The sequence below is a fragment of the Pristiophorus japonicus genome, chromosome 8, assembly GCF_044704955.1.
Source record: "Pristiophorus japonicus isolate sPriJap1 chromosome 8, sPriJap1.hap1, whole genome shotgun sequence".
In the NCBI taxonomy this organism is placed as follows: domain Eukaryota; kingdom Metazoa; phylum Chordata; class Chondrichthyes; family Pristiophoridae; genus Pristiophorus; species Pristiophorus japonicus.
The window spans coordinates 46,438,728-46,510,816 of NC_091984.1; the positions used below are offsets into that span (position 1 = coordinate 46,438,728).

A 72,089-nucleotide genomic window follows, 5' to 3' on the forward strand; every position below is an offset into this window, starting at 1 on the left:
CACTGTATTACTCGTGGAAGGAGAGCATTAATGTTTCCTGGTCTTGTTTGAGACCAAGTGGGGCTGAGTTTTTGGGCATTTTCTCTGTTCAGTGTTAAAGAAAGAATGAAAGAACTCCAAAAATTATTCTGGGTAATTTTAACTAACAAACCAGCTTTCACACTTTGTTTTGCTTGTTAATGACTTGAAAGCATCAATTAAAAGTGAATGTGTAGACTTGCTTATGCTTGCTTTCCAGCCCATGTGACATTAAGGATGCTTGCTGTAAATGTTGCAGAGCCAGCTTGACCTCATCAAATGAATGAGGAAGCTATTGGTGAATTGTGTCATCTCCTGGTATCAAAGCGCAATCAAACGCCATGCGACCAATAGCAGTAAAACCGATGATGGCGCTTGACTTTGTTACCATTGGCTTTTGCAAGGCAACAACACATTTGGCAAAAATCCATTTGCAGTCCATTACCCAAGCAGCAGGTGCTCTGTTTGACATGTTGATGTTAAAATCAGTCCTAGCATGCAGCGTCACCAGGAGATGCTGATATAATCTTCCGCGGGTATAGGTGCCATTAACTGTACATCTCATGGGCGTTCATCACCAGTTGATGAAAATCCAAATGTCAGCAACCAGCACCAAATAATAATGCATGCAAATAATTGGGAAGGTGCCACTGGTGCCCATAATTTAAAGGAATCATTGATTTCCCACTTGTTCCAGAAAAAAGACAAATTGAATAGTTGGCTCTTCAGAAATACATGTAACTCTCTCAAAGCATGGCTCATTGCACTGCTATGAAATCGCCATGTTGCCCAGCAAAAAGAAAACATACACTGGAAAACATTAGAGAAACAAGAACATCATTGAGCAAACATCTGATATGGTCAAACAATGCTTGAGCTGTTTGGATTACTGTGGGAGTGTTCTACAATATGCCCCTGAGAGAGTTAGCAGAATGGAAGTGGTGTGCTATACACTGCACATTAAAAAAGGCATACCAGTGTTTATTTCCTATACCCTACATCTTTCAATTCTAACAAATGGTTCCACCTGAAGTGTGAATTTGTTGTTCCTCTTTACAGACCCTGATGGATTTGCTGTTATTTCCAGCATTTGCAGGGTTTTTTTCATTCTTTTCATTCCTCAGTACTACTGTTTATGCGGATGTTATGTATGCAATAAAGGTTCAAACTGAGTACTGTTTAACTAAGCAAGGAACGACCTTGCCTGTGTTTTATTTAGTCCTGACTTACAAAATGGCTGGCCTTTTATACCTGAGCAGCACCATGTGCCTCCAACAATGACACCATCTGGTGGCTACAAACAGCATGGACATACATGACAATACCCTCCTCTGAGATCTTATCAGTCTTTCACAGGTTGAGATGGTCCGGTGCTTTACGCTCCCGCATTGACCGTCTCAGTTCAATTCTGACCTTGGGTGAGTGTGCGGAGTCTGATGTGGCTGGTGGATGGATGACTGACTTGTTGGGGGTGGCAGTGGCCATGTCAGGAATTGCAAGTCCATTTTTATTGAACAAGTCCGTGATGGAAATTCTGCGTTCACTGATGACCCTTGAGTCCACTGAAGGTTGCTGGTAGGTTGGTTGGTCGTCGACGGTTTCTTCGTCAGACTGCTCTGGCTCGTCTGTGTGCCTCAGCTTTGTTTGATCCATGTGTTTCCTGCAAGTTTGCCCATTCTTGAACTTAATAACAAATACTCTGTTGCCCTCCTTGGCCATGACCATACCAGCGATCCATTTGGGGCCCTGACCATAATTCAACACATATACAGGATCATTAACAGAAATCCTGCATGACACAGTTGAGCGATCGTGGTACCCTTGTTGACTCTGTCTGCTGTATTTAACATGATTACTTAAATCCGGGTGTACAAGAGCTAGCTTGGTCTTAAGATCTCTTTTCATCATGAGTTCAGCAGGCGAGACCCCCATGAGTATGTGGGGTCTTGTCCTGTAACTCAGCAGTATGCAAGACAAGCAGGTCTGCAGTGACCCTTGGGTTACTCTCCTCATGCTTTGCTTGATAATTTGTACTGCACGTTCTGCTTGCCCGTTGGACGCAGGTTTGAATGGTGCTGACCTTACATGTTTTATGCTGTTAAGTTTTACAAACTCCTGAAACTCCTGACAGGTGAAGCACGACCCATTGTCGCTCACCACTATGTCAGCAGACCATGTGTCGCGAATATGACATTGAGATTCTGTATGGTTGCCGTGTACGTACTAGATGACATGATTATGCATTCTATCCACTTCGAATAAGCATCCACCACCACTAAACACACTTTGCCCAGGAAGGGACCTGCAAAATCTACATGGATCCTGGACCAAGGTTTGGATGGCCATGACCACAGACTCAGCGGCGATTCCGCTGGTGCTTTGCTGAGCTGCATGCAGGTGTTGCACTGATGCACGCATGCTTCCAGCTCAGAATCAATTCCTGGCCACCATATGTGGGACCTGGCGATGGTCTTCATCATCACTATACCAGGATGTGTGCTGTGTAACAAACGCACAAACTTCTCTCTTTCTTTCTTAGGTATTACAACACGATTGCCCCACAATATGCAATCTGCTTCAATAGGCAGTTCATCCTTGCGACGAATATACGGTTTGGCCTCCTCGCACATTTGCTTAGGTATGGCAGATCAATCTCTTTTGAGAATGCAACCCTTTACCACTGATAATATCAGGTCCTGGTTGGTCCAGGTCTTAACTTGTTGAGCCGTGACAGGGGTATCTTCACTCTCAAAAGCATCGATGATTAACATTAAATCTGCCGGTTGTGGCGTTTCCACCTCCGGTGTGGGCAATGGCAACTGGCTCAAAGCATTGCACAATTCTCTCTGCCAGGTCTGTGGTGAATGACATAATTATAGGCAGATAATGTCAGCGCCCACCTTTGGATGTGGGATGAAGCATTGGTATTGATACCTTTGCTCTCGGAAAACAACGAAATGAGTGGCTTGTGATCGGTCTCTAATTCGAACCTCAGACCAAACGGTATTGATGCATCTTTTTAACACCGTACACACAGGCTAAAGCTTGTTTTCTAACATACTGTAGGCTCTTTCTGCTTTTGACAAACTTTTGCATGCATACACGACAGGTTGAAGTTTCCCCGACTCATTGGCTTGTTGTAACACACAACCGATTCCCTATGACGACGCATCACAGGTCAAAACTAAACATTTACATGGGTCATAATGTACCAGCAGCTTGTTCGAGCAAAGCAGATTGGTGGCTTTTTCGAAAGCTCTGTCTTTCAATGCGCCCCACACCCAGTTGTTGCCTTTTCTCAATAGCATGAGCAGTGGTTCAAGTAAGGTGCTCAATTTAGGTAGGAAGTTACCAAAGAAGTTGAGTAGACCCAGAAACAAAGGCAGCTCTGTCACGTTCTGCGGCTTGGGTGCATTCTTGATGGCTTTGGTTTTCACGTCAGTAGGTCTGATGCCATCAGCGGCAATTTTCCTCCCGAGGAATTCGACCTCCGGTGCCATGAAGACACACTTCAAGCGCTTACGTCTGAGTCCCACTCTGTCCAAATGCAGTAGAACCTTTTCCAGGTTGTTCAGATATTCCTTGGAATCATGACCGGTGATCAGAATGTCATCTTGGAACATGACGGTTCTGGGAACGAACTTCTGTAGACTTTACATATTCCTCTGGAATATTGCTGCAGCCGAGTGAATTCCAAAAGGGCACCTGTGGTAAATAAACAGTCCTTTGTGCGTGTTAATGCACGTAAGTCTCTTCGATGTCTCGACCAACTCCTGCGTCATATAGGCCGACGTCAAATCCAGTTTTGTGAACGACTTCCCTCTGGCTAGCGTCGCAAACAAGTCATCAGCCTTCGGTAATGGGTACTGATCTTGTTTTGAAACCCTAGATTCTGACTGTGCCATCACTTTTCAGCACAGGAACAATGGGGCTGGCCCATTCATTAAATTCGACTGGTGATATGATCCCTTCACACTGTAGTCTGTCCAGTTCAATTTCGACCTTCTCCCTCATCTATACGGCACTGCCCGAGCTTTATGATGGACGGGTCTTGCATCTGAGTCCACGTGGATCTGCACCTTGGCTCCCGTGAAGTTGCCGATATCCGGTTCAAACAGTGAGGGGAACTTGTTCAATACTTGGGCACATGTATCTTCCTCCGATGACAACGCCTTTATGTCGTTCCAGTCGCATCTGATTTTCTCCAACCAGCTCCTGCCGAGCAGCATTGGGCCATTGCCTGGAACAATCCACAGCGGTAACTTGTGAACCGTACTGTTATGCAACACATTAATTTGTGCACTGCCAATCGCCTTTATCAGTTCTTTGGTGTACATGCGCAGCTTGGCGTTAACAGGGCTCAGCCTGTGCCTAGCAGTCTTTGTATCCCACAGCTTATTAAATGTCCTCTCATTCATGATCGATTGACTCGCCTCTGTGTCCAGTTCCATCAATACCGGTATCCCGTTAAACTTCACATTAATCAAAATTGGTTTACTCTGGGTTATGAAAGAGTACAGTCCATACACTTCCTCCTCTGGCATCTCTGATCTGCGCTAGTCTGACTCTCATCCTCCACGTGGTGTGTCGCAGCTCGCTTGCTCATCTGCGGACACTTGCGCTGGAGATGCCCCACTCTCAGACAGCCTTTGCAACTATATTGCTTAAATCGGCACTGCTGGTGCCGATGATTTCCCCCACAATGCCAATATGGAGAAGTCGGATACATTCCCGCTGGCAGACTTTGGGCAGCCACAGGTTTTGTGAATGCAGCTGGACAGGACCTGCCATGTGCCGCTCTGCTGAATGCCGAATCAATGGCATTTACAGTACTTGCCGAGGTTTGATTCTTCACCGGTATTTGCTTTAAATTCCTGTCCGTTGTCATGCATGATTGAGCGATCTGGATGGCCCTTTTTAAATCCAACTCATCCACCGCCAGAAGTTTGCGCAGGATCACCTCGTGGTTGATACCGATAACAAAGAAGTCCCGCAGCATGTCTGCCAACACCGTCCCGAACTTGCACGGTCCCGCTAGACGTCTCAGGTCAGCAACGAATTCGCCGTGCTCTGGCCCTCCGATCGAACGTGTGTATAAAACCTGTATCTCAAGATGATGATGCCGTCATCTGGCTCGAGGTGCTCCCGTACCAATGTACACAACTCCTCGTGCGTTCTCTCTGTTGGATCACTAGGCATAAGTAGATTCTTTATCAGACCAGAACCGCACACAGTGAGGAACACGGCCCGGCGCCGATCTGCATCGTCAACCCCCTTCATTTTGTTGGCCACGAAGTACTGGTTCAAACGGCTCACAAAGTCTGCCCAATCTTCTCCCTCCACGAATCGCTCTAAAAATCCAATTGTGCTCATTTTACAAACAAAGGTTCTTGTATTCTCATCGCCAAATGTTATGTATGCAACAAAGGTTCAGACTGAGTACTGTTTAACTAAGCAAGATTTGACCTTGCCTGTGCTTTATTTAGTCCTAAAGTGCCTGACTCACAAAATGGCTGGCCTTTTATACCCGAGGAGCACCATGTGCGTGCTGTTCAGTGGCCTCCAGCAATGACATCATCTGGTGGCTACAAACAGCATGTACAGATATGAGAGCGGAAACCATTAATTTCAAAACTATTTTTGACTCTAAAGATAAATGTGATATGTTGTGATTTTATTGAAAATAATAATGCGTGTGTTTTAAATGTGATGTGCCTCTGTGCCTGTGCCTTGTGGAATGTGTAGTAGTGCGTGCGGTAATCCGACTCTACTTCTCCTGCATGATGCCCTACTGGATGTGTGGAGGCTTCTTGAGAAGTTTGCTACAAGCGGGCTTGTGAATCAGCTCGACATTTAGCTCAGTGTGCGGTAGACCCAGATGGCCCTGTCTGTGTGCCAGGAACAGTCTGTCCCATTCTACCAGTGGGAGCCTGTGCACATTCAATGGCTTTTCCTGTTAGTTGTCTAATACTGCAGGCAAGGGAATGGCATCAGTCTGGTTCGGTATGTCTGGCTATCGATTCGAGGGCAGTCAGGCCAGGAATTATTCTGCAGAGCCAATCCCCCTTTTCCTTGCCACGGCGGGACTTTGTACTGGAAGTGACAGCAGCCATTGACTACATTATCTAAATGTAAGTTTTTTCAAAGTGGGAAGTATGTCACATCACTACTGTCAAAGCAATGCTAGACATAAGAATGGCAGCATGTTACTTGGGTCCAATGTTGCGAGAGTGGATGTGGGTAGGGGGGGGAATTTAAAACTGAAAAGGCCCCCTACGGGACTGCAATTGATGACAGGACAATCGATTGCACTCCCATTCTCTGTGAATTGGTCCATGGTCTGCCGCGTCCATCTTCTTTCCCCCCCCACCATTGCACCGGGGAGCCGGTGACGCTTATTCTGGAAAATTTGCCAGGGTCAGTAGCGAGCACAAAACTCAGCATGTTGACTTCATGCCGGCTTTCCACTGAAAGCGGAAAATCTCACCTGGCACGTAAAGGCATAAAGTTAACTGTGTTATTGCCATGGAGACAGAGTACCAAGTGCCTTCACCCTACGTAAACGGGGCGGTAGCAGCCGGACTATGACATTGGGTCACTTACCATCCTGCTTACCCTGCCCTTCCAGCCACTGCCACCTTGGGTAGGGCCCCGAGAAGGATGGTCAGAACGCCCGCCTGTTTCAAGGAGGGAGGTTACTTGGAATATGCAAATTGAGGCCCTATGACACACGTCGCACCTCCATTGCAATTTTTGACGTACAAGTGGGTGGAAGCCGCTCAAAAAAATGACCCAAAGACATTTTTAACTAGTATTTTTGTTGGGCCAGCAGAAGCAGCAGTGCTTCTCCAGGCCCCCACAAAGTGCTCCAGCCCATTAGCGACTCATGCAAAGCCCACCCAGAATCAACCTCTCCCAGGCTTGGACTGTCAGCTGTCTCCACTTAGCAGGCGGACAATTCCCCATTCCCCACCCCCCCGCCACCCCCGCCCCACAACAGACGAGCTGCCTCGGGGCAATGGTTTGGTGCATGAAGCTTGCCAGCTGCATGCAAATGAGAACCGGGCCTCAAAATGGCTTGAAGTAACTTGCCTACAGAAAGTTGACTGAGTGGGTTGTAATTCCCAGCTACACGTGTGAATCATTATAATCAGTCTTCAATCCTTCTCAACTGTGCCAGTCTAGATTTTCCGTTTTTTGATCCTGCAAAGCTGGATCTCAAGCGTATTCATTACTTGTGTGCATTTGCAGCAGTGTACTGGATCAATTTTGAGTTAAGTAAACTAATGTACTCATAAATGCACCTGACCTCTTCAATGTGGCATCAGTAACCACTTATGGCAATGTTTATATACCTTGCTCATTCTCAGTACTGGATGTGAGCGAAATGTCAGCAGTTGGTATGTACTTTTCGCACTTGGCTCTGAGATATTTCCAGCAGAATACTTTTGGAAATGCCGCTCTGTTTGCCTGTGTGTAAAATTGAGCCGATGGGGCAAGGTCCCGGTGCTCCACCTATTGCTATGTTCTATTTCGGGGGAGCAATGGGACGATGCCTCAGGCTGGAACAGACCTCAGTTAAGTAAGCATCTTGGTTCGGCTCAGCACACAGCATGTACCTCATCCAGATAAAATGGACACCTTCAGAATCCCGGGACCGGGCTTGCTCAAGTGGGATTCTTTAAAGGGGGATTATTGTTTGAGTCAAAAGCAGTTTTTGTTGCATTTGCAATTACATTTTATTGCATTCACTCCATGAATCAGTTGTTTTTTCTGGTTGGTCTGCTATTTTTACGTATTTGTTTGTTTTCCTAATACTTTCCTTCATTATTCTTGATTGTTACTGCAACCATGTAAAGAAGTGAAGGTGAGAATTCCTTTGATGATCACATGATTTAGATGGGAGAGAGGAAGGGCCAGCACTGACACCCGACATTGTTTTTTTGCATCCTACACTACTCCAGGACCTCCATCTATAGAGCCCCCCCACACCACATGAACCAGAACATGTCAAAGGAAATCTGTAGTCAGCACTCCTGCTTCGCAAGGCAGACCTTGTTTTGCCCTGTTAATTACTGTCACTGCTTCCTGAAATGCAGACAAAACCACTCCATACAGGTCACAAAAACTCACATAGCTGCACATATACGAACTGAGCACAAGCAATAAAAATTTGCATTTATATAGCACTCCTCACATAAAGAAATCTTAGAGCACTTTACAAGGGACACCCAACTAGTAAAGGAGGAATTTAAGCAGCGAGGACTACACATCAAGTAGTTATTGGATTTTCTAAATCATCAGAGGGAAGGTGGACAAGTAAACTTTGTGCTTAATCTGACTAAAGGAATGAACCAAGAGGCAGGAGTAAGAATTACATTTTTTTTCCTGCATTACTCATAGATAAATACTGTTGATTTTACTGGAACGGACATTTAAATGCAGCTTAGGCTACAGTTTCCAAAGCTGCTGAAGATATGAAGTGTCACCATCCTACTTAAAAGCTTTTAAGTAACACTTCCTACATGCCTTTTAAAACTAAATATATATAATATACACAATATATTTCATTTGAAAATATCCTCAGGATGTTTCAGCGTCAAAGATCTATAAAGTGAGTTTGCTCCCAAATGCTAACAGGCAGAAAAAGATGTACATTGTTTGCATCTGGAGCTTTGTAAAAGTCAGTACTCTCGTAAATTATTAAGAGGCAGGAAATGGCTCCCTTTTTTTCTCAAAGAAAACTTGAAACTTTTTCTCCCTTCCTGCACTTGCTTGCTAATGGCATGAATAAAACTTTTAATTAGTGAGCATCTTTGAAAGGCTCGGCCTCAATGACAAATGATTTAAAGGATCCCTTTATTCAATGGCTGACAGGGGCTGGATTTAAAGGCAGCTTTATTACCAAAGAAGCTTCGGGCAACTTGAAGGTGAGAAAGCTAACCCTCCCTTGGGCGGTCTCGCTACTCTCATCTGAAGAGGAGGAGAATGCAATTATCCTTTGGCACTTGGTGATAAACTGGCAGAATGAGCATATCGCTTACCTTGCGTGACAACAGAAGAGCTACCCTCTTTGAGACCCATAGTCACTGAAGTCACATTGCTACAGACAAGCAATGAAGGGTTAATACTCATATGATTATATTGCTGGATAGCACAGGAGGGGTGGGCATGTTATCTCTCTCGAAGGACTTAACTCCCAGGTAATGAACTCTCTCATTCTCTCCAGCTGAGAAATGATATAACCTATTCTTTGGCTTCAAACAGTGAACACCGACAATGAAAGCAGCAAGGTCCTGACCAGAGAAGGACACCATTCATTAGATTTCAAAACGAATTAAAAGACTAAACTAGGACCCTGAAATGATACTATGGGATATTAAACCAGTTATTTTAATGGGCTATCATCGTCATTAAAATAGCGCAGAAAGTAATTTGAGACAATTTGGTTAAGCATTCTTACGTTAATTCCTACAGTGTAATTTCAGGATCTAAATGACTAGAGATAGCAATGAATGCCCAAGTGCAGTTTTCATGTATCTGAGCTGGTGCTATCATGCCTCCTACCTACGGCTCAATACAGAATGCAACATGTAGACACATGTAGAAGACATGGGTGTTGTGTTGCAGCGCTCTCCAATAAGTTTGACCCAAAATGAGAACAGAAAATGTGTTTTGTGTGGGTATAAGTGTGTTTTGTAGTTTTGATTGGGAATAGAACTGCACTTGACTAGAATGCAGGACAATCCTGAGACTGATAATCATTTCAAGAAACCACTGGTGGAGGGGAAGCTGATGGAGAATGGGAGAAGTGGGCCTAATTACCAATGAAAATTTGATTAGATGAGTTGATCCAATAATTTTAAATGATAACATTATTTAAACTTTGCTTCTTTCCGTCTTTTCGGTGAATCAGATGCTGTCTCTGGGTTAGATTGCAAAAATAGTGTTAATAATGTTGAATGTAATGACGGTTTTAGGTTGCGGAGATGTATCCAGTAGGAACTGGGCTGAGACATTTCAAACTCATTCGATGCTGAATCCTTAAAGAGAATTTACTTTCATCAATCTGGATTGAACTCTGATTCTCAGGGGTGAAAGAACAATGGCTCAAACCACCGCCCAGCCTGTTGTGTATGCATGCCTGTTTATTGTGTGATGTCTGTAACACTGTTATGCAACACTGAATGTACCCTTACACTGTACACACCTTACCAGAGGGTGCTGCTATTGGAGACCTAAGGGTTACCTGCACACTGCAGGTAACACAGTATAAAAAGGAGCTCACAGCTTGGTGTCCTCACTCAAGGAGCTGTAAATAAAGGACTACAGGTCTACACAGTTCAAGTATCATACCCTGCCTCATGGAGTCATTACTAAAGGTGTCTACATACACTACAACTGGCGATGAGGATACGAGGTCACGAACTACACACTCAACATGTCTAACCTCAGCAACTTTCAGCAATTTGCAGAAGGGGAAGATTGGGACACTTTCGTAGAAAGATTGGAACATTTCTTTATAGCCAGCGACCTGGACGGGACACACCGGCTGCACCACCGAACAAACGCAGGGCCATCCTGCTAAGCAGTTGTGGGCCCACCATCCATTGTCTTGTCAAGAACTTGCTAGCCCCAGCAAAGACAACCACCAAAAGCTATGAGGAACTCATACAGGAACAACTAAAACCGAAAGAAAGCATCCTCACAGCCAGGCACCGGTTCTACACTTAACGGTGACCTGAGGGCCAAGAAATTACTAAGTATGCTGCACACCTAAGAAGACTAGCTGCACTGTGTGTCTTTGGAGACCATCTAAATGAAGCACTAAGGGACATATTCATCATTGGAATCGGCCACGAGGGCCTCCTGCCAAGTTGCTCTCTGCTGACATCACAGTCACCCTGTAGAAAGCAATTCAAGTGAACCAGGCCTACATGGTTTCGGCCGGCGACTCCAGGCGAATACTGACCCAGGACTCTAAACGGGCGAGTGCAAAGCACCACATGGATACTTCGAAAGACAGGAAGATTGCCCCGAGTCCAGCAACCCTGAGTTTGCCACATGGGGCAAACCGGATGGACCTGTGCTGGCGCTGTGGAGGAAACCACAGGGCCCACCAATGCCGCTACAAAGACTATGCATGCAAAGGCTGCAAAGAGAAAGGGCACCTTCAAAGAATGTGCAGAAAAAGCTGTACTCACCGAGTCTCTGATGAGTTGGCTGATCACCCGGGCTCCGACACAGATGAAGGTGAAGTTGCTCAAACCCTGGAAGAAGAGTATGGAGTTTATATCCGCTCCACCGAAAGTTCTCTGTGGACGATGGAAGTTGACATTGACAGGATGCCAGTTTCCATGGAGATCGACACAGGGGCGAGCCAGTGATGAGCCAAATATTATCTGAATGGTGGCAGATTAGGAAAAGGGGAAGTGCAACAAGACCTGGGTGTCATAGTACATCAATCATTGAAAGTTGGCATGCAGGTACAGTAGGCGGTGAAGAAGGCAAATGGCATGTTGGCCTTCATAGCTAGGAGATTTGAGTATAGGAGCAGGGAGGTCTTACTGCAGTTGTACAGTGCATGGTGAGGCCTCACCTGGAATATTGTGTGCAGTTTTGGTCTCCTAATCTGAGGAAGGACATTCTTGCTATTGAAGGAGTACAGCAAAGGTTCACCAGACTGATTCCCGGGATGGCAAGACTGACATGTGAGGAGAGACTGGGTCGACTAGGCCTGTATTCATTGAAGTTTAGAAGAATGAGAGGGGATCTCATTGAAACATAAAATTCTGACAGGACTGGACAGGTTAGATGCAGGAAGAATGTTCCCGATGTTGGGGAAGTCCAGAACCAGGGGTCACAGTCTAAGGATAAGGAATAAGCCATTTAGGACCGAGATGAGGAGAAACTTCTTCACTCAGAGTTGTTAACCTGTGGAATTCTCTACCGCAGAAAGTTGTTGATGCCAGTTCGTTAGATATATTCAAGAGGGAGTTAGATGTGGCACTTACGGCTAAAGGGATCAAGGGGTATGGAGAGAAAGCAGGAAAGGGGTACTGAGGTGAATGATCAGCCATGATATTGAATAGTGGTGTAGGCTCATGGGGTTAATGGCCTACTCCTGCACCTATTTTCTATGTTTCTATGTTTCTAAACAACCTTTGAAAGACTTTGGATAAATTCCGCCAATCGACCAAAGCTGTCTCCTGTTCAAGCGCAGCTGCTCACCTACAACAAAGGCAAAATCCAAAGCTTTGGCAGCGCGGACGTCCAGGTCTCCTAGGGTAGCGTCTTGAACAAACTCCCCCTGTGGATCGTAGCCGGCGACGGTCCCACGCTGCTGGGTAGGACTTGGATGAACCCTGTCCAAATCAGGCGAAGAGGCAATGACCTCTGGATTCCAGCAGTCGACATCGAACGTGGATCCATCGCTGCATCCATAGATCCCACCATCCAACTCGACTGCGCGGCGAAGACGCCACAACACCATGGCGAAATCTCCAGGTCCGAGGATCCAAACTCCACTTTCCAGGCCGGGGCAGGACTCCAAGAGATGAACAGCGTCGAAAGAGGTGGATTCCCGACATCCAGGGCTGAACCTGTGGAAGAAAAGGCCACCACAGCCTACCTGAAGGAGAGCCAGAAGATGGCGGCCGCACCACGAAGAGAAGAACCTGCAAACAAAATGGCCACGGCCAGACCACGAGGGGCAGCGTTGGAGGAGCGACACGTAGCACCGAGCGGCCAATCGGATTGGAAGGCTCCCTTAAAGGAGACCGGCAACCAAAGAAATTTAAAGGGACAGTTTCAACTATTTGAGGACAAGGACTTTAAAGCTAAAGATGCAACAAAAGGGTGCAAGTATGAAAATGTATGCAATGTAACCATGAATTGTGATGCTGGTGTAACTAATGTGACTAATGAGATGAAAGCAGGTGTCAGTAAGGTCAAGAACAAGTTTATTATGCTCAACAATTATGGTACAGAGTTTGAAATGCCTAATGTAACCATGTCTGTTGAGAACAGGACACCCAAAAGTGATGCAAATGCTAGAATGTACAATGCAAGTTCGACTATGTGTGATCAGAGCCAAGGTGTCATGTATACTGGTAGGACACTGCCTAAGGACATTGGGTCCTACAGGGACCATGCTGATGCCAATGGAATCCCCCTGTGGGAGACCCCTAGGTCCAGCAGGCTACCTGACCATGTAGCCGGGACCTTGGAACGAATGTGATGCCCCTTACAGGACACACACACAGACAGTGGGAGCAGACCCACTACAGGGACAGTGATCAATGGGCAGCCCAGCCACCACCGATGGCAACCTATACCAGACCAGCCCTACAACCCCTGGTCACCAGGGCCAACACCAGGAGCGTGGGCCAATACCCTCCAGCTTCCCTGGCAAACCCTGGGAAGACCTGATCCTCATCCTAATTGGTGGACAAGGCTCACCCAGTCCTGTGGCCCTGCCCACCACCCCACAACTACCCACATCACAGTGTATACACACCACCTACTGCTGCTGTGGCTACCCCCTTGAGGGATCCCACGATAGTGACGCCCACTTGGTTTGTGTGTGAGGGAAGGGAAACGTACGAGGCCAGCCTCAAGCACAGGGGTCACACCTGGCAACCACACAACCCTCACCACAACCTCCCATAGTCCACCACTGATCACCTCCCCTGGTCATGACAATAATGATATAAAAAATGCTTAGGGGGGAGTGTTGTTGTATATGCATGCCTGTTTATTGTGTGATGCCTGTAACACTGTTATGCAACCCTGAATGTACCCTTACACTGTACACACCTTACCTGTACACCAGAGGGTGCTGCTGTTGGAGATTTAAGAGTTACCTGCACACTGCAGGTAACCCAGTATAAAAAGGAGCTCACAGCTTGGTGTCCTCACTCGAGGAGCTGCAAATAAAGAACTACGGGTATACACAGTTCTAGTATCAAACCCTGCCTCATGGAGTCATTACTAAAGGTGTCTACATACACTACACAGCCCTATGAATAACTCAGTCTAATGGGCAATGAATTTCTTTAGCAATTATCTCACAATTGGGTGTAACATTTTGTGTTGGCATGTAGTATTTCCAATAAATCTGCTTTTGCTCTGAAGTCCAGAAATGGCTCAGACTGTTCCTCAGTCATAACATTTGTCACTAAGCCCATTGGCCACCACACAGATGGGTAAAAACTTTGATGTTCAATCCTGCACTCACCTCCAACCCAGCTGCCTCTCTCGTACAGGAGACAAAGGCTTGCAGTCAGTATCTTTGTTCTTTCCTGCTCTGCGTACAGATAAGCATAACAGGTAAAGATCTACAATCTGTGATGGTGGATGTTTTCTTCAGGTGGTCTTTCTAACCATGCCCCAGCTCTTCAATCTACTGTGTACAAATTGCAAATCCCTGGTACAGTGAATGGAAAATGATGTAATGCTGAGAGCCAGCACTGAAGCATCAAAGAGAGCAACACTCCAGCTGATCTTTAATGTTGATAACATCTACATGGAATGCAGGATGTCTACGATGCTGTAGAAATTGGCAAATACACTTTAGACTACACACACAAAAATCTGTATAACTGTCTTTAGAAATAAAAGCCAGGTCCAAGGAGCTATCAAGTTCTGTAACAGAACTTGTATCAAAGCAGCATCTTAAATCTGAAATAAGACAGAACTGATTGACTTATTGACTGGCTGACTGCGTAAACTAAAGCAAGCAGAATATAATTATTATAAAATACATACCAATGAGCTCTCTCCAAATCTGGAAAAAGAAAATGTAAAAAGTATGATAACTGGGCGAGTCCTATCACATGCTCAGGACTTCTACATCCTAAATCAGTATTACATCTCTTCCAACTCTATAATACAAGGCAACGTTCAAATTCAAGCCATACCAGGAAACCACCATGCAGAAGCCATGGACCACTTCAGTATGAATAACTTTAAAACAAAGATTTACTGTCTAAACGTATGTTACAATTGATACCCAGTACATGCAGTTGGCAAAGCAGTTTCTTGGTGGGGTCAGGTGGCCAGCATAAATCATCAAGCTTTCCTGTGTGGGTTTGATGTCACTTAAATCCTTCGACTGGATCAATATTTTATAAATTATTAATGTGCCCATTCTCCTCAGTTTAAATCTTTGAATCAAGTAAGGACATTGTTAATTTTGCAGCAAGTTCTGTTTTTGTTGCGTTGTGTTTTGTGTTATGCTGTGTCATGTACCTAGGATGAGAAAATGCCCTCAAGCCAGTTGGCACTCACCCCATATTTATCTGACACTTGTTTCAAACATTGGAAATGGTTGGTGAAGTTGTCAGAAACATCGATTCTGCTCATTGGTCAGAAGGGGTGGGGGGTTTGATCCAATTAAAGAACATATTACTTTGAAGTCTAAGGATGAATTAGTAAAGAGTGCCTTTTACCTTGCAGTTGATCAGTGGGATGAACAGAAGATCTGTCGAAATCTGACTGCCACCCGTTTAAATTGAGAGAATTTCCCATGTCAAGGCAGAAAACATCGTACACTAGTCTGGTTGATGATCGGCCACGTGTGTATTACTGGTAAGTGTCTCTTCTACAATCAAATTAAGTTCAGTGTTATTAAAACCTGGAGCTGGAAAATATTTTTAGAGCTTTCAACCATGGCTCCAGTATTGGTGAACAGCTCATTTCTGATTGGGATCTGAGGATTCATTTCCTGTATGTTATTGGACAACACCCAGATGGTGAATTTCTTTGAGAATGTTATACATAAAGTAGTTGGTGAAACTACCGAGAGCTGGTTTATAGCTGTGGGTTCAAACCTATCTCCAGGACGTCCACATGTAATCTAAATTAACTTTTCAGTGCATTACCCAGGGAGCGCCATATTGTTTGAGATGCCATTTTTTCAGATGAAGTGTTAAACCATGGCTCCATCAGCCTATTCAGACGGGAAAGACCCCATGTCACTATTCAGAGCAGGGAGTTCTCGAGAATGCCTGACCAATATTTTTCCCCAACCAACAGATTAACTGATCATCATCTCAGTTACTGATAGTAGGACCTTGCTATGAGTCAATTAGCTGCCTTATTTGCCTACAAAACAACAGCGGCTGCACTTCAAAGGTAATTTGTTGAGAGTAATGCACTCTGACATATCCTGAGAATGTGATGAGGCACTATATGAATACGTTCTTTTTTTTCCAAGTTGGATTTTGATTACTTCCCAGATTAAAGGCTTCTAATAAAATTGAAACCATGGGAATCCAGGGTAGGATAAATATAGGAAACAGAAGCTGCTTTTATATTGCTGGCTGGATCTCAGAGGAACGACCTAAGTGCATTGCTCTCCCTCATTTGCAATTGAATAGTGCAGACAGTATAAGTCATCGTTAAAACCTGGATTCCAGCATGTAGTACATAGATATACAGATTATCTGTGACTGCTTGCCCAGTGCACATACACAAAGTGCTGACATTATGGCTCCAATATTTATGGGAAGGCGGGAAGAGTGTCGGTGAGGCCGAAAACGGCCAAGGAAGCCGGCAAGGCCCCGATCTTAATGGCATGACCTCATTAACGTCGTGCAGCCCCGTCTCCTGCCCGACAGATGAGCCTATTGGACAGTTTGGCCGGTGGGTGGGAAGGAACATCAATGGGCGGCAGCTACAGTCGGGGACGGGGGAGGGAGGTTGGCAGTTGGGGGGGTGGTAGGGGAGGCCAGCAATTGAGAGGGCCGGCAGGAAGCTGGTGATTATGGTTGGGGTGAGGGGGGAGGAAAGCTGCTGATTGGGTATTTTGTGGGGGAGATTGGCGTTCGGGGTGGTGGTGGTGGTAATCAGGGCTGGAGGAGGCTGAAGGCTTCCTTGAGCGGCCTGGGAAGAGCACTCTTGCTCCTCCTGGTCCACAAGGAGTGCTGAAACAGCCATGTATCTTGGGGAGCCTGCGGCTCTGTTTCACTGCCGAGTTTCCTCACCCCTGGGAAACCTGCCCAGAAGCAGTAAATTGCATTGTGGGAGCCCGATTTAAATATGTTAATCAAGCGCCCCGCCTCTCTACGTCGAGACAATCAGACGTCGCGATATCCTCCGCTGTAAAAATGGCGGCCGTGCGCTGCGGGTTGAGGTTGAAATCCGTGCATTTCACTTTGTAAATCCCCACCCAGACCCCTTCCCTCCCATCACGGAAGGGCTAATAACGAGGTCTCTGACAGCAGATGCCTACGTACATTTATGTGTTAGCATCATGGTGAATTACCCTGCACTTCATTTACTGGGGACAGTTGGACTGGTAGTAGTTCAGAAGACCACGGCCTGGGAGTTTCTTGGAGCTGCTCCCGCTCCTCCATGGTAACTTCTCCAAAGGTGTGGCAGAAATCCTACTTACAAGCAGCTCCAAGGAAACTACAGGTCTGCGTTTTTAAAAAAAAAAGGAACTTCCTGACTGCAAATCTTATAAAATGGAGAAATTGAGAGTGCCAGCAGCTGCATGAGAGCTGCACATCAGGAACAGGCGGCAGGAAGGCAGTATAAAAACAGCTTGAGGGTACGACAATAACAACAATAACAACTTGCATTTATATAGCGCCTTTTATGTAATAAAACGTCCCAAGGTGCTTCACAGGGTTGTTCACAACCAAAAGTTGATACTGAGCCACAAAAGGAGATATTAGGACAGGTGACCAAAAGTTTAGTCCAAGAGGTCGGTTTTAAGGAGTGATTTGAAGGAGGGGAGAGAAAGGTGGAGACATACGGAGAAGTGAAGGGAGGGAATTCCAGAGCTTACTAGTATGGCAGAATTGCCAGAATGAGAGAGCTAGTGTAGAGTACCTCAAATATCATTAACTTTGACCGTTATTGCTTCTTATCTACATAAACGACCTGAAAAAAACAATTGTAAGCTTCTGAAATTTGCAAATGACGTGAAAGCTACAAGGATTGAGGAGGCAGTTTATGATTTGCAGAAGAATTTAAAATAGTTATGTGGTTAGACAGACCAATGGCAAATTAAATTCAGTACTGTCAAATAAATATATTGCATATTGGTTGAGAAAATGAGTGACTTGAGTAATGCAGGAGATAGAATTAGCACGGGAATATTTTGGAATTTTTCTGGGAGTAACAGTAGACAACATTTTCAATGTCAATGCATTGTGGAGAGCCAATTAAAAAGCAAATGCAATGTTGGAATACATAGCCAGAAAGGATAGGATCTATGGCTATAGAGAGGCTTTATAGTACACTGGTCAGATCACACTTGGTGTACTGTGTACAGTTCTGGTCACTCTGCTTCAAAGGAGACATAGATGCATTGAAGAGGAAGCAATTAGAGTAAGAATAAGCACCAAGAATGATCTGAAATGTAAAGGGAATGAGCAGTGTGGAAAGATTAAAAAAACTCAAGCTCTATATGCTAGAGAGAAGAATAATGGGGAACCCCAGTGAGGCATATAAAGAATGAGAGAGGAGGTATTAAGGGGTTTAGCAGCTTTGAAAGTGGATAAGTCCCCAGGCCTAAATGAAATGCATCCCAGGCTGTTGAGCGAAGCAAAAGAGGAAATAGCAGAGGCCTTGACCATCATTTTCCAGTCCTCTTTGGATTTAGGCATGGTGCCGGAGGACTGGAGGACTGCTAACGTGGTACCCTTGTTTAAGAAAGGGATAGGCCGAGTAATTACAGGCCTGTCAGCCTAATCTCAGTGGTGGGAAAATTATTGGAAAAAGTCCTGAAGGACAGGATAAATCTACATTTAAAAAGGCAAGGATTAATCAGGTACAGTCAGCACGGATTTGTTAAGGGAAGATCGTGTTTGACTAACCTGATTGAATTTTTCGAGGAGGTAACCAGGAGGGTCGATGAGGATAGTGCGTACGATGTAGTATATATGGACTTTAGCAAAGCTTTTGATAAGGTCCCACATGGTAGCCTGGTCATGAAGATAAAAGCCCATGGGATCCAGGGCAAGTGGCTAGTTGGATCTAAAATTGGCTTAGAGGTAGGAAGCAAAGGGTAATGGTTGATGGATGTTTTTGTGACTGGAAGGATGTTTCCAGTGGGGTTCCGCAGGGCTCAGTACTGGGTCCCTTGCTTTTTGTAGTATATATCAATGATCTAGGTTTGAATATAGGGGGTATGATTAAGAAGTTTGCAGATTAAACTAAAATTGGCTGAGTGTTGATAATGAAGAGAAAATTCATGGACTGCAGGAGGATATCAATCTACTGGTCAGGTGGGCAGAACAGTGGCAAATGGCATTTAATTCAGAGAAGTGTAAGGTAATGCACTTGGGGAGGGCTAATAAGGAAAGGGTATGCACATTAAGCGGTAGGACACTGAGAAGTGCAGATGAACAAAGGGACCTTGGAGTGCTTGTCCACAGATCCCTGAAAGTAGCAGGCCAGGTGGATAAGGTGGTTGAGAAAGCATACGGAATGCTTGCCTTTATTGGCCGGAGTTTAGAATACATGAGCAGGGAGGTAATGCTTAAATTGTATAATACTCTGGTTAGACCACAGCTGGAATATTGCATGCAGTTCTGGTCGCCATGTTATAGGAAGGACGTGATTGCACTGGAGAGGGTGCAGAGGAGATTTACGAGGATGCTGCCTGGAATGGAGAATCTTAGCTATGAGGACAGATTGGATAGGCTGGATTTGTTCTCATCGGAACAGAGGAAGCTGAGAGAAGACTTCATTGAGGTGTATAAAATTTTGAGGGGCCTGGATATAGTGGATAGCAAGGGGCTATTTCCATTGGTGGAAGGGCCAATTACGAGGGGGCATAGTTTTAAAGTGGTTGGTGGAAGGTTTAGAGGTGAGTTGAGGGGAAGCTTCTTCACACAGAGGGTTGTGGGGGTCTGAATCTCACTGCCTGGAAGGGTGGTAGAGGCAGAAATCCTCACCACATTGAAAAGGTGCTTGGATGGGCACTTGAAGTGCCGTAACCTGCAGGGTTACAGACCTAGAGCTGGTAAGTGGGATTAGACTGGATAACCTCTTGCTGGCTGGCGCAGATACGATGGTAAATACTTCCTGATGCTGTCTCAGTCAGTAAAATTGGGCAGCTGCGCCCTGAGTGTGGGGTGGAGCGCTAGGGGAGGCGTTGCACACCTCTCTTACGGCACGAGCCGGTTGAGCATGCGAAAATCTCGAGCTAAAGAGCCGGTCTAGCAGCGCTCTGAGAGAGGCCTGGGAGGAAAAAAAAACGGAATAAAAACACCAAAAACATGCCCAAGAAATACCTCACGCCACCAGTATATACATCAAAAAAAATAATGGCACTTACCTGAGGTCGACATTACATACCTCCCTGCAGCCACTACAGTTCGGACTGCCCATTTTCACAGGTGGTCCCAGCACGGCACTCTATCCAACGCTACTAGTCGGGCGGGAGGTAAACATAGAAACATAGAAACATAGAAAATAGGTGTAGGAGCAGGCAATTCGGCCCTTTTTAGCCTGCACCACCATTCAATATGATCATGGCTGATCATGCAACGTCAGTGACCCACACCCTGATCCCTTTAGCTGTAAGGGCCGCAACTAACTCCCTTTTGAATATATCTAACGATCTGGACTCACCAACTTTCTGTGGCAGAGAATTCCACAGGTTCACAACTCTCTGGGTAAAAAAGTTTCTCCTCATCTCGGTCCTTTATAGCTTAGCCCTTATCTTTAAACTGTGACCCCTGTTTCTGGACTTCCCCAACATCGGGAACATTCTTCCTGCATCTAACCTGTCCAGTCCTGTCAGAATTTTATATGTTTCTATGAGATCCCCTCTCATTCTTCTAAATTCCAGTGGGTATAAGCCTAGCCGATCCAGTCTTTCTTCATATGTCAGTCCCGCCATCCCGGGAATCAGTCTGATGAACCTTCGCTGCACTCCCTCAATAACAAACACGTCCTTCCTCAGACTAGGAGACCAAAACTGCACACAATACTCAAGGTGTGGTCTCACCAAGGCCCTGTACAACTGCAGTAAGACCTCCCTGCTCCTATACTCAAATCCCCGAGCTATGAAGGCCAGCATGCCAATTAATTTCTTTACTGCCTGCTATACCTGCATGCCTACCTTCAGTGACTGATGCACCATGACACTTAGATCTCTTTGCACCTTCCCTTTTACTAATCTGTCACCATTCAGATAATAATCTGCCTTCCTGTTTTTGCCACCAAAGTGGATAACCTCACATTTATCCACATAATACTGCATTGCCATGCATTTGCCCATTCACCTAACCTGTCTAAGTCCCCTTGCAGCCTCTTAGCATCCTCCTCGCAGTTCGCACTGCCACCCAGCTTAGTGTTATCTGCAAACTTGGAGATATTATCTTCAATTCCTTCGTCTAAATCATTAATGTATATTGTAAATAGCTCGGGTCCCAGCACTGAACCCTGCGACACCCTACTAGTTACTGCCTGCCATTCTGAAAAGGACCCGTTTATTCCCATTCTTTGCTTCCTGTCTGCCAACCAGTTCTCTATCCACGTCAATACATTACCCCCAATACAATGTGCCTTAATTTTGCACACTAATCTCTTGTGTGGGACATTGTCAAAAGCCTTTTGAAAGTCCAAATACACCACATCCACTGGTTCTCCCTTATCCACTCTACTAGTTACATCCTCAAAAAACTCTAGAAGATTTGTCAAGCATGATTTCCCTTTCATAAATCCATGCTGACTTGGACCGATCCTGTCACTGCTTTCCAGATGCGCTGCTATTACATCTTTAATAATTGATTCCAGCATTTTCCCCACTACTGATGTCAGGCTAACCGGTCTATAATTCCCTGTTTTCTCTCTCCCTCCTTTTTTTAAAAATGGGGTTACATTAGCTACCCTCCAATCCATAGGAACTGATCCAGAGTCCATGGAATGTTGTAAAATGACCACCAATGCATCGACTATTTCTAGGGCCACTTCCTTAAGTACTCTGGGATGCAGACTATCAGGCCCTGGAGATTCATCGGCCTTCAGCCCCTTCAATTTCCCTAACACCATTTCCTGACTAATAAGGACTTCCCTCAGTTCCCCCTTCTTGCTGGATTGTCGGTCCCCTAGTATTTTCGGGAGATTATTCGTGTCTTCCTTAGTGAAAACAGAACCAAAGTATTTGTTCAATTGCTCTGCCATTTTCTTGTTCCCCATTGTGAATTCACCTGATTATGACTGCAAAGGACCTACATTAGTCTTCACTAATTTCTTTCTCTTCACATATATATAGATGCTTTTGCAGTCAGTTTTTATGTTCCTTGCAAGCGTACTCTTTTACTCTATTTCTCCCCTCCTAATTAAACCCTTAGTCCTCCTCTGCTGAATTCTAAATTTCTCCCAGTCCTCAGGTTTGCTGCTTTATCTGGCCAATTTATATGCCTCTTCCTTGGATTTAACACTATCCCTAATTTCCCTTGTTAGCCATGGTTGAGCCACCTTCCCTTTTTTATTCTTACGCCACAGGGATGTACAATTGTTGTAGTTCAACCATGTGATCTTTAAATGTCTGCCATTGCCTATCCACCATCAACCCTTAAATATCGTTCTCCAGTCTATCCTAGCTAATTCATGTCTCATACCGTAGAAGTTTCCTTTCTTTAAGTTCAGGACCCTAGTCTGTGAATTAATTGTGTCACTCTCCACCTTAATGAAGAATTCTACCATATTATGGTCACTCTTCCCCAAGGGGCCCCGCATGACCAGATTGCTAATTAATCCCCTCTCGTTACACAAGACCCAGTCTAGGATGGACTTCTCTCTAGTTGGTTCCTCGACATATTGGTCTAGAAAACCATACCTCATACACTCCAGGAAATCCTCCTCCACAGTATTGCTACCAGTTTGGTTAGCCCAATCAATATGTAGATTAAAGTCACCCAGGATAATTGCTGTACCCTTATTGCACGCGTCCCTAATTTCCTGTTTGATGCCATCCCCAACCTCCATACTAGTGTTTGGTGGTCTGTACACATCTCCCACTAACGTTTTCTGCCCTTTGGTGTTTCGCAGCTCTACCCATATATATTCCACATCATCCATGCTAATGTCCTTCCTTGCTATTGCGTTAATCTCCTCTTTAACCAGTAGTACTCCACCTCCTTTTCCTTCCTGTGTGTCCTTCCTGAGTATTGAATACCCCTGAATGTTGAGTTCCCAGCCTTGGTTACTCTGGAGCCATGTCTCAGTAATCCCAATTGCATTATACCCGTTAACAGCTATTTGCGCAGTCAGTTCATCCACCTTATTACGAATGGTCCTCGCATTGAGACACAGAGCCTTCAGGCTTGTTTTTTTAACACTCTTTGTCCTTTTTGGATTATGTTGTAATGTGGCCCTTTTTGATTTTTGCCTTTGATTTCTCTGCCCTCCACTCTTGTTTTTCTCCTTCCTACCTTTTGCTTCTGCCCCCTTTTTACTACCCTCTGTCTCCCTGCATAGATTCCCATCCCCCTGCTATATTAGTTTAAATCCTCACCAACAGCACTAGCAAACACTCCGCCAAGGACATCGGTTCTGGTCCTGCCCAGGTGCAGACCGTGCGGTTTGTACTGGTCCCACCTCCCCCAGAACCGGTTCCAATGTCCCAGGAATTTGAATCCCTCCCTCTTGCACCATTCCTCAAGCCACGTATTCATAGAAACATAGAAACATAGAAAATAGGTGCATGAGTAGGCCATTCGGCCCTTCTAGCCTGCACCGCCATTCAATGAGTTCATGGCTGAACATGCAACTTCAGTACCCCATTCCTGCTTTCTTGCCATACCCCTTGATCCCCTTAGTAGTAAGGACTACATCTAACTCCTTTTTGAATATATTTAGTGAATTGGCCTCAACAACTTTCTGTGGTAGAGAATTCCACAGGTTCACCACTCTCTGGGTGAAGAACTTTCTCCTCATCTCGGTCCTAAATGGCTTACCCCTTATCCTTAGACTGTGACCCCTGGTTCTGGACTTCCCCAACATTGTGAACATTCTTCCTGCATCTAACCTGTCTAAACCCATCAGAATTTTAAATGTTTTTATAAGGTCCCCTCTCATTCTTCTGAACTTCAGTGAATACAAGCCTCTCATTCTTCTGAACTCCAGTGAATACAAGCCCAGTTGATTCAGTCTTTCTTGATAGATCAGTCCCGCCATCCCGGGAATCAGTCTGGTGAACCTTCGCTGCACTCCCTCAATAACAAGAATGTCCTTCCTCAGGTTAGGAGACCAAAACTGTGCACAATACTCCAGGTGTGGCCTCACCAAGGCCCTGTACAACTGTAGCAACACCTCCCTCCCCTGTACTCAAATCCCCTCGCTATGAAGGCCAACATGCCATTTGCTTTCTTAACCGCATTCATCTGAGCTATCCTGCAATTCCTACTCTAACTAGCACGTGGCACTGGTAGCAATCCTGAGATTACTACCTTTGAGGTCCTACTTTTTAATTTAACTCTTAGCTCCCTGAATTCAGCTCACTAAAAATCGATCTGGTGTCACAACCAGGAGCGTTTCACACCGGCTCACCTCTTCCAGGTGGTAATGATCCGCGCCCCGCTGAAACCGACCCAGAAAACCCCAGCGGGGCACTGGAAGCTGGACGCCCACCCAGAAGAGCTCACCGCCGCAATTGCCGCCACTCTAGGGTGAAAACAGAGGCAACCAGGAGTGGAAAATCCAGCCCATAGTGTTTCCACTGTGGGGATGATATTGAGGCCCCAATCTTAACTCTAGGTAGATTCCCCGCTCAGCCCGGAGTTAAAATTAGAGTTGGCGTCACTGATGTCATCGGGCCACCAGGTGCGTGTCCTTGCTGCCTGCTCCGGAGAGCACGTTAAAATTTCAGATATTGCGATCATGGCAGTTTTCAAATAGGTAAGAGCCTGGGTGATTTTTTCTGTCCACCCGCGCTGTTCCCGTTAAGCTGCGTGGCAGCACAGCGTTCTGCAGCTCCCATGCAGCCGGATCATCAGTTTTTAAATAGGAAAATCCATACATGCACTGTATTTTGAATGGGCCACGCCCCTTTAAAGGGACCACACACCCAAATAAATAATTCACGGGAAAATTGTCCAGCCGGCAGGTTTCTGCTGATGGCGTAGTGTTAAAATCGCCCTCAGAGAGTGTTTCTACTTGTGGGGACAAGCCAAACTAGAAGCCATCAATATAAGATAGTGACCAAGAAATCAAATAGGGACTTCAGAAGAACCTTCTTTACCCAGAGAGTGGTGAGAATGTGGAACTCGCTACCACAGGGAGTGGTTGAAGCAAATAGTATAGATGTATTTAATTGGAGGCTAGATAGGCAAATGAGGGAGAGGAATAGAGGGTTATGCTAATACAGGTTCGACCTCCAAAATCTGGAGTTCCGGAATCCAGAATGTTCTGGAATCCGGACACCGGGCCGATCTGTGGCGGGGTCGTGCGGAAACCGAAAAATGTTCTGATATCCGGACTCCCCCCGCCTCAGCGAACTGACTTCGCCCTCCCTGCCTTCGCCCGCCCCGACATCGCGCGGCCTGACCTACCCCACCTACCTCGGGCCAGACAAGGAACTCCTCCACAGAGGTGGGGCCCAGCCCGATCAGGTCCTCGGCGGCGGGGCCTGCCCGATCAGCTCCTCCTCGGCAGGGCCCCGCTCAATCAGGTCCTCCTCGGCAGGGCCCCGCCCGAACAATTCCTTGGTGGCTTGGCCCCGCCCAATGATCCGAACAGCTCCTCGGCGAGCACCTGCCCTTTCTGACATTCTGAAATCCGGAAATACCCGAACCTGGGCTCGAGTGTTTCTGCATTTGTGACATCAGAAAGATGTTCCGAATTCCGGAAAAACACAAAAACCGGCTTGGCTTCGGTCCCGAGGATTCGGGAGGTCGAACTGTAGTTCAATGTGAAAGGATGGGAGGAGGCTCGAGTGGAGCAAAAACGGCGGCATGAACTGGTTGTGCTGAATGGCCTTTTTCTGTGCCATATATTCTATTTAATTCTATCTAATTATCCAGATCTTCGGCTCACTGAGCATCTCAGCACCAGGGCACCCTAATCACCTGACATTGTTGCCTGCCACTGGACTCCCAACTGAGCAGGTCAGTTTTTTTACAATTATTAAAAATTTCCCTATTAAGCAACAAAGGCACTTTAAATACCTTTTTCAGAGTTGCCCTCCTTCTTAAGTCCTTGTGCCTACATATGTTTGTTGCCAGTTGTTTTCCATTAGCAGATCACTATCCATCTCATTTGAACCTGGAGTATTTCTGAACTATGCATGGTCAAAGGTGAAAGGATGGCCTCTTCTACTTTTACATCTCGGGCCAATTTCACTCAGGGGTTAAACACTAAAAGGTACACAACAGTGGGGTGATTGAGCATCTTACTTTTCGCTTGTCTCCTCCTCTGTGCCACACAATAACATGGAAAAAGTGAAGAGCTCTCCACATGTGTCATTAATCTTACTTTCAAACCCACTTAGATTTATAAATTACAAAGGTCATAGCAGAAGTAGGTCCATCTTGGAAATATCCCATATTATCTTTGGATTCTCTCTAAAATTAAACAAAAAGTCATCCAGGAAAACTACCTTCCAGGCTCAACACACACGGACAGAAGTCGAGCTTGCCAGTAATGCTGACTTCATTGCTGATTCCAATTTCCTTTGAAAAATATTTGCATTGCCACAGTGAGGTTTTGGTTTCTTTAAAAAAAATACTCTTCATTGTTTTCAACTCTTCTTGGGAAAATGCCACTGATAAGATGGAGCTGGAGGTTGGTGACACCTTGATCACCCTGCTTGGCTTTCAGTGAAAGATTATGGTCTTGTCAGGCCCAAAATCTGGAACACTCAAGACTCCAGGGAGATGGAAAAAATACAGTCCTTTCAACAGTCAAAACCAGACCCTGGGGTCGAAATTCAGGTGCGCCAGAAAGCTGAATTTTGGAGTGGTACTTACTGCTGGAACTCCTGGTACGGTAAGTCGAACCATTTTCAGGACTCAAAGTCCCACAGGAAATGACTCATAATGGGGGCAGGCCATAGACTGAAAGCCAGGCTGACTGGCTGAAAATGGGTCGGATGGGGCCTCCGCTGCTGTCAATCAGGCGGAGGCCCCATCGTTAAAGGGGAGAGCCTCGATCAATTTTATCTTTGGTCACTGGGCCACCAGGGAGGGTTTCAGTTGGACCAGCGGCCTGGCACTGCACCAAAGAGGGGGTGCCAGGCTGCCCGTTGGCGGCCCGGCTGAACCCAGGGGCAGTATTTTGCCGGCCCATCGGCAAGTCGGCAGGCAAATATTTTTCCATTGCGACCGCGGCAGTGCCCCTCCCCTTTAAGGGTGGCCACGGTGCCAGGCCCCACACAGTGCGGAAATGGTGCACTGGCAGAAAAACCTGTCGGGGACACCGCACGGTGGGGGAATCGACGAGTTCAGCTGAATATCGGGAGGTAAGTATTTTTATTGATTAAAATTGGCGGTGCAACTACTCGGCGGGATGGGGTCCAGGCCGAAAAATCCCCGACCTGAATTTAGATCGGGTTGGCCAGTTGACCCCAAAGTGGCGACCATTCAATTTTTAAGAGTGGCTGCTGCAAATGGGCATTAATGCGTCTCTTTGAGACCCTGGATTTCAGCCCCCACTATCTTTCCATAACACAGCAAATTGGTTACATCAAATGTGGTGTCTTACTGTACCACACTCCTTACTTGTCCAATTTTACCTTTTATAATCATTTCTTCTAGTTAACTTCTTGTGGTTCAGCAAAAAAAGCTTCTTTAATAGCCCTTCCACTGATGATTTTAAACATGAAAGACCGAGGCCCTTCTAGATCACCTTCTGACATCCTGGTAGTCACATGATACAATGATCACGGTGTTGTTGACTAAGCTTAGCAACAAATCTTAAAAGCTTGGATCATAGCCTAAGTTTTCCAAATCTGCAGTGTCAGTAATGCCCCTCACCCACTGCCAATGCATATCAAAAAACCACATTGCCCGTGAATTTTCAATAGCGATATGCTCTGGAGGTGGGGAAGATGACATATACCAGGGAAATTTACCCACATATGTCCAGTTCACCATTTTTGTTCCAGGGAAAACAGATGGCATTTCTGTGCTTCTTTTCATAGCTCATTGATTTAAAGATCAACGCTGCTGGTTAAAGTACTTCCCCTTTTAATTTGCTCAGAGCTGGTTTTCTTTCAGAGAAAAAAATAGAAAAAACTTTCTATCCAAGCGGACAAGTGCAAGATTACAAGTGCAGGGTATCACTGACAGCTACTTCTGGATTGCTGCATTTAATTCCACCTGTGCAGACGCCAGAAGTTGCTGTCAGTTTTACACAATAATAACGGTGAGCGCTGAGAGCTTTGCCGTCATTACATAGAAACATAGAACATAGAAAATAGGTGCAGGTGTAGGCCATTCGGCCCTTCGAGCCTGCACCGCCATTCAATGAGTTCATGGCTGAACAAGCAACTTCAGTACCCCATTCCTGCTTTCTCGCCATACCCCTTGATCCCCCTGGTAGTAAGGACTACATCTAACTCCTTTTTGAATATATTTTGTGAATTGGCCTCAACAACTTTCTGTGGTAGAGAATTCCACAGGTTCACCACTCTCTGGGTGAAGAGGTTTCTCCTCATCAGTCCTAAATGGCTTGTCCCTTATCCTTCGACTGTGACCCCTGGTTCTGGACTTCCCCAACATTGGGAACATTCTCCCTGCATCTAACCTGTCTAAACCCGTCAGAATTTTAAATGTTTCTATGAGATCCCCTCTCATTCTTCTGAACTCCAGTGAATACAAGCCCAGTTGATCCAGTCTTTCTTGATATGTCAGTCCTGCCATCCCGGGAATCAGTCTGGTGAACCTTCGCTGCACTCCCTCAATAGCAAGAATGTCCTTTCTCAAGTTAGGAGACCAAAACTATACACAATCGCAAATTCCGGTCCAGAATTTCAAACCTGGTTTTTATGAGTTCATCTGAAGCATCTCTCTCCGTCCCTCTTACTCTATTCTGTGTCTCTGTTACTCTTTGTGTTACTCTCTGTTACTCTCTCTCCTGTCCCTCTGAGTTTCTTTTACCACTTCTCCTGGTGTTACCTATGCAACTCCAGTGATCTGTGACTCTCCCAACTGCATCCTTTTCCTCCAGTAATCTCCAACTTGTGCCTTTTCCCAACTCCAAGCTTCCATCTCCCATAAGATGCTCGTTCTCCTCCATTTCCCTGAACAAACTGTGCACTGTGTAAGTTGCTCTCCACTTCTCGAGTGTGGCAGATAAGAAGATCTTCCACTCCCAGGAGTCCCAAACAGATGATCTGTGTACTGTGTAAGTTGTTCTACTCTTGAACTCATTGGTGCACATTATGGGCCCAAGTTTCCACATGATTTGCGCCTGATTTTTAGGAGCAACTGGTGGAGAACGGACTATCTTAGAAATCGCAATTCTCCACATTTTTTTTTTTCTGCAGTTCTAGTCAGGTAGAACAGTTCTACTTTAGAACAGAATTTTTTCTTCAAAAGGGGGCGTGTCCGGCCACTGACGCCTGATTTCAAAGTTTCCACAGTGAAAACGTACTCCAAACTAACTTAGAATGGAGCAAGTGAAGATTTTTGTAGAACTGAAAAGACCTGTTCTACACATTAAAAAATCAGGCGCAGGTTACAAATTAAGCGTCCAGAACGAGGTGGGGGGGAGGGGCGGGGGAAGGGAAGTCATTAAATTCGACAATAAATCCTTATTTATACTTATACAAATATTATACAAATAAATCCAACCTGAATAAACATTTATAAGCAAAGAAAAGATTAAATAAACCATCTTCCTACCTGTGTGAAAGTGCTTCAGTCAGCTCAGCGATGTTCCCGCGAACGGGAGGGAGGGGCAGGCAGGCAGGCAGTAACGAGACAGCAAGCAGCCTTCCACTTGAGGTGGAAGCCTTAGTCAGCTCAGCGATGTTCCCGCGAATGGGAGGGAGGGAGGGGAGGGGCGGGCAGGCAGGCAGTAACGAGGCAGCAAGCAGCCTTCCACTTGAGGTGGAAGCCTTAGTCAGCTCAGCGATGTTCCCGCGAACGGGAGGGGAGGGGCAGGCAGTAACGAGGCAGCAAGCAGCCTTCCACTTGAGGTGGAAGCCTTAGTCAGCTCAGCGATGTTCCCACGAACGGGAGGGAGGGAAGGGGAGGGAGGGGCAGGCAGGCAGCCAAAGATACAACAGCAGGCTTCGAGCTGTGAGGGGGACTGAGGCCATTTGGACAGTGAGAGGCAGCCACATCGACAGTTTTATATTTACATTTGCAGAATGGGTGCTGCATTGTCAACACCACATATTATGCAATGGTTCGCCATCAATTCACTGCATAGGAGAGAATTGATTAGAGCTCACCGCACCAGGAACGTCGTAGCCCGTAGGTTGATGGGCAGGAGACCTTACCCACGTCAACAATATCGAACCAGGCGCTCGTACCTGGACATGAGCGAGGCTGATTGTGTGAAAAGGCTGCGTTTTCGCAGAGAAGTTGTCAATGAGTTGTGTTAATGGAACATGAAACAGTTTTAATGAAAAAATATTTTATTGAAAAGTTAACGTCACTCTAATTAAATATTTGTTGTGTCAAACTATACTTTTTAATATGATTCTTGAAGATCACTTAAAAACTTTAAGATCACTTATAAACTTGTAAAGTTACAAAAGTTAAAAACACTTTCTATATGAAAAATTTTATACTCTAAGATCACTTAAACTTCAAGATCACTTTTTAGATGCAAAATTAAATAATTTACAGAATGTGTGAGCATTTACACTATAAGATCACTTGAAAACCCTGAGATCACTTATAAGTTGTAAAGTTACAAAACTTACAAAACAATTTCAATTTGAAAAATCTTATACTCTGAAGAACACTTTTAAACTTCAGGATCACTTTTTAGGTGCAAAATTAAATAAGATACAAAAAAAAGTGAAAGCATTTACTCTATAAGATCACTTAAAAACCATAAGATCCCTTATAAGTTGTAAAGTTACAAAACTTACAAAACAATTTCAATTTGAAAAATGCTACTACAGCTACATCAAGAACAAGAACAAAAGCAGCAAAGAACGGCTGCAACCATGTCTCATCCACATCTCAGTGAACGTTCACTTCCTCATGGGCGTGTCATTTGATTGGCTGGGCTGTGTGCCCTTATTGCAGCAGCTACCTCAACCAGGCCCTCCCTGACGGCCTGTGCCGACACTTGCATGCCCTCCCTGATGGCCTGTGCCGTAATTTGCATGCCCTCCCTGACGGCCTGTGTCGTCGATTGCACTCCCTCGGACATTCCCTCCCTAAGTTCCCGTGTCATTACTGCTATTTCTCCCGTCAGGACCGTTAACTCTTCACCTACTGCACTGACGCCACCGATGAGTGATCGGGTAAGCTCATTGGTCTCCATACCCAATGCCACAACCTCAGTCACATCTGTTGCACGCTGCATCTCAGGAGAGCGTGTCTCCAATCTCATTCTCTGCCTGGGTCTGCCTCGTGGCACCACTACACTGGGAAGCACGGGCTGGGACTGTGGGACGCTCTGTGTTCCAGACGGCTGAACTAGAGGGAGGGGCTCGGACTGGAATGGTGGGACACTCTGTTCCAGACAGCTGAACTGGAGGGAGAGGCTCGGACTGGAATGGTGGGATGCTCTGTGTTGCAGACGGCAGCACTCGAGTTATAGCCATGGGCTGGGATGTTGGACGAATGGGTGTAAACTGCTCGATGATATCAGCAGCAACACTGGGACCCGAAGCGTCGGCATCACAACCATAGTAGGTGGAACCAGAACCTATGCGAGAGGGAGGCGCAGGCTGGGACGGTAATGCACTGACTGTAGAAAGCTGCATTATACCAGCAGCACCACTGGGACCCGCAACATCGGAAGCGAAACCATGGAAGGTGGGACCAAGACCTATGCTAGGGGTTGAAACTCTGATGCCCCTTGATGGGGGCTCATAAACATTAAATTGGAAGCTCTCCCCTGCAGACATTTCAGTCATCACTGCCATCATCCAGTCTGGATCGTCCGCAGCTGGTTGTACTGGTTCTTGTTCTGTATCCTCAGGATCCTCAGGGTTGGCAGCAGCAACATCGTCATCATCATCATCATCATCATCATGTTCTGCAAAATACATCAGAACAGTCAAATGCTTAACAGCAAGGGAGGAGGCCGGGTGGGTGGCATGAGTACTCTCGCACATAGCAGGCCAGGCAGCAGGTTGATTTAAAGGGCCACGATGCATTTTCCGGACTTACCCTCTTCCTCGCGTGTGGGCCCAGCTTGTGCTGTACTGATTGCTTTTCTCCATGTCCGACTCATCATAGCAGCTACCCTCTGTTCCAAGGGTGTCAGTGGATGCAGATTGGGCGTGCCTCCTCCTGTCCGAGTTGCTTCCCTTTTGTTGTGGGCCAATTTCTTCTGCAAAGAGTAAAATATAACTTTTTACAGAGTGTGTCAGTCTGCAAGGTGGGACATACAGATAGCCAGGTTACAATTACGATTAAATTAAAAATGGAAAATATTACTTACACTAACTACTTGACCAAGGTCGTGCCATTTCTTTTTACACTGACTTCCAGATCTCCTGGTATGCACCACTGCGCAGTAATCTTCTGCAACTTGGTTCCAGCGTTTCTTCATTTCTTTTGGTGGCACTTTTATGTGACCTCTGTTGCTGGTATCTAGCTCCTGCCATCTCTGGTCAATTACATTCACTAATATCTCAACTTCCTCATGTGAGAAATTCTTTTTTCTTGGTAGACGTTGATCCATTGCAAAGTTGAATTGGCACTTTTTTTTCTCCAAACACACAGTCCTTAATTTGCAGGCATAGGTACTGCAAGTTTAGCAGTGAAAAGCTGAACTCAATGATTTCAGCAGGTGATTTCTTCAGCAGTGCTGCTAAAAGCACTCCCTCACACACAGAAATATCAATAAAATTAAAATACAAGCCTTTGCAGGGGTCCAAGAACAAATCTTCACGTTTTCTGCAGCACTTTCTAAAATGGCCGAGTGCCAATGTTTTTTTCACACTGAGCATGCGCGAACGCTCCAACGCCGGCAGGAAAAAAAACTAATTTAAATAGTACCCGCCCCCTCCCACTTACAAAATCGGCGCGAGTGTAGGCTCCGCTCCCTTGGGCGCCGCACCAGGCAGACAAGGAGCTGCAGAACGCTCCAGAATCGCGTTTTTTTTTAGGCGCCGTTTTAGGTGCGATAAACGGGCGCCCAGCTCGGAGGGGCGCCCGCTTTTTATTGTGTGGAAACTTGGGCTCTATGAAACAACAAGATGTAAAGAACAAATCAGACTTAGGAAAATTGATGTTGTTCGGCATCGGGTTCCTCCTTGAATTGGGGAGTATAGGAAACCCAGGTGCCATAAGCCAATCCTGACTTTTGTTCACTTCTGTCTTTTGCGAATACTTCTGTTTAATGGGTGAACATTGATGACATCATCAGGATACCTACCATGAATCAGTATTAAGTCCTGACAGTATGGTAGAGCTGAGCTAACATTGGAAGAGAGACTGTCATTACCAGGAGAGGGCTGCTGTAGCTTTCATTGTGAGTTAATTCAGCTCCCTTCTGTCTATCTGTTTTTCACTTTGTTTTGCCCTGAGCATGTACTAACTGTGGACGAAAGAGATAGACATCTGCTCTCAGGTTTTTGCCAGTGATCATCATACCACTGGAGCACGGGGGAAGAGGGAATGTGCCTTCCTAACCTCATGGCCTCTCTGCCGCTTACCTGGATTCTCTCAGCTCCCAGGGGAGCATCTGAGTTGGGGACAGAGTGGAGTGCTAGTGGAGAGAAGAAACAGGAGATTTAGCAAGTGCCCAGGCACCCAGTACTGGCAAGTCAACTGATTTTGTAGAGCACCAGAGCAGCTGCACGTCTAAAACCCGAAGGCAGAGAAGAGGCAGTGCTCAGGAAATCAACTGATCCTTGCTTACTCGGAGTTGAGCTTCTGGACATTTATGGCTTGTATGATGGGCTTACTAGGAAGTGAATGAAAGTAGCCCAGCAATGATGCTCACTCACTCCAATTCTCTTCATACTTTGTGAGGCAGTGCCTTATTCCTACTTGCTGCCTTCTAACAGAACACAATTGATGTGTATCAGGAACGGAACGGAGTAGAGTAGGACGATGCATTGGTACTGCATCATCATGCTGCCCTACAGCTTTGAGTTCTTAGGACTTGAGTCTCTACAACCAAGAAAGCAATGCTTACAAAGACATCTAGCACTAACTGCTGTGAAAGTTGTTCCTAAAAATAAAAATGCTTAAAAAAAAAATCCTTTTTTAAAAATCTATGCAAGGGCTGAAATGCATTCACAATTGTTTTGTGTATTGAGTAATGACCATTTTTGGCTGCGTTGACTGAGACAGGGAGCCAACATGTCAGTTTTGCCTCAAAAGGATCGTTTCAAATCTATTCATTGCACGTCTGATAATATCGTGATACTTTATTTTTAACTGGTGACATTACTGCTTCAGGAAGCTCTCCCCTCATCACCCACCCATTACTAAAAAGTTCTGATTCTGTGGTCATTGAATCATGTTTCCTCTCTGATACAAATAGACGATAATGTCTGTCAAGCTCTTCCTGTCCAACTTAAACAGTAACGTAATTGCTTTCTGTCTTCAGCTTATTGCATCAGTCAGTGGCAATGTTCATAAAAGGCTGCGTCCTGCTGAAACGACAGTTTTGTGACTTCATTCATCAATTTACTGCTTTTAGCCTTGGTCTAAACTTATTCTGTAAATCATAGCTCACTGTCGACAGCATTGGTAAAGATTGCGGTTTTCATAGTATACATAAGTGGGGGAAGGAGGCTTGCAGCTCTTGCATATTTTGAATTATTATACAGTTTCCAAGCATGCCCTGCTTGTCTCACTCACCCGCCTGCCAGTTAACAACTTACTTATTTTCTTCCAAGGCACCCTCTCGTTTTTTTGCTTTTTGATTCAACTGCCCTATGTGCCTCTTAAGCTTTCACCCTATCCCTCTTTCTCAACCTTGCTCCTCTGTTTATCTTTCTTGCTTCCCCTTTGTCCCTGCTGCTCTCCGTGACTTTATTTTTCAGAGCTCCTCTGATTTGCAAAGCATTATCTATAATCTTGGACCAAGTATCCTATGACTATTGATTATCAACCTGAAAATCATCCAGGTACTGAGGGAGCACTACACCATCAGAGGTGCCATCTTTCAGATGAGACATTAAACCGGGGCCCTGTCTGCCCCCTCAGGTGGATAATTATCCCCAGATAATTTACCCTCTCTAATCTGCAAGGTGTCAATAACTGTTGAAGAATGGATAATATAAAGATGAGGTTTAAGAACAAAAAAGAGACTGCCCAAACGTGTTTCACATAGCACCCCTAGAGTTTGCAGACGGAGTTAATTTACACACGATTAGTTTGGATTGGATTCCAACCCAAATCCCAATGATGAAAAGATAACCAGGTTTATTTAATGGGCCTGCACTCCGAGTGCTGAACCATGCTAGGCAGGAGTATAGCTTCGAGAATAGTGCCTCCAGCCTATGCTCCCATGTAGCGAGGTTCAGCACTGAAAGTGCAAACATTCTGAATAAACACCAAGTGAAAGCCCACTACACCATCCTGTTGATTCTCTATCAAATCCTTTTAACATTTTAAACACCTCGATCAAATTGCTATACTCAAGGGAATACAAGCCTAATTTATGCAACATGTCCTCATAATTTAACCCTCTCAGCCCTGGTTTCATTCTGGTGAATCTGCACTGCACTCTCTCCAAAGTCCATATTTCCTACCCGAGTGTGGTGCCCAAACTGAATGCAGTACTTCAGATGGGGTCTGACCAATGCTCTGCATAACTGAACCAAAGCAATGTACAGTTCTGTTGGGCTGCTTTCCATGCCTCTAACAGGCACATTCTCCATCAATTACTTTTTTCTTCATTTTTTTAGTGCAGGAAATCAATTAAGGTTCCTTTGTGATGTCACTTTGTTCTGATTTTCTACCAGTAAATTGTCATGTCCAGTGTGCACTACTCTCTAAATACCTCCACTGGTTAATGTCCGGCAAAGTCTCTGCCTGCCGCACTGCCAGCCATTGACATGGCTTCATTTTTGCTGGTATCTGCCAATTTTCATCCTTACAAGCTCAAAGGCACAAAAGAAAAACTGGAGCCAAAAAACTGAATGCAGGCACTCTGTGTGGAAAGCCCATCAAACCTTCACGGGCGTCAAAAAGGATCCATTAATTAAGGTTTCCACAGATGTGCCAGTTATTTTCCATGTTATCTGATCTGCCTGCATGGCACATGAGAACATTATTCATTCTTCAGCTATTTACAGATGAATACCACAAAACCTTTGGTGCTGAGGTGCAAAAGGGGGAAAGAAAGGAAGATGTATGTCTTTTAGTGTCTTTCTACAAAACCCTGAAGCACAGTTTGAGAAAGTTTCAATTTAAATTGATCCTTTCTTAGTATAAGTTTAGTTCTTCTTTGCTTTTTACTTGTGTCTTTACACCCTATTCCTCACCTGTCTCATGCAGATGATAGTAAACTGCTCTGTTTTATTTCCTGTTGTTGACTCTTTACTAAGATTTTAAAGGGATGATGACAATGATACTGGGAGGCCTTCAAGGGGCAGCCAGGCATAACTCTGCTCTCAAATCATTGCCATGTTGACTATCCCTGAGGTTTGCTTTTTCTTAGATCTTAAATAAAGTTTAATGAAGGGCCGTTCTGTAGAGATCTGAGATGCGAACAGAACAGAGGTAGGCAAAAACTCCACCTAATTCAAGTGTCAATAGAGTTCTCACAGAGTGTGTCCACTAAATGCCACTGCCCTGGGAAATAAAGAATGAACAGGAGCCAGTGTTGTCTATTTTGACTGCGTGTTCTCCCTTTTCCTTCTCATGCCCTGATTTCCATTGCTGTTTTTTTTTTTGTTTGAAGTACAGGTATATAGTCATAGCTGCGATTTGCTCAGCTGTGTGCACACTGCAAATGGCAGCCTTTCCAATGGCCAGAGGAGCACTGCTCTGCATTGAATCAATAGTTAGACAAAAAATATATTTGGCAAATTAATAGTGGTAGGATTTCAACATTAATGATTCTACTGTCAACACTGCTGATTTAAAGCAAACCCCATCCATGTACTACAGAAGAGATTTACTGTGAGGGAGATTAGCAGAACGACAGAGGTGCAAAACCATATCCTACCAGAAGCCCTGCTGCAGAACCCCCCCCCCCACTTAATCACTCCTATCCTTTTCCCAAAATTAATTGCAAACACTTAAAGTTCCGGTCGCTGTGAAATAAATGGCCATGAGAACAGGCTGCAGGCTCCACACTAAATTTAGACACAGCGCATAACCAAGGTGTGAACCCCTAAAAAAGGAGCATCTTCTACCTAACGGGTGTGCTCTATTACAGCTGTAACTTAAACAGTGACAGTGACAATAATGAAGCTAGGTGGGAGAGGGGTGGAGACATTGCATTTACCACAGATGAGCTGATTCCTGCTGGTGACAGCAGGTTCCCATCACGCAGGCCGGTCCTGTGGTCATTGAAGTAGAAACTAGCTCCTCATGCTTCTTGCATTCACAAAGTCATCCTGAGCTGTGAGTTTCAGCACAGAACAGAAAGACCTGTGGTTATTATTTACAAAATGTATAATTTGTTTTCAGATCCCATATGATAAAAGAGAAAAATGTAAATTAACAGAGAAGCATGGAGACTGAATTATAACTCTGCCAGCAGCAGTAGTAGCAACACCGCCAAGATACTATAGATATTGATCAGTAAAGTAAGTACTCCAGTTACTTTTACTATAGGTTTTTCACCTACAACTCAGCTGAAGCAATGTCTATATCAAACGTGATTATAGTCACATTTAATCTGAGATTAAAGTAATATAATCTTACCATATAAATAGAGTCTGCATGCTTTATGTTGTTTTTTGTTTAACAAGTTAAGCTCTCACAGACTGTTTTGGTAAAATAATCTTTATTTTTTTTTAATAATGGTTATAAGGTATTGAATATTTCACATAACTCCTTCCCTAAGTGATCTCTTCTTGGTAGTAGTGTTTACCTCTTGGCAAAACCCTTAAATATGAGCTTATTCAAATATTTGTAAAAAGCCAGGACCCAGTGTGTAACCTTCCTCAAACAGTCGGGTAGGGTCCAGAAGATGGGAGGGGGAGGGACACACAAAAAATTAGACATTGGACAAAAACACTATAATCAAAGTTTCAAGTTCTGCTTATATACAATTCTTTTTGTTAATTCTAATCACTTTAGCCTAAAAGGAAAAATATATTCTACTGAATTGTCCTAAATGATATAAAGACTGATTCCTGTATATTTACCAGTATTAGACAGTCACTCCTTATTGCCCTGTTTTAGCAGACATTTTGGGGATAATTTTAAGCTAACCCGTCCGGTGGGAAAATGGTGCGATCGGATCAACTGCCCATTTTACCCCCCCCTCCCCTTGTTTTATTTTCCATTTAAATGAACCCCTTTGTGAAGGACTTAATCTGCTGCGACGCCATAAAGTTCCTCCCTGTCATCATGAAAAGAGAGGAACTTCGTAGATTCACAGCCACATTCCATCATTCACAATGTTCTTGGGCCAGAATCTTTTCATGTCACGTGAGCGGAAGTTCTTCCAAGACACCTAGAAATGGTGTTGATGCTCTGAATGGATGAAGGCTTGATGTGTTCACATGACATCCCATTGTACACTATTTTAGCAGAGCTGTTAATCCATTTGAAGTAAATGTTAAATATTCATCCACTACCCATATCACAACAGTCATTTCTAGGCTGAGATACCTGCTTCCAGGCTTCCTTTAAAAGGTGAATTCCACTCCGCAGCAGTACAGTATCAGCTTGAGCACTAGACACAATAGCACCCACCCACCCAAATAAAAATTGTGATATGCTGGCACAAAGGGACAAAGGCAGCTAAAGGAGAAACCATCAAGGAAGGGAAGCAATGACGGCAATACAACAGGAACCAGAATGCATTTCCCCTGAAACTATACTTTATTTGCCCTGAAATTCTTCTCTCTGCTTTTAGTGGTAGTGTTAATCTATTCCAAATAACAGAGAGAAGAATTTTAGGTGAATGTGTTAGACAGTCATGTGTTGCTATCTCACAGGGTACTTTCAGGGCCACTACACTTTGAAGAAACGTTAATAATTCAGCGAAGATCACTGGTTGTGAGGAATAGTTCGCCAACACAGAGGCAGTCATGGCAGTAAAGGCAGCTTCTCGTGTTTTTGTTTTACCTTTTCTCTGCTGAATTTCCATTAGGTTTGCTTCACTGCCTTGCACACTAGTGCATTCCACTATGGAAAGTCCTGGAGGTTATTTGAGCATAGGGCCAATGGAAATCTTTTCTGACAGCTAATGTTACTAACAGTTTTGCCAAGAACATTCATGAGTCATTGGCAGAAGTAGGAATACCATAAACCAATGGAAGATGCCACATTGTTGGATCCTAGTCATATTACCTATTAGAGTATTACCTTACAGTATCGCAGTCTGCGTATGTTCCTACCCTACAGCTGGAATGTAAAATATGTAGGAGCATTACACCTCCGTGACAAAAAATGGAGTGAATACACCCCCGTCCGCACCCTCCACCGTTAGCGGTACTGCAGCAGGGTTGGACTTCTGCCCACCATCCCGACCCTACCATGACCCTGATCTATTTTCTGGGGTGCGGTGTCATTGTGAATGCAAGGCTGGCTGCCAGCGAGATCCCCACGACCAAGAGCGAGCCTGCTGCTCCAAGCCTGGAAAATTCAGGTGGTGCTGCTGCAGTACCTGAAGAGGAGGAGGGCACTTAAAAGGGCAGAAGAAACCAAAGATCAAGCAGGAGTTTTTTGTTAGCCTCAGACTAGGCCAAGCCTTAATAAGGTGAGCTGATGAGGTTCTCCCCCTCCAAAAATGACATTTGTGGGCCTTCTGCTACTTCCCCAGAGACTGCTGCCAATCCTCTCCCTGGTGGTCCCTAGGGTCAGAGGTTAAAGGGAAAGACATGGGGCAACATGCCAAGCAACACCACCCCCCGGCATTTATAAGCAGTGTACAGGAAAGAAGCAGCCAGTTGTCCTCCCGTCTGGGACAGGGGAAGTGAATTGAGATAGTGTTAGTAATGCAACTGTATTCCTTTTTTCTTGAATTTCGCACATTTTCTCCCACGATAACATTTGATTTGGGTCAGGATAGCAGATGAAAATTCGGGCCAATGTCTCATGAGTGTTACATGAAGATTGGGTGCTGATCAGTGTCTGACAAACTTGAGGATACTGTAGTAATAGTAATTGGAGAGAAAAATTTGCCAATTTCTCAGATTTACCATGTTGACCCTGTGAGCTCATAGTTCAATACAATGTTGTTCTCATGGCATCAACATGTTACCGTTATTGGCCCACTTCCACTGGGGTTTTCCCGATCATCTTTTGTAACTTCGGTAGAAGATCTGTGGAAACCGCAAAGAAACGACGTAAGCTAATTCTAAAGGGTCAAAGTGTAATAGAAAGGCAAGCATGAAAGCTCGGTGCCTCAATGTGAGGAGTATTCGGAACCCAGGAGAGGGCTCTGAGCTAGTTAGAGTGAGTGAGGACTCAGATGAACAGGACCCCAAGAAAGAATGCAAAAGGCAGGAGGCAACAGAGCAGAGAAGCACTGGGGTAAGTGTAAACCACAAGGTGATATGAAGGGACAATATGTATGAATATAAAGGGGCTGCAGGAGGGGTCAAAACTAAAAATCATGGTTTAAAAACTAGTATTAAAACACTCTACCTAAACGCACGCAGCATTCGAAATAAAGTAAATGAGTTGACGGCACAAATCATTACAAATGGGTAAGATTTGGTGGCCATTACAGAAACGTGGTTGCAGGGTGGCCAAGACTGGGAATTAAACATACAGGGGTATCTGACAATTCGGAAGGAAAGACAAGAAGGGAAAGGAGGTGGGGTAGCTCTGTTAATAAAGGATGATATCAGGGCAGTTGTGAGAGATGATATTGGCTCGAATGAACAAAATGTTGAATCATTGTGGGTGGAGATTCGAGATAGTAAGGGGAAAAAGTCACTGGTGGGCGTAGTTTATAGGCCCCCAAATAATAACTTCATGGTGGGGCGGACAATAATCAAGGGAATAATGGAGGCATGTGAAAAAGGAACGGCAGTAATCATGGGGGATTTTAACCTACATATCGATTGGTCAAATCAAATCGCACAGGGTAGCCTGGAGGAGGAATTCATAGAATTCACATGGGATTGTTTCTTAGAACAATATGTTACAGAACCTACAAGGGAGCAAGCTATCTTAGATCTGGTCCTGTGTAATGAGACAGGAATAATAAAAGAGCTCCTAGTTAAAGATTCTCTCGGAATGAGTGATCACAGTATGGTTGAATTTGTAATACAGATTGAGGGTGAGGAAGTAGTGTCTCAAACGAGCGTACTATGCTTAAACAAAGGGACTACAGTGGGATGAGGGAAGAGTTGGCTAAAGTAGACTGGGAACACAGACTAAACGGTGGCACAATTGAGGAACAGTGGAGGACTTTTAAGGAGCTCTTTCACAGTGCTCAACAAAAATATATTCCAGTGAAAAAGAAGGGCGGTAAGAGAAGGGATAACCAGCCGTGGATAACCAAGGAAATCAAGGAGAGTATCAAATTAAAAACCAATGCATATAAGGTGACCAAGGTTAGTGGGAAACTAGAAGATTGGGAAAATTTTAAACGACAGCAAAGAATGACTAAGAAAGCAATAAAGAAAGGAAAGATAGATTACGAAAGTAAACTTGCGCAAAACATAAAAACAGATAGTAAAAGCTTTTACCGATATATAAAACGGAAGAGAGTGACTAAAGTAAATGTTGGTCCCTTAGAAGATGAGAAGGGGGATTTAATAATGGGAAATGTGGAAATGGCTGAGACCTTAAACAATTATTTTGCTTCGGTCTTCACAGTGGAAGACACAAAAACCATGCCAAAAAGTGCTGGTCACGGGAATGTGGGAAGGGAGGACCTTGAGACAATCACTATCACTAGGGGGGTAGTGCTGGACAGGTTAATGGGACTCAAGGTAGACATGTCCCCTGGTCCTGATGAAATGCATCCCAGGGTATTAAAAGAGATGGCGGAAGTTATAGCCGATGCATTCGTTATAATCTACCAAAATTCTCTGGACTCTGGGGACGTACCAGCGGATTGGAAAGCAGCTAATGTAACGCCTCTGTTTAAAAAAGGGGACAGACAAAAGGCAGGTAACTATAGGCCAGTTAGTTTAACATCTGTAGTGGGGAAAATGCTTGAAGCTATCATTAAGGAAGAAATAGCGGGACATCTAGATAGGAATAGTGCAATCAAGCAGACGCAACATGGATTCATGAAGCGGAAATCATGTTTAATGAATTTACTGGAATTCTTTGAGGATATAACGAGCATGGTGGATAGAGGTGTACCGATGGATGTGGTGTATTTAGATTTCCAAAAGGCATTCGATAAGGCGCCACACAAAAGGTTACTGCAGAAGATAAAGGTACGCGGAGTCAGAGGAAATATATTAGCATGGATCAAGAATTGGCTGGCTAACAGAAAGCAGAGAGTCGGGATAAATGGGTCCTTTTCGGGTTGGAAATCGGTGGCTAGCGGTGTGCCACAGGGATCGGTGCTGGGACCACAACTGTTTACAATATACATAGATGACCTGGAAGAGGGGACAGAGTGTAGTGTAACAAAATTTGCAGATGACACAAAGATTAGTGGGAAAGCGGGTTGTGTAGAGGACACAGAGAGGCTGCAAAGAGATTTAGATAGGTTAAGCGAATGGGCTAAGGTTTGGCAGATGGAATACAATGTCGGAAAGTGTGAGGTCATCCACCTTGGGGAAAAAAACAGTAAAAGGAAATATAATTTGAATGAGGAGAAATTACAACATGCTGCGGTGCAGAGGGACCTGGGGGTCCTTGTGCATGAATCCCAAAAAGTTAGTTTGCAGGTGCAGCAGGTAATCAGGAAGGCGAATGGAATGTTGGCCTTCATTGCGAGAGGGATGGAGTACAAAAGCAGGGAGGTCCTGCTGCAACTAAATAAGGTATTGGTGAGGCCGCACCTGGAGTACTGCGTGCCGTTTTGGTCACCTTACTTAAGGAAGGATATACTAGCCTTGGAGGGGGCTTAGAGACGATTCACTAGGCTGATTCCGGAGATGAGGGGGTTACCTTATGATGATAGATTGAGTAGACTGGGTCTTTACTCGTTGGAGTTTAGAAGGATGAGGGGTGATCTTATAGAAACATTTAAAATAATGAAAGGGATAGACAAGATAGAGGCAGAGAGGTTGTTTCCACTGGTCGGAGAGACTAGAACTAGGGGGCACAGCCTCAAAATACGGGGGAGCCAATTTAAAACCGAGTTGAGAAGGAAATTCTTCTCCCAGAGGGTTGTGAATCTCTGCCCAAGGAAGCATTTGAGGCTAGCTCATTGAATGTATTAAAATCACAGATAGATAGATTTTTAACCAATAAGGTAATTAAGGGTTATGGGGAGCAGGCGGGTAAGTGGAGCTGAGTCCACGGCCAGATCAGCCATGATCTTTTTGAATGGTAGAGCAGGCTCGAGGGGCTAGATGGCCTACTCCTGTTCCTAATTCTTATGTTCTTGTGTTTATTACATTTCTCTGATCTTTCGCTAAAGTTACGGCGGACGATTGGGAGAACCCACATGGAAGTTAATGGCGAATGCATCGCAGGCGTGTATAGGGAATACTGTCATAGCCACTTTCAATCTTCAGTTTTGTAATCACTGCAAGACCAGTCAGAAATCAAATAGAAACCCTACAACCATATAGATTTAAAATGTTTAATTATGTAGATACATATCTCAGTATTCGAGTGTGATATTATATAATGTACACGGAAGCTCTGTGAAGAAAAAGAATAATAATCAACATGTGCATATTATACCAGAAGTCTGTTTGAGGCTGTAATAAGGTTTGTATAACTGCAAACCACTTGTAGTTTTTCTGTTACATGAAATCCTCTGAAAACTACAACCTGGTATCAGTAGAAAGGACCGTGAAGCTGTTGGATTGTCGTAAAAACCCAACTAGTTCACTAATGTCCTATAGGGAAGGAAACCTTATAGTCCTTACCCAGTCTGGCCTATATTTGACTCCAGTCCCACACCAACATGGTTGGCTATTAACTGTCCTCTAAAGTGGCCTAGTAAGCCTCTCAGTTTCATAAATGAGAAGGCCCAGCACCACTTTCTCAAGGAAACTGGAGATGGGCAATAAATGCCGGGTTGCCAGTGACACAAACATCCCCAGAATTATTCATAAAAATAGAAAGATACTATCCACCATTACCTGTATCACTGGAATAAGGACCAAATGTCTTCCCTGTAGTCTGTTTCAAGTCTCTTTATTTCATATCTGGAGCTGTCAATGTTATTTTGATTAAAGACTCAAATGCAGCACTGGATTTTTAACAAATACTTTGGGGTCAAAATTGCCCCTTATGAATAGGCCCGATAGAACCTCCAGGCGGTGCTAACAGGGCGATAAGTGGTTTGTGCCCAGGGGTAGGCATCAGGAGCGACGCGGCTGGAATTGCCCCCGGGATGCCGCGGAAGAAAACAGCCTTGAACCGCGCCCTGTCGTTGGTGCCCTGGGCAGCGTGTACACCGATCCCTTATCACTCCGCGCCGACCCCTTTGCTCCACGCGGCAGAAATTGCCCCACATGAGCGCGGTCAGCACCGGCCGATGCCACCGATAGCTCTGCGGGTTGGAAAGCTGTTGATAGACAGGGCGCTGTGGCCGTCCTTAAAGGAGATAGACGAGCGCCGCGGCCGCCATCTTATTTTAATTGTCAGTCGACACTGGAGTCGTCCCAACAATGGCAGCTGCTGGCCCAGCCGAAACCCTCCCTGGTGACCCAGTGGATGCCACGGAGCCCACGTTAGGCCTCGCAGCATCCCTCCCTGTTGTCAGCGGCACGCTCGCGCTTCCCTCCCGCCCCGTGAGTGCCCCGAGAACGCCAGCGAGTGACAACAGTTTTTTTTTTGTTCCAAGAGCCTAAGTCCAGGACTAATGTGTCTTACCGGCGCCGGGCGATGAAACTTCGGTTTATTCAAAGTTACCGCACCAAACCCAGCGCAGTGCAATTTCGGCCGCTTTGTGTTTCTTAAAAAATGCATATAATTACAGCCTCCTTAGCATTAGTGGTGTCACATTTGTGTCATTTAAAATACCTGACACTACAATCCAATCTTCTACCACAGCATTAGGATAAATTAAGACTTTGAGAAGGCAAAATCTCTCAGTGCAACAGATAACAGTGCGTGCGGAGGTCCGAGCTTTTCCAGCTGATAAGCTGGCAGTGTAGCAGAGGTTTCACAGCAACCTCTTCTATAAATTGACCAGCCCTGAAAACTCCTCAGTACAAGGGACAATGCCTGATCAAAGAGTCATTCATGTATTTTAAACATTTTTTTTTAGTTACAAGAGAAAGGGTCTTTGAACCTCCATTCTATCCGTGCTCTCATGCACGCACATGCAGATACACTCCACTCATTATTCCGCCTGTGACCAAGTGAAACGATAATATCTCAGGAAAGACGTCAGCAATTTGTGACTCCGAGAGAGGAGTATGGGATAAACATGTAACTCCAATGGCTGAGTGTTGCTATGGAGATGGATAAAAGCCATCATAGCCGTGGTGCAAGCTTCTCTGAGACAGAGAATTTGTCTTTCCTGAAGCTCTTAGACTCCATGAGGTGTGTTTAATTAAAAAGCTTCTGTGCCCCTTTATGTAAGACTGCCTGAAGACTAAAATGATTAAATCTGTCAAAATCCAAACTATAATATTCCACTTTAACAACCTCAAAGGAGGAATGCAAGGAAGCGAGGAGAACAATGTAACAGCTTACAATCATGGGCGGTGGTGGACCCATGGTAGGTTGTGACCTTTTCACTTCTACCTTTGAGAAATAGGAGTTCATTTAAAATATCTTTTATATAGAAATAAAACTTGCCTTTGGTAATAGAGTATCTGGTCCACTCCACCTTCCCGATTTCGCCAACCGTGGCTGGTCCGGAGTGGGCAGGGTCAGTGGCGAGTTGCTACCCTGCACCCAGCTCCAGCCTGCACTGTAAAAACAATCTTCCTTAGATTGGGCTTGTTAAGACCGCCCAGCAAGGTTCCCAGCCAATTAAAAGGGAACGGATCTGATGACGTAATTTGATGGCACTTCATCAACCGGTTTCCTTAAAGGGACCATGGCCACATTGATTTTGACAGTTGTTTTGTCATTGTTCTACAGCATTGAGGTGCTGCAAACACTGACAATCACAGCACAAAGGTGTACGGCTGCACCCAAGCTTTCCCATGACTCCCTCCAGATGTTTAGGGAGGTTCTTTTCCCTTCCAATGGACGGAAGGGACTTCCCCATGACACCAACACAGTCTGGTTGCACATTACACAGGAAGGCACAAGCAGGGATGTCGTCAGGAGGAACTGGCTGCAGTGGGGCAAAGCTTTTAATGATCGCAGTAGATCACGAAACATTACAGCAAAGCCACACTCAACCTGTGCCACTCATCACATCCCCATCACACTACCTTTCCTAACCTACTCCTGCACATTCTTACTCACACCAACTTACCTTGCACCTCCACCCATCCCTCTCTATCTACATTTTGCATCCCCATCTCACTAGCCACGCCTCAAACTCACCCTCTTCCTTGTCCAATCATACCAACTAACAATAAGCATTTGGGTCTTTTAGCCAATGTTCATGTAGAGTTTCTGCTAGTGTGTTGTCAAACATTGAAATCTTTATTTTGAACATTGTGCATTCTTGGACAAATTTGTGTGCACCTGTGGAAGTTACTTAATAAGTTGCAGTGAATGGTGAGACATAACAGTACCATCGTAATGGGGATGAATATGAAAGGAATGGCTTGGGCATTGTAGGGATGCTTTATGGTGTTGGTGCGGGGTGGTGCCAACCTGGTCCATCATGTGGCAGCCAGGGTGTACAGCGTCAACTTTAGAAAATCTGGCCATGGTGAAGCCACCCCTGGTGTCCCGGGCAGCAGTGTGGTCAAGTGCTGATATCCTGTGTCCTGTGCAGCATTAGGTCATTGCGGAGAAGGTTGGTGTTGCTATGGGTGATGCTGGTATGTTTAGTGATGTTGGTGTTGGGGCTGATCATGGTGGGATTCTAGGACTAATGTGAGATTTTTTCAAGGGCACCGATGCTGATTGAATAGATGGCAGGTGAGGTTGAGATGACAGACTCGATCTGTTAATAGTGAGAGAGGTTGCTCCAAGGAGATGACAGTGGATAGAGAGTTCACTGCCAGCACCCAACCTGCATACAGCTCAAAAATGTCTTCCAAATCCTAAAAGCTTCAGCTTCTGATAAAGTGAACAGCTGTGAAATGGTAGCTTTTATACCACTTCTGCAGCTGTCAACTAGTCAAAGCAAAGGAGAGCCATTGAGAACCCAACACACTTACCTGACGTGTTCTCCAAGGGATCTGAACCTCATAAAAAAGGGTTGGTCAAGCAAGATTTTCCCTTTTGAAATCCATGCTGACTATTCATTATTATACCTTTCATTTCTAGATGTTCTTCTATTCGGTAAAATAATGGGACTAAAGGCAGACAAGTCCCCTGGACCTGATGGCTTGCATCCTAGGGACCTAAAAGAAGTGGTTACAAAGATAGTAGATGCATTGGTTGTAATCTACCAAAATTCACTGGATTCTGGGGAGGTCCCAGCAGATTGGAAAACTGCAAATGTAATGCCCCTATTTAAAAAAGGAGGCAGATAGAAAGCAGGAAACTATAGACCAGTTAGCCTAACATCTGTGGTTGGGAAAATATTGGAGTCTATTATTAAAGAAGCACTAGCAGGACATTTTGAAAAACATACTTCAATTAAGCAAAGTCAGCATGGTTTTATGAAAGGAAAATCATGTTTGACAAATTTGCTGGAGTTCTTTGAGGATGTTACGAGCAGGGTGGATAAGGGGGAACCAGTGAATGTGGTGTATTTGGATTTCCAGAAGGCATTCGATAAGATGCCACATAAGAGGTTACTGCACAAGATAAAAGTTCACAGGGTTGAGGGTAACATATTAGCATGGATTGAGGATTGGCTACATAACAGAAAACACAGAGTCGGGATAAATGGGTCATTTTCCAGTTGGCAAACAGTAACTAGTGGAGTGCCGCAGGGATCGGTACTGGGACCTCAACTATTTACAATCTATATTAATGACTTGGATGGAGGGACCGAGTTTAATGTAGCCAAGTTTGCTGATGATGCAAAGATGGGTAGGAAAGCAAATTGTGAGGAGGACATAAACAATCTGCAAAGTGAGTGGGCAAAAATTTGGCAGATGGAGTACGACATAGGAAAATGTGAGGTTATCCACTTTGGCAGAAAAAATGGAAAAGTAAATTATAATTTAAATGGAGAAAGATTGCAAAGTGCCTCAGTGCAGAGGGACGAGGGGGTCCTTGTGCATGAAACACAAAAAGTTAGTATGCAGGTACAGCAAGTAATCAGGAAGGTGAATGGAATGTTGGCCTTTATTGCAAGGGGGATAGAGTATAAAAGCAGAGAAATCCTGCTACAACTGTACAGGGTATTGGTGAGGCCACACGTGGAGTACTGCATGCAGTTTTGGTCTCCATATTTAAGGAAGTATATACTTGCATGGGAGGCTGTTCAGAGAAGGTTCATTAGGTTGATTCCGGAGATGAAGAGGTTGACTTATGAAGATAGGTTGAGTAGGTTGGGACTACACTCATTGGAGTTCAGAAGAAAGAGAGGTGATCTTATCGAAACATATAAGATAATGAGAGAGCTCGACAAGTTGGATGCAGAGAGTATATTTCCACTTATAGGAGAAAATAAAACTAGGGGGCATGGTCACTGAACAAGGGGCCACCCATTTAAAACTGAGATGAGGAGGAATTTCTTCTCTCAGAGGGTTGTAAATCTGTGCAATTCTCTGCCCCAGAGAGCTGTCATTGAATATATTTAAGGCAGAGAGGGACAGATTTTTGAGCGATAAGGGAATAAAGAGTTATGGGGATTGGGCAGGGAAGGGGAACTGAGTCTATGATCAGATCAGCCATGATCTTATTAAATGGCGGAGCAGACTCAAAGGGTCAAATGGCATACTCCTGCTCCTATTTCTTGTGTTCTTGTGTTTTCTCCTTTAGTGGGGATTCCATTATTTTTCCTACCACTAATGTTAAGCTGACTGGTCTATATTTCCCTAGACAGGTTCTATCCCCCTTCTTAACTGTAGGTATTATGTTAGCTGTCTGCCAGTCCTCTAGCACTACACCTTTTTCTAACGAATTATTAAATATGTGTAGTAATGCCTCTGCTGTCTCTTCCCTAGATTCTTTTAAAATGCGTGGCTGCAATCTATCCAGACCAAGGGCTAGAACCTCCACTTTTGAGCTTATCGCCCAAAAATGGGCATTATTTCCGGCGTGGGTGATAAAAAAGGGTTTTCAGATCGCCGGCTTCTTGCCCATTCTCAAAACAACTAGTTTACATTTTTGAAAATGGGCATTACCATGAGCGATATCAAATGGGCGGTAGCATTAAATGTTTTTGACCTTCTGCCGTAAAGTGTGGCCGTCCTTAGCAATAGCATGGCAACGCTCGATTCCCGCGATTCTGGAGGTCAAGGGTCACCATGACATGCGCAGAGAGGAGACAGAGAGAGAGGGAGCTCAGAGGGACTGAAGGCGTGGCTGGGTATGGTGTGGCTGCTTTGGGAGGAAGGAGGGAGACTTTAGAACTTCACAGCCAGAAGGCAAACAAAAAGTAGCTGTTACCAGCCACATATTTGACCGAATTTGCCCTATAATGGAGAGAGAGGAGGAGGCATCACAGCACGCTGTGGAGACTGACGCTGGAGAGAGCAGTGAGGTGAGAGAGGAGCACATTGGAGGCTGCAAAAGAGCGAGGAGGTTGTCGGACGAGGCAAATGCCTCCCTCCTGCAGGAGGTCTAGTCACACTGTGGTGATTTGACACAGGGAGGGCGTGGGAAGCCCACTCCAAAGGCCTACCAGAGGATATGGACTGAGATAGCAGAGGTGGTCTCATGGGCGACCACCGAGGTGCGTGAGGGCAACCAATGCCGCAAACGATGGAACGACCTTGTGGGATCCGCAAGAGTAAGTATTACATTGAGTTACATGTACTTATCTATTTATATAATTTGATTTGTAAATGTCACAAGTGACTGTCCGCAGATGTGAGGTCTTGCACTTTTACTGGGAATGTTTTACTCAAAGCCTGCAGTCACGGTGTACATCTTTAGGTAAAGAATGATAATAATCATAATAATCATGATTACATCTGTCGGTTATGTGTTGTATCTGTCTCTGTGACAGTACCTAGCAATGCTATCATGCAAGGATCTCATGCCATGTCATCCTGTCACCTTTTACAGAAGATGCTATCGACGATGAGGTCCATGCAGAGGCGAACAGGTGGGAGGCCACCAGTCCCCAGCGACATCACCGAGATGGAGGAGCGAATGCCAGCACTCGTGGGGAAGCACCCCCGGACAGCCACGGACGTACCTGCAAACCCTGAAGTGATGGCACGTGAGAAAAGCTTACACCATTGCATGATTTAAAGTCAATAGATGCCACACCAACTCATAGCCGGCCAATCATATATGATAGATGATTTTTAAAAGTGTCACAGAAATAATGCTGGCCTATTGAAAATCATTGCAATGCACAATGTGTTGATGGTGATGATGTATGATATCTGCGATGATTTTGAGAACGGTGGTACTTTTGTCGTGCATATGCTGTGTGTAGCGCTGGACTCACCTTGTGACCCTAGAAATCCCCTCTCCTCTAACAACCTCATTTGTGTCTTGCAGCTCAGCCAGCAGCGCGGCCCCAGGCAAGGCCACAGAGGTCAGAAGGTGGGGGCGCGAGGCAGGACTCGGCAGACGATCCTACTACATCTGGTGCTGAGGAGTTCCAATTGTCACCCATCAATCCGCTGGGTCTGTTCTCGACGGATGAGAGCGCGGACTTCGAAGAACCTGCATCGCCACGCTCCAGAACCCATTCCACCCTAAGGCCATTTATTGGTCCTCCGGTCATTCCCGCCTCCACTCTGGAAGTGCCAGCCCCAAGCACCTCGCCACAGGGCATCCCATTTGTCCCCAGGACGGTGCCGACCCAGTGGAGGTCTTGTGGATGCAGAAGGTCTGTTCCACGAGTGCGGCATAACAGCGGAGAGATGGTATAGTTGTCCAGGAGGACTGTAGACATTGGTGACCAGCTCATCGAAGCTTTGGGGGGGGCATATCCCAACACCTGGCCACCATGACCGAGTATATTCCGCGCATGGCGGAGTCCCTGGATACGATAGTCAGGAACACTGCTGCCACAGGCCTCCCAGTGGTCCCAGAACGCGGCACTCCACCACTGGGTTCCGTACCACCACTGCAAACGACAGATAAGAGCAAGGACCAAGATCCTGCTTCTGCATCAGAGAATGTTGTCCCCTCGGCACCTATTGCTCCCGTACCTGTCCAACCAACGCATCTGCCTTTATCCCCCCCAAAGAGGCACCGCCTGAGGAGCTCCTCAGCCAGGCGGCATGGAGCGAGGAGGGGAAGGGGTGGAGGTGGGGAGAAGAAGGAGAGGGGGGGGAAGGAAAGCGAGGTGCATGTGCGCAGGTAATGGCTGTGTTATATCTCCATCTGGGTGTATGCAGTTTGTTGCAATGTATGGGGGCTGGGGACCACGCTCCTGCTTTGCCTTTGTATTGTGTGTTGCTGGACATGTTGAACATGTGATTGATGTCAATGGTGGAAAAAGTGGGGTGTGGTCGGGGGTTGGGTGTTATTGGCTGTAATACTTATGATTTCAGCCCAGTGTTGGTATTAAACTTTTGTTATTGAACATAACCTTATTAGAGAATTGGACCATTACACACTGGTGATTCCTTACCATAAAAGGATTAAATACAACTTAACATCAATCAACATAAACTTTAACTGGCACCAAGGTGATGGGCATCATTGATGTCTGAGCTGCACACACACAGCAGTGTGTCAGCGTTGTCACTCACATCAGCGCTCTTTCAGTCAAATCTTTCTGATATCAGCTCCTCACATAAGAGTGGGATTTAACAAATACCTGTCACACCACTGGCATTTGTTCTGGTTAGTTCCACTTTTTGTGGGCGTTTTTTGAGCGAGTGATATTGTGGGCGATATGTGTGCGAAGTGGTGAAATTGAAGATGGGCGATCTCCATGGCCGCTAGTTTGGGTAAATATGCTCTTTACGACAAAAAACTGTTGCTGGGGGTTGATATTGAATCTCGGCGTTAATTCCGTTCGGAAAGTAACGCTGGGTGATATGGGCGTTGAATTCGCCCATTCTGTTGATTCTGCCCAAAAAAAGTGGGCAGGCAGTGATATTTTTTCTCGACATTAAGCCCATTGGGAAAATAATGCTCGGGAATAAGTCTCCGAAGAAGGCCCGTCAGTTTCCACTTTTGCCAGAATGGGCGATATCTGGGCGTTTTACGTCATTTCAGTGGTAAAATGGGCGTTAAGTGGCCATTAAGCATGCAAAAAAAGTGGAAATTCTAGCCCCAGGGGTTTTATCCTCTTTGAGTTTGATTAGTTTATTTAATATAATCCCCTTTTTTATTTTAAATGCACTTATCCCATTACTCATCTCATCATCCAATATCATGTTCACCTGTTCTATCTCCCTGGTAAATACCGAAGCGAAATAATGATTCAATATTTCTGCCATCTCCCTATCGTTACCTGTGGTATTATCCTATCTATCCCTTAATGGTCCTATTCCCATCCCAACCTTACTTTTTGATGTGCCTGTAAAATATTTTACAATTTTCTTTATAATTTAATTTCAATGTGCCTCTTTGCCTTCCTAATTGTATTATTTTTTAATTCTCTCCTAATCCCTTTGTATTCTCCCTTATCATGCACTCCCCTTCTGTCGATGTACTTAATGTATGCATCTTTCCTTACCCTCAATTGTTCCCTTATGGTTTTATTTATCCATGGAATCTCATCGGTGTTTAGTTTGTTCTTTCCTTTTAGCAGAATATATTGTTCCTGCACTCTGTTGAACACTGTTTTAAATGTTTCTGATTGTTGTTCTACATTGTTGCCTGCCAATAGTGTTGCCCATGTTATCTTCCTAAGTTCTATTCTTAGCCCCTCAAAATCAGCATTTCGCCAATCTATTAAACTGGTTTTCGTCATACTTTTGTCCTTCCCTATTATCATCTTAAAGCGTATTATATTGTGCTCACCATTGCCTAGAAGTTCCTCCTTTTATTTCTCGTATCTGCTCTGGTGCATTCCACATTTCCAGATCTAATAGCGAATCCTCCCTTGTTGGGGTTTTATTATATTTTTACATATTTTACATAGAAAGGAGTCCTGCATACATTGCAGGAACTCCATTCCCTTATCCCCTTTATCTACCTCTTCTGTCCAATTAATATCTGGGTAGTTGAAAGCTCCCATGATTATTATTCTATGTTTTTTACTCATTTCCCTAATTTGTCTGTATATTTCTTCCTCCACTCCCTTCCACTATTAGGTGATCTGTAGACTAATATATTTGTTAGGCCAATTTCAAAGCTGTAATTTCATCTGAGTACAGACAATAGTTATAAACCACTCAAGCTTTGATCAAATGATTTATGATATCATCTAAAGCTGCTGATTAGATTGGCATCTTGTAGTCATCCCCAAGTATCCCTTATACATGTTTTAATAAAATCTGGGTAAATATTCCTTAATTAGCTGACATAAGACAGGTAAAATAATAGACCGACTCCTTTTGCAACAGTATGTTGGCCCTGTTGTCACCATTCTTCTATCCTTTGCATCTCGGAGAAAGCTAATCTTATTGACCAAAGGAAAAAAAACTAATGTAAATAACAATAATAGCAGCACAATTCAGGCAGAGGGCGAGCAACAGGTTACATGTTTGCTCTCTTAGCCAGGAAATGGTGCATGTGCAATATGAAATTTTTTGCACCCACAGGTTAGGTACAGGCACAGGTTAAGTACAGAATAAAGCTCCCTCCTCACTGCCTAAACCTCAATCTCAGTAGAGTACCTCCTACTCAAAGTAGAAAAGTTACCCAGTTTGGACGGGCTGAATCCTCGGTTACTGAGGGAAGTAAGCGTGGAAGTTGCCACGGTTCTGGCCACAATCTTCCAATACTCCTTGGATAGGGGGTGGTGCCAGAGGTCTGGAGGATTGTAAATGTTACACCCCTCTTTAAAAAAGGGGAGAGGGATAAACCTGACAATAGGTCAGTAAGCCTAACGCGGTGATGGGGAAACTTTTAGAGATGATAATCCGGGCGAAAATGAATTGGCATTTGGAAAAGTATGGGCTAATAAATGAAAGTCAGCACGGATTTAATAAAGGCAAATTGTGTTTGACTAACTTATCGAGTTATGTGATGAAATAACGGAGAGGTTAATGAGGGTAGTGCGGTTGATGTTGTGATGTTGTTTATATGGACTTCCAAAAGCATTTGACAAAGTACCACATAATTGACTTGTTAGCAAAGTTAAAGCCCATGGGATTAAAGGGACAAAAGCAAAATACTGTGGATGCTGGAATCTGAAATAAAAACAAAAAATGCTGGAAATCTCAGCGGGTCAGGCAGCATCTGTGGAGAGCGAAACAGTTAACGTTTCAGGTCAATGACCCTTTGTCAGAACTGGCGAATGTTCAAAATGAACAGATTGTTAAGGAGCACTGAAAGGGGGAGGGGAGGGAAGAACAAAAGGGAAGGCCTGTGATAGGGTGGCAGACAGGAGAGATTTGAGAGACAAAAGGGATGATGGGACAACTTGAGATGGTAATGGCAGAAGTTAGAAAAAGATTAGTTTAGATAGGGTGTGAATGGCGTTGAATGGAATGATTAAAGGGAAAGTGGCAGCATGGATAAAAAATTGGCTGAGGGCTAGAAAGCAGGGAGTAGTGATGAACAGTCGTTTTTCAGACAGAGGGAGGTGTGCAGCAGTGTCCGTATTGAGACCATTGCTGTTTTTGATATATATTCATGACCTGGACTTGGGTAGACAGGGCATCATTTCAGTTTGCAGATGACATGAAACTCAGAAATGTAGTAACAGACTTCAGAAGGACGTAAGCAGACTGATAAAAGACACAGTTGGATGAAATTTAACAGAGAGAAGTGTGAAGTGATACATTTAGTAAGAAGAATGAGGAGAGGCAATATGAACTAAATGGTACAAGTTTAAAATGGGCGGAGAGAGACCTGGAGATGTATGTAGACAAATCTTTGAAGGTGGCAGGCCAAGTTGAGAAGGCAGTAAAAAAGCATATTGGATTCTGGGCTTTATTAATGGAGTACAAAAGCCAGGAAGTTATCCTAAGCCTTTATAAAACACTGGTTTGGCTTCAGCTGGAGTATTGTGTTCATTTCTGGGCACCACACTTTAGAAAGAATGTCAAGGCCTTCGAGAGAGTGCCGAAGAGATTTACTAAAATGGTACCAGGGATGAGGGACGTCAGTTATGAGGAGAGACTGGAGAAGCTGAGGTTGTTCTCTTTAAAGTAGAGGAGGTTAAGAGGAGATTTGATAGAGCTGTTCAAAATCATGAATGGTTTTGATAGAGTAAATAAGGAGAAACCGTTCCTAATTACGGAAGGGTCAGTAACCAGAGGGTACAGACTTAAGGTGATTGGTAAAAGAACCACAGGCGACATGAGGATACAATTGTTTACTTAGCAAGTTGGAATGCACTGCCTGAAATGGTGGTGAAAGCAGATTCAATAGTAACTTTCAAAAGAGATTTGCATGAATACTTGGCAAAACATTTACAGGGCTATGGGGAAAGAGCAGGGTGAGTGGGACAACCAAAGAGTCGGCAAAATGGACTGAATGGTCTCCTTCTGTGCGCAATCGTTCTATGATTCTATGGGGCCAAAATTGCCCCTTTTCTTAAGGCCTGTTACCACCGGAAATCGGTGGCCACGACTTTTCGTGGAGTGGCTGCTGCTAGCCCAGTTACCCTCCCGAGTTTTCCCGGCAGTGCCCCGATCCCCCCACTGCTCCGCTGCTGCTGGTCCGTCTTAAGCACGTCATCACCGTGCGCACTGCCAATATAACCCCCCGACGGTGGCATTCCCCTCCAAAAATCTTCGGCCCACCCGGCAGTGCCAAAACAAGCTTTTTCCCGGTGGTCCAGTGAGGTTGTGGCCTTCTGCAACGGTGGTGCGGCTTTCCTTAAAGGGGAGGACGCACTGTCGCTGCCGCCATGTTTTTTTTTTGTCGGCCGACTGCCATGTCAGTCCGACAAATATGCCCCCGGGTTCAGCCGGGCCGCCAACAGGCAGCTTGGCACTCCCTCTTGGGTGCCAGGCCGCTGGCCCGGCCGAAACCCTCCCTGGTGCCCCAGTGGTCCGAAGTTTAAAAATCGTTAAGTGAAGAGGAGAGCCGTGGTGACACGGCGCCATGATGACGTCATCACAGTGGTGAATCTGCTCCGCACCCAACCTCCGCTCCTCAGTTGCTATCACCGCCGCATCTTCTCCCCTCGGGTGTAGTCACCAGCCAGCCCCCCCCCCCCCCCCATTAAGAGCGATTTCTGGATCAAAACCCAAAAAATCCCAAAAAGCCAATTGTTGCGCAAGAGTCAACCTGAACCACAGTTGTGATGAAATCCATTGAAACGGGCAGGGGGCAATTTCTACCCCTGTGATTCGACTGCTCCAGTGTGATATTCCATTTTCCCACACTTAGCCATCTTTGTGGTCCCTCTGAGTGAGATTGCCAATTCGCTGCCAGATGCTACTGAACTGCAGTTTTTTGCTGTGGATTCAAGCCTACTCAATTGAGTGTGCCAAAATGCATTTCTCGAAGCTTCCATATAGTTAACTGAGAGAGAAGGTTTTCACACCATCAGTGTGCAGGATTCACCAAGTCACAGATGTGAAAAACAAGTGTTATAAAGAGTTCCATAATCACATTCATACTCAATTAGGAATTACAATTATATTCTTTTATTCGTTTTGTTTTACAGATCGATTTCCACTCTAAAAGAGGCCTGGGATACGGGGATCAACCTTATCCATTCAACAACAACAACAACTTGTATTTATATAGCACCTTTAACGTAGTGAAATATCCCAGGAGTAATATGAGATAAAAATTTGACACCGAGCTGCTTAAGTAAAAATTAGCGCAGGTGACCAAAAGCTGAGTCAAAGAGGTATGTTTTAAGGAGCGTCTTGAAGGAGGAAAGAGAGGTAGAGAGGCGGAAAGGTTTAAGCCAGGAGTTCCCGAGCTTGGGGCCTAGGCAAGATTCCCGAGGACTGCGAGACATTGCCTGCTGTGGCTGGCTGGGTTCCTGGCAGAGTGATTTGATTTAATAATGTAAAATCACATTGCCAGGGATTACCAACCTGTCACCAGCTATTGCCGACCATTCCTAGAAGAAAAGTGCATCTTGCCATTTTGAATAGGTGGAATGGTGGACTTTATCCACCTCAGAGTAACATAGAAATTGTTAGATGAGAAAAGACCAGGATCCATCTAGTTCGCCATCTGCCATCTTGACATAGCAGATATAGCTCCTATTTGTCAGATATTGAGAGTGAAGGGTCTCTCTAACCTGTATGATGTCCTCCCAGTTAGTAAGGATGTGAGCAGACAAGGGAGGGTCATTTTGACTTTAGACAACAGCGTAAGACACACGGTATCGGCTCGATCATCTCCTGGCTTTCGTTTCTACTGAAGTCGAAGGAAATGAAAATCGGGAGAGGTGTTTAACTGGTGGCCGAGCCAATTTTGCACGTTTTACATTATCACTTCAAGTCAAAATTACCCCAAAGAGTTTCTTCAGGGAAGTTTTTATTCTTAAATTCACTTGTCAACGTGTTGATGTGAAAGGGTTATTTACAGAGTCGATTGTTCCTCAGCTGTTCCAGGTCCTGAAACTGTCTGAAAGCTCCTCAGCGTAACCATATCACCCACTTTGAAGGAGTTGTTAACACTCTGGGAGAATGTTTTGAGGGTAATTTTACCAATCCAATCTGCAGGCCAGGAATCTCACCCACTGGCAGTACAAATGTCTATGTGGATTGCTCATAATTTACCAACCAGTAAAATGATCCCCTGTAATTATGAAGTGACTACATCAGGGGTGCGGCAAGTGCTTATTTTATTTTAAAACAAAGCAAAAACTGAAAGAGAAAAATCAGTTATTAATTTACCTGTAAACAATACATTGATGCTAATATTGGGTATTGGACACTGTAATGTATTTGCTTCATGGGTTCTTCGCGTAAGAATTCATGGCAACGCATTGCTATTAAGAACTAGTTGGTTTATTAGCAAAAGGTTTAACAATCACACTACACCAGTTCATCCACCAGGCTCACAACCACCTGCCTCATCGTGGATGCCCCAAACCCAACTGGCTGGGGTTTTATTGAGTCTTGTGAATATCTGGCTAAGCCATTCCCAACTCAACAGTTCCACAAACCACAAACTCAGAGGTGCATGCATTACAGACACAATCTGATGGATCTCCTTAAAAAAAGTGGACAGCATCAGCTGCTTGCTTCTATATCAAAAATGTTCAGTTGCTTACTTTAAGCTGTCCTTCTCCTTTAAGAAAAGAGACTGAGAATGTGTTTGTTTCCGAGGTTAGGCGTTAACTTCCAGTGGAAAACAATGAAAATTCTGCCTTGTATGTATCGACATGAGGGAACGCTTGAGCTCATGCCGGTGTCCTTGGCGTGCAAAGGCTTCTGGCTGCTCAGCATCAGCTGTTTCAGATTATGTAGTGCATGGCCACGTGGAGATACTAAGGGAGCCTGGAGGAGGGATTTTTCTCTGAGCCCTGTGCGGTGAAGGACTTAGCTAACTCTGTGAACAGATCTTTGAACGCCTTGATGTTCACAGTGGCTAAGTTCCGCACCTCAGGGGGTCAAACTCAAGAGGATTTCCGGACTACCATTTGCAATTCATATGTCAGTGCAGGCTTATGTCAGTCGGTCCACAGGTCTTGCTGGTGCTAATTATTCTTCTCGTGTTGTGTGATTCAACGCACTAATTTCCAGAATGCTTGAGTTCAATACGATGATTAAAACTGATGGCTAGACACAAGTGAGGATCTTGAGTCCAAATCCAGATATCCAATACTTTTTATTTTCTCAGAACCTGGCCCCACCTGGGAAACATCATGAATTGTTCCGTAACATTTATTTTCAGCTTTGTGCTATGGTGCGAGTTGCAACTATTCCAAACTTTGGAACTCTTATGGCCAGCAGAGGGAGAAGAATCAGTTTGCCTGGATTCAAACACATGTCATAGAAGTGGTCCGATGTTCCTATGAAAGGGAAATGTTGAGAGATCTTCGCCACATCTACATTTATTTCAATCTCATCAGTTATTTGTTGTATCCCATTAAGCAGAATAATAACATAATTTTAATTGTCAATCGCTGATTTGTATCAGCAGTCAGTAATTGAAATAATTTGCCAACAGAGTAAAAATACAATGTCATCTGAAAATTCAGGGGTGTGGGTGGGCTGCAAACTATATTGATTGTGAGTGAAGGAGAGGAAGTGACAGATTACTGCAGTAATTTCTTATAATGTGTTGAAAAAAAGAAAAAACACTTCAGTGCCAGTGAACTTTGTATAAGATTTAGAAATAAGTAAGAGTGCATGTCACTTTTTAATTGATAATCCTAAGCAAAAGGCCAAGACCCATAGTGTAAAATTACCATCAAGGTTGACAAATATGAAAATATGAGATAAATCAGCACATGGTGATCAGGTGAAGCTAAGCTTGTATTTTAAATCCTCTAGTTTATAGAAGGGAGGAAAGGTTGTGTGAGGTAAGGAATTTTACAGTTCTGAGGTGGTGTAAAATAATCAATTGGAGTAGGAGTCAATGAATCTGAATTTCAACATAGTGAGAATACAGTTGCTGGATGATTCATTTGGAGCTAGGGAGGAACAAGAGAAGAAAGTTCAGAGCATCACTGACAAAGAACTAGTAATAAAGTGGAGAAAGGTTGCAACAGGGAGAGAGGTTGGAGGTGAATGAGGGACCACCTGTCATACAACCAGCATTTTCTTGTACCCCATCCAGGAGTGTACAAGAGATATTAGAAGAACCTCCCTGAATATGAATGTGAATGTTTGTGGGCTTTGGAGAACATCGAGAATTGTTGTGGGAAAAAGACGTATTTGGCATGAAAGAAGATACTGAGCTTCTTGGAGGCTGCTTTAGCTTTAGAAGAGTAGAAGTTCCACCTAACATCAAAGCAGAAAGCCAATAAGCAAAGAAGAGCTAACAGTGGAATCATCAAATGTAAGAGGTGGTAACTGTTGTTTATGTGTACTGAAGGATGTTGCAGAGTCATCAAATGAGTGGGTGAGGTTTTAGAATCAGTAGAACTGGCAACTGATATGGAATGAGGGCACAGCTGATGGTAAAATAATGAACTACAGCACAGGTAGAGTTACAGAGCAAAATGAGAGCAGGACTTATCTTATCAGGACAAGTCCGGACAACTTTAAATTGTGTTTCATTTTTATTCCTGGGAAGCATTGTAAAAAATCTCTTAAAATCACTCACATTCCATTGGATCTGGCTCCAAAGAGTCTGGAAAATTTCTCCTCAATTATTTACATAGGTATCAAGTAGAGCAGGGGTTGGCAGGCTAATTCTATGGAATAAAAACAATGTAAGTGAAGAGAGAATGAACCAGGCTCACACATCATTCAGTGCCATAAAACTTGTGTTTGTGTATGGTTTGAGAACAGGACTAACCTGGAACAACTTTTCACTCACAGAAAACTGTTACCTGAACCTTTACCCTGCATCACCATGGACACAGGGATCTTCCCTTAAGGTACAGTACAACACATGAACTTCCAAACCCTCTAAATATACTTTACAACTCTTTCAATGCTGACATCCCTCAGGACAATTTGATATCAAAGGAATATTCCTTTATTGGGTCTGCTGAAAATGGATTCAGTGAATCCAGAGGAGTGGGTTCCAACTCAAACTTTTTTTTGTATATTTCTTTTGGTTGAAAGATTAAATTATCATCACTTTTAACTTTTACAGTTACAAAGTATTTACAGTACAGAAACAGGCCAGTCGGCCCAACAAGTCCATGCCAGTGTTTATGCTCCACACAAGCCTGGGGCTATGTGTTTGTACACTGCCCCTTCATATCTGGAACTAGGGTTTGAACTGAGCACAGACCAACAAAAGTTCCTCTCGTTGGCAGCTATATGGAACCTAACTGAAACATGTTTGGGCAGTTTCAACTCATTTGCTCGTAATGTTGTGTCCATAGCATACAACTATCCAGAATTTGGAAGCCTTGCTCAGAAATAACATTCTCCAGTAAGAGCAGAAGTCACTGATTTTTTTTAACAACTTGAATTCTTCCTTATAAGGACAATGTTTTCTTGGAGCAGTTTGCTTATGTTTGAAAAAGTGAACTTGGCAAATAAAATGTAATTTTCACAGCTAATAGTTCTGAATTTCCCAGCAAATGGATTTGACTCGAACCCATTTGGTTACAGCTTGCTTTCATTGGGTACAACAGCCTCCCATTACCAGGAGACTATGTCATACTGCTTGCTTCTGCTGTATAATAAAACATAGGAATTTGTTTTTAAACTTTTTTTTGACTAGTAATCTAAATGCAAAGCATGTTAAATGCTCTGGATCCCTGTTGAAAGTGGGAAAGGATCCATTTCTCAGAGTTTACATCCTTTGATGAACACAAAAATGTTCTCACATAATGTTAAATATTTATGAAGGCATGCTGATTGGTGTATTTGTGTCCTTTGTTCTTTCTACTTTCATGTTTTCAAAATGTCGGTTAAAGAGGCATGGTGGGACCATTTTGTATTGCATTCCCTCCTCGGTGGTATGTTAGGATTTCTGCCCATGCTTCTCATTTATGGTACCAGTGGAGTGGAACTTGTTGATGTCATTGGAGACAGGCTGCTATTGAATATGTCTGCCCAGGCTCTCCTGACCACTCCAGCCAAAGGACATGAGAGCATATTTCACTTGTGTTTCACTCAAAGGAAGAATCATTCTGAAGCACTGCAGCCTACTTTGACTTGCATTTGGCACAGCGCATTATCCCTAGGGTCCTATAAGTGCCCTTTGATTGATAGGATGGCAGAGACATTATGTAGACTCTCTCTGGGCCCTTAGAGGTTGCACAAGCTGTAAATTATTTATAACTGTAATAAGAGATTTCTTGATTTAATGATGGACTGCGTACCTCTGAAATATACTTTAAGACCAGCTTCTGTAACTTTTTTTTATCTCTGTGTGTGCTATGTTTTGTCTGGATTGTGTGAATATGAAAATTAATGACATCTTAACTATGGAAAACACAGGAACAAAGGATGACTGAGAGACCCCAGCAAATGTATAGATCTAATATTTATAGCACTTAATAACATTTGGTGCTACGTGACAATTCAACTGAATATGGTTCCTCCTTAAACTCCAAGCTCCAAACCTCTTCTATATCTAATTCACTACACTAACCCATTCTTCTCAATTCATCTCCACAGGAATAAGCCATTTCAAAGAGGGATTTGTACCAACTGAGAGCAGGTATTAAAAGCTGTGAAGCGTTTATAGCAGCCTCTCATCACTGAGAGATTATGTTGCACTGCTTGGTTCTGCTATATAATAAAACTGAAATGTTAACACAGGAGATTTGTTTTTAAACTACATTTTTTTGCTAGTAATTTAAATGCAAAACATGCCCTGGGATCCCTGTCGAAAGTGAGAAAATGGTCCATTTCTTAGAATTCACATCCTCATTTTGATGAATACAAGAATTTTCCCCAAAAATAAATAAGCAAAAGGGACTTTAATGCTATATAAAGAAAAAGGCAAGCATGAGACTTCACCACTTAAAGACTTCAGTACACCTAATTGGTTAAATTGCTGATAGGTGCCTTCTGCTTAATTGTACCATGAAAGTCTGTCAGTTAAATTCTTGTCCCTGTGCAACTTGGCCCATTTCACTAGCGGCTCCTGGGAGAGCAACAGATACAATAGCCTAGAAATTACCTTGTGCAAAATTATTATTTTAAATGGGTTAACCTCTCTGTTTAAATAACAGACACAGAAATTAGATATAAATGTAAAATGTTATTGACCTGTGTCAATTATAGGCTGATGTGTCATTCAGGCTGGTTGAGAGGTGGACAGGTTCAGCTGGGTTATAGATACTGTTTCAGGTAAAAGAAAACAGGCAATTTTTTTTACGAATGATACCCTCAGTAAGAGTGTACTGTGCAATCTTTTTTGTTTCAAAATGTTATCACTTATTGGATTGTATAAAAAAAATACAAACATTTTAACTCAACATTATTATATTTATTAATCTGAGTCATCACATATTAAATGTTACAAAAATATATGTATATTGTATATTCATTGGTTTTTATTAGTCTTCCTTCGTATAATTGTCCACAGCGGCAAAAATACTCCCAACAGTAACATCCCACTTTCTATTCCTTCTGAATGAAACTATCCTGTAACTTTACTCTTTTTTTTTCAAAGCATTTCCAAATTAGAAATAAGGACTGTCTCTCCTTTAATAATACGGAAGAGAGCGGGGTTGGGTAAGATTTAGTACTGAACGTGAACAGCACTGATTAAACCATTCTTGAATACGGTTGTCAAATGCATTGCATTACAGATTGGTATAATATGCTTAAGTCTATTTAATGTTGAACACAATTAAAGATGATTTCCATCAAAGAAGATATCAAGAATAGGAGAACTCCTTCAAGCGTACTAACACTGTTATGCTTTCTTGGATGTGTTCCCAGTCCCCCGGCCAATATCACACACAATGTTTGCTTTACCCATTGGTTGCTGCTCTGAACACAGCTGATCGTAAATTGCTGATGCTCTGCATCCCAATGAGTAAATCACTTTATCAGATGATAATGATCCTCTAAGTTAAATTCTTGTTAGTTGTACATAGGCACTGAAACGACATGAGCGACAAATGAAGAGAAGCTCTATGTGGGTAATGCATGTTGCACTCCAGAAACTGCACCACAATTTAGTGTCAAACAGTCGGCACATAATGCAGTATTATAATAACAAATGATTGCAAGTTACCTAATGATCTGAACAATGTTACAGTAGAGTCTTGACTCATGCCTGTATCCACAAAATATGTTTTTACTCCAAGTTGTTCCACCCCACTAATTCCACCAGTTGCCAACCAGAGATGTTGTATTGGTGCTGGTCATATAAAAGCCCAAGGCCCTAGAGGGGCCTTGTTGTATTGGCACTGGTCATAAATAAGTCCAAGGCCCTAGAGGACCCAGCCTCTCTGGTTGTAGTGCTAATATATTACAGAGAACATTATTTGCTTTGTAAATGTTGTTTGAATGTATCTAGGTTACCGACTGAAACATTATCAACAACTGGAGGAACTGGGCTCAACCTTCTGTGCCTACTGAGCTGATAACAGTTGATATCGTCTGCACTGGCTCAGTTCAGCAGGAACAGGAGTTGTTCCCCTTTGACCACTTGAGACTCATGAACAGCCTGATCATCTTTGGAAATAAATGAAGGAAGAAAATCACAGACTCAAATTAATGGAGGAAGTATTGGACTTTGATCTTTTATGGCATCAGTCTCTGTGATTTGTAAGTATGGCTGCCCTTCTCCCAAAGTCCCTCCTACAACAATTCCCCAAAATACTCGTCGAATCCTGTAAGTGAGCTGCTTTCCAAAAGTATAGTTCTCTAAGACTCCAAAGTTAGTGATTGCACACATAGTGTACTTTTAAACTCTGTGATACTGCTGTTTCAAAGCTGTAGTCTTCCCTATAAGTTACATTTTAATTGTTCTGTCTTTCAGGTATACCCATGAATACTATGATAATAATAATGAGGCATTTTCTAAACTTGCACCTAGGACAGAAGCAGCAGTGTAGCATGGTGCACTGGAGATTTGACTTTGTGTACCATAAAGCAGTAAGATCCAGATTAGCACATGTAATTCCTCACATGGTAAATTACCAATCTCAGCAAGTATTAGAAGACAAACACTCCCCACACATGGAGGGAGATGCATCCCCATCGCAGTCCTTGTGGCCACCTGCCCACAAACTCTGCAATAGCTGGTGCATGCAATGGGAAACCTTGACAAAAATAACTTGCATTTGTAAATAGCACCTTATCAAGTCCAACGCGCCAATGAATTAATTGTGAAGATTAATCAGTATTTTTATGTAGACAAACATCAAAGTGGTTAAAAGAATCATAGAAATTTACAGCACGGAAGGAGGCATTTCACCCCATCGTGTCTGTGCCAGCCAACAAAGAGCTATTCAGCCGAAGCTCACTTTCCAGCTCTTGGTCCATAGCCCTGTAGGTTATGGCACCAAGTACACATCCAAGTACGTTTTAAATGTGCTGAGGGTTTCTGCCGCTACCACCCTTTCAGGCAGTGAGTTCCAGACCCCAACCACCCTCTGCGTGAAGAATTTCCCCTCAAATCCCCTCTAAACTTCCCACCAATTACTTTAAATCTATGCCTCATGGTTGTTGGCACCTCTGCTAAGGGAAATAGGTCCATCCTATCCACTCTATCTAAGCCTCTCATAATTTTATACACCTCAAATTATATCTCCCTTCAGCCTCCTCTGTTCCAAAGAAAGCAAACCCAGTCTATCCAATATTTCTTCATAGCTAAAATTCTCTAGTGCAGGCAACATCCTCATAAATCTCCTCTCTATCCTCTGTAGTGCAATCACATCTTTCCTGTAATGTGGTGACTAGAACTGCACACATACTCTAGCTGTGGCCTAACTAGTGTTTTATACAGTTCAAGCATAACCTCCCTGCTCTTGTATTTTAGGACTTGGCTAATAAAGGCAAATATTCCGTATTTCTTCTTAACTACCTTTTCTATCTGGCCTGCTACTTTCAAGGATCTGTGGACATGTACTTCAAGGTCCCTTTGTTCCTCTACACTTCTCAGTGTACTACCATTTAGTGTGTATTCCCTTGCCTTGTTCACCCTCCCCAAATGCATTACCTCACACTTCTCCAGGTTGAATTCCATTTGTCACTGTTCTGCCTATCTGATCAGTTCATTGACCCCCTCATAGGCAGTCTCTCGAAATGAGGATGACTTGCTTCCATGCCAAAAAAGGATGAGTTCATAGGTTTTTCTATGAAGGACCTGAACTACATCCTGAAGTGTGGAAGATGCCTGTAAGTAGATTTTTTTAATGTGTGGTGGCCATTGCATACCGGCCACCACATGGGCTTGACAGAGCTAGGTCTTGGTCCAGTGGCAAGGATTACCCAAGATGATTGGAGACCAGCTCTGCTGCACGGACCTAGTGCACACTTATATCGCAATGTGGGTTAGCCCGTGCTGCCCCTGGGCTCCTGGCCCCGAACTCACACCTCCCCTGGATCCCGATCACGTCCCCCTCTCACCACTCCTTTGCCACAACCTCACCACTCCTGCTGTATCTGCCCACACTCCAATCACCGACCTGGATCTTGATGATGTCACTCTTCACTGCCATCACCCTCCTGCACCAGTATGTGCTGCTCCCTGTAGTGATATGCCTCCACGCTGCTCCCAAGGCCGCTCGCCTCTCTTTTTATGGCCCCGACCTGCCGCTGGTGTTCTCACATAGGTCGGGGCCTCATTGATATCTACCTGCAGTGTACAGCTTTCTTCTTCATTATCAACCACACAGCTGATTTTAGCATCATCTGCAAACTTCTTAATCATATCCCCTACATTCATTGATGTATACCACAAAAAACAAGGAACCTAGTTCTCTGGAACCCCACTGGAAACAGCCTTCCGGTGACAAAAACATCCATCAACCATTACCCTTTGCTTCCTGCCTCTGAGCCAATTTTGAATCCAACTTACCACTTTGCCCTGGATCCCATGGTTTTTACTTTCATGACCAGTCTGCCATGTGGGACCTTATCAGAAGCCTTGATAAAATCCATATACACTACATCAAACGCATTACCTTCATTGACCCTCAAGGAAAGGGAAATAATTTTTAAAGTATCTTGTGCTTATATTAACAATTTGCACATTTAGAATCTGATGTGTTGGTTTAATGTAATATTGGCGTAATTGTTGGTCAATTTCAACCTAAGGTTTCAATACTAAAGGAAGATCTTTCAAACTTCTGACAGCCAATGCATTACTTCCAGGGTTCAAAAGGACAAAATCTGACATCTACATCTTATATTTTATTGGTAAAATGATGTTGCCCTCTTTTTCTCATATGAATGGTTCTGCTGAGGATATCATTGGATAATATGAGGAGCTTGGCTGAAGCTTAACTAATGATATCATTAGTGAAATAGTCACAAAGAAGAGGAAGAAGAGATATTAATTAAATTGAAAATGTATATTGAGGATTTTAAACATGATAATATTAATACAGGATGGATCATTTTCCAATATCTCACTGCCAGTGGGGAGCTCCATCTGCCAGTAGCACATACATAACAGAGGATTTTCTTACATTTGAAATGAAGGATCAATTGTCAAGGCTCCCAATAGGAGTGCCGCCAGAAGATTATCCCCAGGATCAATTTAACATTTAATGTACTCCAAAATACTAAAGGTTTATAGTTGGCTCTTTAGCTCAAGGATTAGCTTTAAATCTAAAGGTTCCCAAAGCTCACAGAATTCAGGATTTGTCTGTCTCCGGGTTCATCAAGAATCCATTTTTCCTGATATTTGGAGGAGCACTGTCCCTGTCCCTTGTGATATCTGACAATGTACTACACAATGGCAGCAGTGTTTTTCCAATATGTTTTCTACAAGGAGAATAATGATGTTAATGATGACTTTTACAAAAAGTAATTTCTGGATACTGTTAGGCATTTTCTGACAGTTCTTTATTCCCTTTTATATAATTGGTGATTTAGTCTGGATTGTTGCTTAGTGTGTAGAAAGCCCAGGCGAATCCATGCTGAGGTAATCAAGGGGCAAGACCAGAGCTGTCCCATGAACTTCTGCATGAACTAACAAAACTGGTTCACTAAGTGATTGTTAACTTTGTTTTTGAACTTCTTGACTGTGTCTGAGGCAAGTGGGAACTCCAAATGAAGGAGAAACAATGTGTAAAGTTTCATTGTTATCAATCTGTACGGACTTTCTGGGTTATACAATCATAGACTCATAGTATAATACAGAAGGAGGCCATTCAGCCCATCAAGTCTGCGCCAGTTCTTTCAAAGAGTAATCCGGTTAGTCCCATTCCCCCATTCTTTCCCCATATTCCTGCAATTGTTTGTCCTTAAAATTTTTATCCAATTCCCTTTGAAGGCTATTATTGAATATGTATCCACCACCCTATCAGGCAGTGTATTCCAAATCCTAATCACTCACTGCATAAATACGTTTTTCCTCATGTCACCTCTGGTTCTTTTGCCCATCACCTTAAATCTGTGCCCTCTGGTTATTGACCCTTCAGCCATTGGAAATAGTTTCTCTTTATTTACTCTATCTAAACCCTTCATGATTTTGAACACCTCTATCAAATCTCCTCTTAGCCTTAAATATTTTTTAAGTTTGTTTCTCTAAGTTTAGTGTGGCAGACTGGATTTAGGAAACAATGGAATCTCCTTTACGCCTTCCCCTGGTTTGAGGAGGAAGAGACAGAGGATCAGAAGGACCAGTGCAGAGATGCCAGACTGAACAGGCACTGCTGCAGTCTCTGGTGCCTTACTGCTGGTAAATACACCTTTTCTACAGATCCAGACAGGACTACTTCACGTTGACCCCTCAACAGTGCTTCAAGTGGTTGCATCTCCCTGACAAAGCAGTAAATATTGTATCAACTTCCAGACAGCTTTGAGCACAGTTCATAATAGAGATCCTCAGCTGACTTAAAATCTGAGCCACATGCCAAATGAGTCCTAACATTGTAATTCCCCTTTGGCAACAAGCTCATTCACTTGCTGACATGTATCTCTCCTTCATAGCACAAAGGCATCCATTTGGAGATTACTTGCTATTCTTTCACGCAGTCATTCCAACATTTTGCGCCAAATCATTTGCTCCACGTTCTATCAGTAACAAAAACATTTTACTAAGAACAAATCCGAAGAACTTTCATACTGCTTAAAATCTGTTGTGCCACACTTAGTGCCCAGCTTCGCATACCCGTTCAATCTCAGCCGCCTTCTCCTCCTAAACTGGTAGATGTTCTAAGGTGGTTGGCTGATGATTTGCAGCAGAAACCTTGGAGGATTTATCTGGTAGTTCCTTGTCTTTGGATGGAGGCCATTTCCCCTTTAAGAAAAATGTAGAAAAAGTAAAGGCTCACTGCATACCACCATGATATGGAATGCATCCCATTTCTTAATGGGTGTGCTGTTACTGAAATACCTACTGTGTGAGTCACCCACTTCTTCCTTCTACATTCAGTTATGAATAAAAGGGCAATTCCAGGAGAAGGAGGAAGACATGAAGGGTACTGTCACACCTCCTGTATGTAGGTGATAAGTTACTAATGGTGTTTGATGTATTGAGGACACGGTGGTTGCGATTGGGAAATATGTGCATTGTGCTGTGACCCCAGCTATTTACAATATACATCAATGATTTAGATGAAGGTATTGAGTGTAATATCTCCAAGTTTGCAGATGACACTAAGCTGGGTGGTGGTGTGAGCTGTGAGGAGGACGCTAAGAGCCTGCAGGGTGACTTGGACAGGTTAGGTGAGTGGGCAACTGCATGGCAGATGCAGTATAATGTGGATAAATGTGAGGTTATCCACTTTGGGGGCAAAAACAGAAAGGCAGAATATTATCTAAATGGTGGCAGATTAGGAAAAGGGGAGGTGCAACGAGACCTGGGTGTCATGGTACATCAGTCGTTGAAGGTTGGCATGCAGGTGCAGCAGACAGTAAGGAAGGCAAATAGCATGTTGGCCTTCATAGCTAGGGGATTTGAGTATAGGAGCAGGGAGGTCTTACTGCAGTTGTACAGGGCCTTGATAAGGCCTCACCTGGAACATTGTGTTTAGTTTTGGCCTCCTAATCTGAGGAAGGACGTTCTTGCTATTGAGGGAGTGCAGCGAAGGTTCACCAGACTGATTCCCGGGATGGGAGGACTGACGTATGAGGAGAGACTGGATCGACTGGGCCTGTATTCACTGGAGTTTAGAAGAATGAGAGAGGATCTCATAGAAACATATAAAATTCTGACGGGACTGAACAGGTTAGATACAGGAAGAATGTTCCCGATGTTGGGGAAGTCCAGAACCAGGGGTCACAGTCTAAAGATAAGGGGTAAACATAGAAACATAGAAAATAGGTGCAGGAGTAGGCCATTCGGCCCTTCGAGCCTGCACCGCCATTCAATGAGTTCATGGCTGAAATTCAACCTCAGTACCCCATTCCTGCTTTCTCGCCATACCCCTTGATCCCCCTAGTAGTAAGGACTACATCTAACTCCTTTTTGAGTATATTTAGTGAATTGGTCTCAACAACTTTCTGTGACAGAGAATTCCACAGGTTCACCACTCTCTGGGTGAAGAAGTTTCTCCTCATCTCGGTCCGAAATGGCTTACCCCTTATCCTTAGACTGTGACCCCTTGTTCTGGACTTCCCCAACATTGGGAACATTCTTCCTGCATCTAACCTGTCTAAACCCGTCAGAATTTTAAACGTTTCTATGAGATCCCCTCTCATTCTTCTGAACTCCAGTGAATACAAGCCCAGTTGATCCAGTCTTTCTTGATATGTCAGTCCCGCCATCCCGGGAATCAGTCTGGTGAACCTTCGCTGCACTCCCTCAATAGCAAGAATGTCCTTCCTCAAGTTAGGAGACCAAAACTGTACACAATACTCGAGGTGTGGCCTCACCAAGGCCCTGTATAACTGTAGCAATACCTCCCTGCCCCTGTACTCAACTCCCCTCGCTATGAAGGCCAACATGCCATTTGCTTTCTTAACCGCCTGCTGTACCGACATGCCAACCTTCAATGACTGATGTACCATGACACCCAGGTCTCGTTGCACCTCCCCTTTTCCTAATCTGTCACCATTCAGATAATAGTCTGTCTCTCTGTTTTTACCACCAAAGTGGATAACCTCACATTTATCCACATTATACTTCATCTGCCATGCATTTGCCCACTCACCTAACCTATCCAAGTCACTCTGCAGCCTCATAGCATCCTCCTTGCAGCTCACACTGCCACCCAACTTAGTGTCATCCGCAAATTTGGAGACACTACATTTAATCCCCTCGTCCAAATCATTAACGTACAATGTAAACAGCTGGGGCCCCAGCACAGAACCTTGCGGTACCCCACTAGTCACTGCCTGCCATTCTGAAAAGTACCCATTTGTTCCTACTCTTTGCTTCCTGTCTGACAACCAGTTCTCAATCAATGTCAGCACACTACCCCCAATCCCATGTGCTTTAACTTTGCACATGAATCTCTTTTGTGGGACCTTGTCGAAAGCCTTCTGAAAGTCCAAATATACCACATCAACTGGTTCTCCCTTGTACACTCTACTGGAAACATCCTCAAAAAATTCCAGAAGATTTGTCAAGCATGATTTCCCTTTCACAAATCCATGCTGACTTGGACCTATCATGTCACCTCTTTCCAAATGTGCTGCTATGACATCCTTAATAATTGATTCCATCATTTTACCCACTACTGAGGTCAGGCTGACCGGTCTATAATTCCCTGTTTTCTCTCCCTCTTTTTTTAAAAAGTGGGGTTACATTGGCTACCCTCCACTCGATAGGAACTGATCCAGAGTCTATGGAATGTTGGAAAATGACTGTCAATGCATCCGCTATTTCCAAGGCCACCTCCTTAAGTACTCTGGGATGCAGCCCATCAGG

At 44.2% G+C, this 72,089-nt stretch overlaps 1 long non-coding RNA gene across 1 annotated transcript; it reads left to right on the forward strand.

Moving 5' to 3' along the window:
* Positions 1-15,586: 15,586 nt before the first annotated feature.
* On the forward strand, positions 15,587-57,287 carry LOC139268068 (uncharacterized). Its single transcript, XR_011593967.1, has 4 exons — positions 15,587-15,609; positions 26,010-26,093; positions 37,722-37,840; positions 57,208-57,287. It is a non-coding gene; the product is annotated as an uncharacterized lncRNA (long non-coding RNA).
* The last annotated feature ends 14,802 nt before the right edge of the window (positions 57,288-72,089 follow it).